Here is a 72,089-nt window from a genome sequence, read left to right as displayed (position 1 = left end):
TCTCTCATCCCATCTAATCCCATTGAAGTATCACGTTACCATATATCAAGTTTAATGTATAATTTTCAGTTTTCTTGCTTTTAAAAAAACGTTTTAAAAATATTTTTTATGATGTTAAATGTTATAATTTTCAAATTATTACGTTATAATTGATTATTTATAACTTTGAGGCATAGCAAAATGCTACATCATTTTTTTATGCACTGTTAAAAACAGGAAATAAGTCTCTTTGAGGACCATTTTATATGTTTTAAACACCATTAACTCAATTTGGGCCTACTTATCACGCTTTGAAGCTTATTTGTTAATTTTCTAGATTTTCTGGGGCCTCTTCTATATGTTTTGAAGCATATTTAACGTATTTTTAGATACTTTTAATGCGTTTTTTACACTGAATTTATAAGTTTTGAAGACGATTCAACACGCCTTGATGCTTATTTGATAGCTTTCAGGCCCATGTGATATATTTTAAAATCGATTTAACAAGTTTTAAGGCCCATTTATCGCACTGTAAAGATCGTTAACGTGAATAGAGAGACCGCTTTAAAGCTCATTCGATACCATTGAGGCCTAAAAAACATAAGCTATTTAAACTTATTAAGGCCCTATTTTACATATTTTCAAGCCCGTTAGCTGAATTTCAATTCCATTTTTAAAGTTTCTGAGTATATTTAGCGCGATTTCAAGTAATAGCATAGACTCATTAATGCAATATGACCTTTAAGACACTTTAAGACCTATTTAAGTCATTTTGAGGCCTACATAACTTGTTCGAAGCTTATAAATTAAAATTATAATTAATTGCATTTAAAAATACAAAATTGAAAATTAATTTAATTATTAATTTATTATTAATTTATATATATACCCTTTTATATATTAATATATATTTTGTATATAATGATTTTTTGACTAAACGTGATAAAAGGAAAGGCGATCGAACGTGACAATTACAAGAACTCAGCAAGTAGAAGGAGCAGGATCAAAAGCAGGAGTAAGAGTAGGAGGAGCAGAAAGATGAGGTAAAGGAGATACGATGGAGATAAACAGAAAGCGGAAATAAAGAAAAGAAAAGGATAAACAAAAAGAGGAAAAGGAGGAAAAGGGAGAAAGAGCAGTAGCAGTAGCAGTAACAGTAGCAGTAGCAGGAGCAGAAAGAGGATAAAGACATAGAAAAGACGGAGAATGAGGAGGAGCAGCATCAGGGAGAAAAGTTTTTATTTGTTCGAAACAGCTATAAGATTTACGATGGAACCTGTTAAGGTTATCGAATGTTTTCTCATCTAACAGATGGGCCATTTACCAAAATGTGATTCGGTCTAGATCCAAAAATATCCGACGTCCTGCAGAGAAAAATTAAATTAAGAACAAACACTTTTGACGTAACTCGAACTTGAAATCTGTGCATTTTTTTGAAAGTTTCTGAATTTCTGTGTTGAGATTTTAGACGTAATTTTTGAATTTAAAAACATTTTGAAGCCAATTTTTGAAGCTCAATTAAGATTTTACGGGATTTTCGAATTTTCAAGAATTTTATGACGCTTTTGAAGAGAATTTTCAGTTGTTCAATGAAGATTTTAGATAATTTCTGAAGAATTTTTCAGTTTTTTAAGATGGATTTTTTAGAGGAATTTCAGTAGCTTTGGAGGCTTTATCGTCTTAACTCGAAAAATTTTTCTTGAGATTTTGAATATTTTTAAAGATCAAAAAATTCAAATGCTTACTTTTAATATTAAAGAAATTCCATCTTTTGATTAACTTTACATGTTGAATATCTTAAAATATTCAGAGTATTTGGGTTTTCAAAAGATTTTCAGGAGCATTATTATTATCTAAAATTACAGAAAACAAAGATTATTTTGAACTTTTCGCTCTCTAAACATTGAATTTTGAAACTTGGTTGATATCTAGTTTGTCTAATTCCTCAAAATATTCTAAAAAATTGTATATTTTCAAATATTTCATTCTCTCATATTAATTAGAATTTCTGTTAGTTGGATCAACAATTTGCATGATTCAGAGCTTTAAAAAGTATTAAATCATTTAAAATCTTCTAAAATAATCAGAAATTTTGTTAGTTGTAGCAACATTTTAAGTTGTTCACAGCCATTGATTAGTCAAAAATCTTCAACAAATACAAAATTTTGAATATTAGATGATGCAGCCTCTAAAACAGTACTTAATGTCAGAATTTTGGTTACTTAGAGCTAATTTGAACGCTTTTAACGTTTAAAAATACCACAAAAATACTCAAAAATCCTCTAGAAGAGCCACAAAATTACTCGAAAATCCTGTAAAATAACACAGATTTCATATACAGTATTTTAGATAATGCAGCCTGTAAAAAAAGTACTTAAAATCAGAATTTTGGTTATTAAGAGTTGCAATTTGAATGCTTTAGTGCTTAAAAAGCTACTAAATTACTTAAAAACCTCTTAAAAACTTATATATTTTGTATATTTTTAGAAGTTTTATCCTCTAAAATTCATTGGATGCAAGATTTAGTGATGTTACAGTCTGAATACGTTTAAAACGACACAAAATCCCTACTTGAACTAAGTGAAAGGAGGGAATAAATCACGTTTGAAGATAATTAATTAAATTAAATTCGTTAATTAAATTAATATATAATTTCGTTAAAATTCAATTAGAATTTTTCCTAATTAAATTCTAATATTAATTAACTTTTCCTTTTAATCATTATTCGATTGTCTATTAATATTTAGTTAAAAAATTAATTATATATATATTAAAATATACCTAAATAATAATAAATAATAATAATTAAAATATAATTTGGATCATATCCAATTTAAATTCAATTTCGGTGTTGGAGTTGGTTAATTGCATTAAGTTTGTAGCTTTAGAAAATAATTTATAATTCAAAATGGAAAGCAACAGTTGAAAATTCACGTTTATTTTTGCTTGAAAAATGAAAAATTAAAGCAAAATTCTGCTAATTTTTTTTTAGTTTTGCACGCGAAAATGTAAGAAAATTATTAATAGGGGTGAGACGCCTCATTTGGGTAAGATGCCCAATTTGAGCAAGATGCCCACAAGCTGTTTTCATTTTAATAGCAACTTTACAGCAAAATTAAGCTCAGTTCCTAGAAATTGCTAATTGCAACTTTGTTTGGGTAAGATGCCCCATCTGGACAACAAGCCCTGTAATCTTTTTTGACTATAATGGTGGCTTTTTTATAAATCTGTCAGTGTTGTTTTATTGATAATTTAATTAGTGTACAATTCGTTTTTCCATGGGGCATATTTCCTATTTGGCTTGTAAATGATGTAAAAAATCAGTTGAGTTTTTTTTAATGTAAAATCGTGTAGAAGTATGTTTAATATTCAATAAGTATATCGTTTAATGTGTTTTCTTTTAAGTCTGTAGGGAGTTTTGCCATAATAATCTATAGAAAAAAAAATATATATTTAACAATCTGTATTTATAGGGATACTCAATAATTTGTTATGTCTAGGGTAAGATGCCCCAGTAGTTTTATGCTTCTAGAAGAGTTGACATAACAATTTTTACATGTACAATTGTATGTAGTCTCTAAAAGTTTCAACTGATTATAGCCTTGAGGGAAAGACGGCCGCCGTTTCTTATATCTACAAAAATTTCCAGGGTCTAGAAAAAGTTGTTCAATGATTTATAGTCTCTGGAGACAAATCTCCTGTCAGGTTTTTATGCTTTCAAGAAAATCCATAGATATCTATAGCGAGAAAAAGTGCCAAATAGTTTGAAATCTCCAGGGAAAGATGCCCCAATAGTGCTTATCTTCTAGGGAAAAAACTCTAATTCTATAACAAAAAAAAGATTTATTCGAAAACATTACATCGGGGCATCTCTCCCTGATGAGGCATCTTCCCTTAATGGGGCATCGTCTCTCGATTTTTCTTGATAATTCGAATTAAAAAAAAATAGAAAAAAATAACTAAAAAATAATCAATCTTTTTTCAGAAATATTAATTATAAATACTGAATATTTTAATTAATAAATCTTATTAAAGAGACATTTTATTTTATTTTTTTTATAAAATATAAAGTTAATTCATTTCGATAGGATTTATTAAAATTTATTTTCTAATTTTTTACTTCTAAAAAAAAGACATAAATAAATAAAATTTAATAATTTTTTTTTTGTTTCTTTCCTTAGAAAAAGTTATAAAAGATCAAAAAATTTAATTTAAAATTCTATTATTAAATAATTAGAATTTAAAGGAATTATTTTAAAAAATTTATTTGCATAAAAACTTTAATTAAACAATAAAAAATTCTTCTAAAAATTTAATAAAATCTAAAAAAAATTAAGGAAATTTTTTTGAATGGTTAAAAAAAATTCTGGAGAAACTTTCATTCAAATCATTAAAAGTTTTTCTAAAAAATCAGAAAATAAAACCCTAATAAAAAATTCGAAAAAATTTTATTGAATAAATAAATCACGTGGTAAACATTTTGAAAATTTGATCTTTTTATTCTTCATTTTATTTTTCTAAAAAATTCAGAATAGAGAAGTGAAAATTGAAAACGAAAGCATCATCTTGTTAGTAAGTACCATTTGGATAAACAAGAGAAGATAAAAGAAATTCAACTATCATTTTTATCGATTTTTTCAATCAACTTCTAACAAAATATATAAACAGTAAACCAATTTATATAATGTAATTTTATAAAAAAAACCAATAAAAAATTAAGTGTTGGATGTTAACTTTCTATTTTTCTTACTTTATTATAAATTTTCTTAGCATCTGAAGCTTGTTACGTTCGTTCTCATCTTGTTTAATAGCTAACATTTTGCCTAAGATTTAGTATAATATATGATTTTTTTTTTGCTTTAATAATTTATTTGTTTATTTTTTAAATTGCAGTTTTATTAAAATATTGTAAAGGATAGATGTTGAATGATGATTATGAGATGATTAATATTCTATGAATGATGCTGGATGCTGGATGCTGAATGCTGAATGAGGGATGCTGGATGTTGGTGATAGAGGATATTAAATGTTTGATGGTGAATGTGGGATAATTAATATTGTATCATGTATCTTTTATGCTGCATGTTAAATGGTGGCTACTGAATGCTAAATTTTGGATATTGCATGTTGGATGCTGGATCTGGATACTTGATGCTTATTTCTGGCTATTAAATCTAGATATTGGTTAGTTGGATGTTGAATACTTGATGTTGAATCTTGATACTGGATGCTGGATGCTGATTCATGTTCTCTTCTTTGTTGGAAAATGTAAATTAGTATAAAGACGATTAACATTTTTGGTTTATAAATATTTTAAACATAATAATTTATTTTAAAAAGTTAAAATGTTATTAAGAAATGGAGTGTTGTGAGATCTAAGTGGATGCTAAATGTCGATTGGTAAACGCCAAATGATTAATATTGGATGCTGGATGATTAATGCTGGATGCTGGATGCCAAATTAGATTCGCTCTCTTCGTTGTTAAAAATGTAAATTAGCAAAAACCAAGTAAATGTTTTGTTTATAAACATTTTCAAAAGTATTATCCTATTTTTTTATATTTATTTTTAAGAAAGAAATTAAAGTTTAATTAATAATTTAGTACAGTATTCTAGAATGCAAGATGCTGGTTTATATTTGTTCTCTTTAATCTTATCAATTCTAGAAGCCAAAGTTTGCTTAAAAATTAAAATAAATGACAATGTGTCAGTTTATAAATGTTTTTAAGAAGTAATAATGTAATTTATTGTTATTAAGTTTTTATAAAATTAGTTTTTTTATTGAGAAATTGAGTGTTTCTGATGTTTAATGCGGTATGTCGGATTTTATCTTCTTTGATAAGTGAAATAAATTAATTAAAAATGATTAAAATAAATTTAAATATAAAAACTGTTTTAATAGTTATTAATTTTATAAAAAATAAAGTAATTGTAAGAAAAATATATAAAGAAAACTTAGAAAATTCATCACTAAAGATGAGTTACATCACACACATTCCGTTTGTCTTAGCAAGATATAACTCATTTAAATAATTAAAATAAAATTAACTATTAAATTAATTATACAATTATTAACTTTTAAAGATTATAATTAAATGTTTTAATCAGTTTTATTTAAAAATTTTAAATTATAGTTAATAAATTTAACAAATTAAGAAAGTTACATCGAGTTATACCTGTCTTCTTCTCTTTATTAAGAAGTAAAATACTTCAGAAAATTAAAATATTAAAAATGATCTAAGTAAATATAATCTTTAAAAAATGATTAATTTAATTTTTAAATAAATTTATTTAAAATATTGTCGGAAAATTACGAAATTATCGTTAAAAGTTATATTACGTTATCGCTTCTAAACTATATACAAAGCCATAAACCAACTTAAAATTAAAAATATTTAAATAATATAAATAAATGTTAATTAATTTAATAATTAATCATCCTTAACAATTAAAAAACGCTTAATTTTCTTTAAAAAATTCGAAAATTTATAAAAAATTTGCCCCTAAGAATCAAGTCGTTCCCATTCCCTATGAAAAAGATAGGTATAATAATTAATTAACTAATTACATAAATTATGACTTAAAGCGGGATGAGTTGTCATCGTATATTTAATTTATAAAGGGTGTGAACGAATAAATAAATAAATAAATAAATAATTTGACAACCTGCGAACTTTAATTATTTATATGTTATGAGGTTTAAAACGTTTATTAGTTATAGATATAATGCATAATTAGCTGCATTTAGTTTACTTACTGAATACATTTGCTATACAAACGATATAAATTATGAACTAGGACAGCAACACTGAACGATAATTATTTTTCAATAAAATTAAATAAATATGACTTAGTTTAATTACATTTTCATATAATTATTAATTTTTTATGCGATAAAAATCATTATTTTTAAATATTTTACTTACTTTTGTACACAAAGAGTTGCGCCTGTAAATGAGCTTTTCCAGCATAGCAATCGTTTAAACAGAGAATGGGATTTAATTATGATTCTGCATTAGATAAGGATGCAGGAAAAAGAATTATTTTTATAATTATTTTTCTTATATAAGATCTTATTCTGTTTCTTCTTCATTATTTTTCAACTCAATTAAGCTTTTGTTTTCAATTTTATCATAGTTTTAATGCATTGTTTCTGGGACATTTTGATACAGATTTCTGTAGCATCCCATCAACTTTTAATGTAAATGTATAAATGTCTAGTAAATATCCTGTTGATTCTTATGATATTAAGCCAAAGAACGAAGTAATTTCTTAGATTATCTTGTCTCCATGATAACATATGGATAAATTCTCTTATAAGTTTGATAGATAAAATAGAAAGTTCTTCGAAAGACATTACGCTATTTATTATTGAAAAATATAAATATTTTATCAAAAAATAATATAAATGTACTGACAAACATTATAATTAATTACATAATTAACGTTTCAATATATTTACGTATATTTTATATATAAAAATGATGTTGGAAGCTTGTTTACAGCATTAGAAGCTTGTTAGAAGCAGCGATGGAGATGGATATTTACGTAAAAAATAATAAATTATAAATTTATTATGATATCAATTTAAAGATAATTATAACTTTCAAAATATAAATAAAATTCAATAATTTAATTTATTATTTGGAATTTATAAGAAATTTCAGAATTTTTCCTAAAAAATAATTTAATATAATTTAAATATTGAATATTAATAAACATAAAATTATAATTTTTAAATTATTATTATAATATAATCAAATTTATTAGATATTTTTAAAAAATTAAATTAAAATTACATCTTCTTTATCCAGAAGTGATGCTAATGATGCAGTTTCTAACATTTTTCTTCACACAAATCAAATAAACTCATTGAATATATACACAGATAAATGCAATATTTGTATTTTATTTCTGCATATAAACGTAACCATATCAATTAAATTGCATAAATTATGAAGAAATTCTATATTATACAACGTAAACACAATTATTATATCATTTTCTATACACATTGACTCATATATAACATATCTTTGAATGCATGATACTTTTATGCAAATATTGTACAGTAAAACATTTGTAAACCGGGCTCACACTGTACCTAATATTTTCCCGTTTAGGCATGTTTCCGTTTTAGACAGGTTTTACTATACATTTAAATGTTTATACAGATTATATATAAAAGTCATGCATTATTAAGGAACTATCTTCATAAAAATCTATTTAATATCTATTATCACATAGAAAATCTTATCGAGATTCATGCTTTATTAAGGAAAAAATCTATAGCATAGACGAGGCTGCTCAGAAATGATTTTTCTGTAGGAGATACACTTATGTGATTTTTGCATAGAATATTTGCGTAGAAATGATTTATTTGCAGGATTTTATTAAATTCAAGGACTTTTCTATGATATAAATTGTATAATAATGAAATCTTTCTTTAATTTTCTTAAATTATCCCGGATGAAAATTCCTGATGAAACTTGAATCGGATTCTCTCTATGACAGACTTCTCTCTATGCAAAGGACTATTCTCCTAATGTCATATTGTCTCAATGTTCAAGTTTCAGCATCATAGAAGGAAACACTCCAGATGTAGCATTTGAACAGTTTTTCCCCTCAATTCTAATTTCAGAGGCCCAAACAAAATTGTTTTCATTTTGCTAAATGCCTCTTTTTCCACACCAATTCTCCTCTTGAGTTCTTTCCCACTTTTGCACTCAGATTCAAGCCAAGCGCTCAGATATCCAAACCCGTTCACTTGTTCCACTTTGTCACCATTTATATGGATGTTGACCTTTCTTTCCTTTTCTCCAATCCAAAGTGTTTTGGTTTTGTTAACATTAATTTTCATTTTGAAAGCTGCACATCCACTCTCTAGTCCACTCATGATCTTTCTCATTTTACCCACTGTCAGCCAGAATTGCTGTATCATCAGCATATCTTAGGCTCTGAACCGGTTTTCCTCCAAGTTTAATGCTTTTCTCTTCCTCTAGATATTCCATAATCATCTCTTCCAAGTATATGTTGGAAAGAAGCGGTGATAGGCAACACTTCTGTTTAACACCCTTTTCAATCTTGATTTCTTCACTGTATTGATATTTAGCCAAAATTTCAACATTTATATAAAACTAAAGCAGTATAAATCCCATATCCCTTTAGGAAATTCTAAAGTACACTCCGAAATTCCTAGAAGAATCATCCTTTCTACTTAAAAAATTGCAGAAATTCTAAAGAAATGCTCCCAAAATTCCAAGAAGCATCATCTTTTCTACTTAAAGAAAATTCTAAAACAAAATTTATTTATTCACCAGAATCCGCTTCAATTCTAGAAAAACCCACAAATGATAACCAGAAACTAATTGAATTGTAGATTTTTTAAGAGTTAAATCACTAAAAAATGTATAAAAATTCTCGACTTTTAACACTTTGTGAAGGTCAAAAATTTGATAATTTCAATGAAAGGATGCTTATTTTTTGAGAAAATGAACTTGCAAGTCTCCTTGAAAATTTGTTTTTATGTAAGTGATGTTAGAGGGTGAATCAGAAGAGACAAGTGATACAATTGTAGACGATAACATCCTGTGGCACCACATTGTCGCCGAATAACTTTGTACAGCTTTATTCTCTTACTCAGGTTTGTTAAAAATCGATAAGATTGAATATATCTTCCTTCCCTCCCTCTCTTCAACCTTCGCAATAAATATATAAGAAAAGACTTAATTAAACTTTCTCACTGGGTGTGTTAAAGATAAATGGCCAAGTTTTGTCAAGGACAATATAAGGACAATAGAAAAAAACACGTGCCTACTGATAACTAAGAGACTAAGGGGGGTATCATTTTCATTTTATCTTGTTTAGTGAATTGATGGAGAGTAATAGTAGATGAATTGATGAAATAGTAACTTACTTATATACTTGTCTATGGATTTTTATAGTATTTTTAAATTAAAGAATGATTTTTTATTCTGTTTTTTGTTAATTTTTCTTTTATTAAAGCTTATAAATTGAATATAAAGATGTCTGAGCGAGTATTAATTGCAATGTAGTAACTTGAAGCGTGCGTATGGTCTTATTCATGAATTTTACAGTTAAATTCTATAAAGAATTTAACTGTAAAAATGGATATTTTTTATTTAGTGATTTTAATAAAATTTATTAAAGCTTTAAAAATAAGAATGAAATTGTTCTAAACGTTAATAATTATAAATAAATATTTAGTTGTAAATAGAATGTAGGCATTGAGTAATTTTTGGTAATTTTAAAGAATATTTCTTTTTAATTTGATATAAATTTTAATTTTTAATTGTATTTTAATTAATAGATGCTACAAAATTAAGGTTATTTGTATATAGTTAAGGTTAAGGATCTTATTTAATATATAGTATTGATGCTAAGGATTGATTCTTGTAGATCCTTGCTTCTACATCTTGGCCTAAACTGATTAAATCTTATAATTTATCTAAGCCTGTTTAGAGCCCTATATATTTAGAAGGCTCTATAATGGTTTAGATAAATTATGGGATGATTACTTGTTAGAAGAGTCTAAATATCTTTAGATTAAATGTTCTAAATACTATAGGGGATGGCACGTTTAGCAAGTGTGGAATTATTTTTAAGTCCTATTTATGTTATAATATGAATTTCTGTATAATTTATAAATATATAATAAACTTGTAGGATTAGACATATTTTATCATTATTTAATTGATATAAATGATCATATAAACTATTTTATCCTATAGATTTATTCGTGTAGTTAGAGCTGAAAGAGAATTATGAGTAGAGTTAAAGAATTTATTAAGAATTCTTTTTAGATAAAATCTGTTTAAAGCCTACTTATTTATCAATTAAACGAAATACCTATATAATGCCTAGCCTACCTACTTATTGATTACATATACTTAGTCCCTAAGGTAAATTCTACTTAAAGTCTATCACTTATTAATTACAGCCTATCTGCTAAGCCATACTTATTTATGCTTATTTATCAGCACAGCTTCGTATAGCCCAAAAATCACCAATTAAAAATCTACTAGCATAAAGACTGCATACAGCCTACAAAACCAGAAATTAAAGCCTAATTACTAGCATAAAATCTTCGTAATAACCTATCAAATCACAAATTAAAGCTTATTTACCTGGATAAATCCTACTCAAACTTACCAACTTATCAATTAACAGTTAATTCTCGACTATGAGGTAATTTAAAAAATAAATAATTCTTCGATGAAAAATCTCACATTTTACATTCTATAATTTCAAAAAAATTCTGTATTTAATTATATTCAGAAGGATAAGGATTAATTATTTAATAAGAGAAACCATTTAATTATTATATTTATATAGGAAAATATTTAGGAATTGATCCATTTATCTCGAGCATCTCAACTTGTGACAAGGAATAAATAAAGTTTAGTGGCAAAACGTCGGAGAAATTTATGGATTATGCACAGTATTTGTATGATTTATATGAGATCAGAAAATATTTCAAGTAAATATTTTTGTAAATATACGAGGAAAAATTCGAAAATATTTTAAAATAAAATTCTTGTCGTGACTTCTTGACACTTTATGAATAATTTATTTTATATAATATTTTGTCATTTACGACTAAAATTTCAATTATATATTTTTAAAAAATATATATATTTTATTATAAATTAAATTGGTTATGAGCCAATATTTTAATTACTAAGTTAATTTTTAATCTTTTTGTTTTCCTTTAAATTTTAACATTTTATTCAAATATTTAATGTTATCACATTCCTATTCATCTTTTAACGTAGTTATCCTATTTTAAATCTAACAGAATCCTAGTTTTTAATCCTTCTCCGCATCTAACATACTTATCCTATATTAAATTTAACAGAAACCTATATTTTATCCTAGCATTCTATTCTTTCTGTTCTTATTCATACATATTTATACTGACCCCAACCAAAGTCCTTCCTTAGTATATTATTCTATCTCTTTCCTCCTTATTCATCGTTTATCTAGGACCTATCCTTATCCCTATTTATATTTAATTTTATTGATTATTTTATTATTGTATTTTTTAATCTTAATCTATCTCCTACGGTACTTATCCTGAATTAAATTTCACTAAAATCTATTCTTGAGTATATTAATACTAAAAAGTATATTAATTTTATTGAAATTTAATTCAGGATGAGTACCCTATTTCTTTCATCCTTGTTCAATTAGAGCCTATCCTTATTCTGCTATCCTAATACTATTCATCCTTAAGCACATTTTTCCTGTCTAGGATAGTGTCTTACTATATATACATATACTTAGTAGGACACTATCCTAGGCTTTACATAGATTTTATATAGGAAAAGCGTGTATAAGGATCAATAAAAATAGGATATATATGTTAATTCTAGCATACTTATCCTACATTAAACTGGACTAGAACCTATCAAGTACTCTGAATCCCTGTTTAAACTGATACTAAGGAATCCTTAAAGAACTCAATTTATACATATATAAAATGCCTTTAAATTATTGTTAAATACATTTTTATATTGTATAACCTTATATTTATGAGATTAATCGCATATTAAAACATGTGAATTTATTAAATTTACTGTAATGCGTTATTATGTATGCAGCTTCCTACTGTGAACATTTGCTTAACGACGAAGATCCTTACTTTAATACTTGGAGAACATTTAAATCTACTTAACTTTCTAAATCTTTTCTTTTTGCACTTTAAATACTATTAAATCCATTTGTGAACAAATTAGGATGCGGAGGTAAAATTTCTTTTTTAGATAAATCGATATCTTCGACTCCATTGGGAAGTGGATAAATATATTCAGAATTTTGATATTGTCTTTCCAACAGGATGCTGGTTGTTTTAATATGGGGTAAGCATGTTAAAAGATTAAAATAGAGCGCGACGATATGATTATATCGTAAGAAAAACGCTCTATATTGGGTTAAATGTAGAATAAATAGGAAAGATAAAGGCTGATGGATGACAGGAATGATAGAAACAGGATAATATAGGTATCATCAAGTTTGATAGATGATGAAAATAAAGGATGGGCATGTAAGGAATAGGTTAGCGCGTTAAGGAATAAGCTAGCATGTTGAGGAATAGGCTCTCATGTCCAGGAATAGGGTGGCACATTGAGAAGTGGCTAGCAGGTTGAGGAATTGGGTAGCACGTTGAGGATAGAAAGAGCGTTAAGGAATAGGATCAAGTTGAATTTAAAATAAGACCAATACGCGATAAGGCAGAACAAAAATATAAGGAATAAGACAATATGGTAAATGATACGTTCTACTCAAGTTTGATATTAGATAAATATCCTATAAGATGAATGCAAGAAATTGAATAATATATTGAGGAATAAACTCTATTTGAGTTTCTAATAGGATAAATATATTAAAAGATAATTAAGGATGAAAGGGACATGATAGTATAATGCTTTAGTTAGACTTAAGGTAGACTTATTACGCTATAACATAATATAACGATGTCAAAATAGCACACCATGCTTAAGAATAGATTTTAATTACATATTTAATGCATGTGAAAAGATGGAGAATACGTGGGATACGTTAATATAAGACTTTATTTCAGTTTAAAATAGAATAAATATGCTAGAAGACAAAGGAAAGAGATGTGATAGTATAGTAAAGAACAGAATAATATGTTAAACACTGGTTATAGTTAGGTTAAACTGATAAAAAATACTCTTTAAAAATTTTTAGAACTCAGAATAAGCTTCTGTTATTTAAATTTCCCTGAAAATAGGAAAATTGTCTTCTAATTAGACGATATTTTTATATAAATTAGGCACCATTTTATGTAAAATAAAGCAAAATGCCTTCTAAACATACTTAAAATTACATCGAAGTTTATCTAAATAAATATAATTTTCTGTAGGAAATGCTCAACATCTTCTAATGATACGTACGGAAGCAAAAGATGTGAAAGATGCAACAACTTTCTAAAAAATTCTTGTTAAAACTTCTAAAACTTTATTGCCGTTTAATTGTTTTGAATTAATCTAAATTTCCCATTCAAGAAAATAAAGATTTATTACTAAAGAACTATTTTAGAGAAAAAAAACTAAAGTTAAATTCTGATACAAGAAGAATGAGATGGAGGGAGAGGATCGAATTTTTCTTTTTAAGTAAGTGTTACAAATTTAATGAAGTTGCCTTCAAATAAATTTATTTTAAAGATTTATTGGAAGTTACGTAACGTTCGAATTAAAAAAAACAAGAAATTTATTGGAATTTATTCGTTAAAAATCTATAATTGTTGTTAAAGTATTCAAGAGCAGCGATGTAGAAACTTACGATAAAGATAAATCGAATTTCTAAAAAACAAGTTTATAAAATATTGAAAATTTTATTTATTTTTTAAAAATCACGATAAGAATCGAAGAGTATCATTGTCTAAAAATACTCGTAAGGAAGCTTAGGAATGATCTTCCAGAAACTCCAACACAAATCAACGATTATTTTCTAAACATTCGAAGTGCTCTTTTCTAAAGCATCTTCATATAATTCTGGAATAAATTTTGAGAATATATAATGGAACTCAGGGACCATTTTCTAAAAAAATTAACTCTCAATTTCAGGACTACTATCTAAAAAATCACAACATACCTTAGAGATCATTATCTAGAAAGTAATAATGTAACTCAATAGTCATTTTCTATGAAATCATAGCGTAACATTAACATCATTTTCTAGGAATTCAAAATATAACATACGAGTTATACTTCACAAAAATTCATAATGTAATTCAGGGGCCATTTTCTACAAGAAATCGATGTAAATGGGCACCATTCTTCTAAGAAATCAACGTAACTCAGGATGATATTACAAGAAATCAACCGAATTCAGGATCATATTCTAAGAAATTTTCATGTAACCTGGGAATTTTCTAAAGAATCTAAACATGGCACATGAAATTTATTGGAATTTATTCATTAAACAATTCGTTGTATTCAGGAGCATCAAATATAAACTTAGATAAATATAAATAAACTGAGCTTCTAAAAAACAAATTTATAAAATATCGAAAATATATTTTTAAGTTTCTTCTTTTCCTTTAAACTCTACTCTAAAAACTTGACTGAAAATAACTTACATGCAGCTTATGGCACTTCTATAAATTTTTTTGTCATACTTTACTCAAATTTTCTTTCATTTTTGAGAATTGTAAGCTTTACTTATTCAAAAAAAATTATTATTACTTTTTTATTTTTTCATATTTCTCTTCAGTGATTTATGCTTTAAAATCGTAACTTGTAAGCAGAAGGTGAAAGCGATAAATTCTCGATTAAATGGTATTTTTTATTGTATTTTTCCAAGTTTAGAAGTGAACGCAATCAAGGAAATGTGTTGTGTTTTATTCCCTAGGCTACGCTGTGTTTCTAGAAAATGATTTTGTGTTAAATACTTCACAACTCTCTAAATTACAAGTTCCATAGTCTATGCATACGTTGTGATTTTTAGAAAATGCTTTTCAAGTTTCATTGTGATATTTTGGAAAACTTTCTATTAATGTTTTTTATTAGAAAATGGTCCCTGATGTGAGTGTTTAAATAACGATTCCTCGTATATATAACGATAGAAACTACAGTAGTTCCTAAGTCCTGTCATCTATACTATTGACGTTATGATGTCTTAGAACATGATTCCTGAACCACGTTACGATTTTCTTTTGAAAATGACTCCTGAGTTACATTGTGATTTTCTTAGAAAGTTACCTTTGAGTTACGTTACGATGTTTTAAAGGTAACGATCTCTGAGTCAGTTGATGACTATTTTAGAGAATTATTCCTGGGTTACGCATTGAATTTTCAGAAAATAATCCTCAGTTATATGAAAGAGGCATACAAATAAAATCACTTAACGATAATAAATCATATTATTTTACCAATTATTAAAGACAAGAGCAAATTTATATGCTAATGAGATGGTGTGCTTTTTTACTTTCAAATAAAGAATTAAGCATTTTTAACTTGCCTAATAATTTTGGAAGATGGTCGTTAAGCTACATTATGACATAAATTTTATATAATATGAATAACCTAAATTCTTATATGGTAATTCTTCTTATTGCCTATTGAAAAATCATAAAGTTATCAAGGAAGGAAGGATAAGAATTGTTGGTTGGGTTCGCGATCTGCAGGTTGAATAACTAATATTTAGTATTAATTTATATTTCTTGTAAAATTTGTAATTACTTTCAAAATTGTATTAAACTTTTAAGGAGTTTATTTTAAATTAAAATAACAAAAACAGTTATTTTATCATTTATTAAATATTATGCTAAAATATGTTATAAGTTTTCGATTAATTTTCTAGTTTATATTTCGAACTTTCAACCTTTTAACCCTTATTTTTATATATTACATTATAAAAATTGAAATCATTCCTTATTAAATTATTATATTTTATCACTTATATTATTGAAAATTATTTTATTATCCGTGGTAACATTGATTTTGAACGGTTAATCGCGGTTATATCACAAATCTCGTTAAATGATCGTGTAAAATTTTTTAAAATTCGAATAAAAATATGCAGAAATTATTAAAATTTTATTTTTTATATTTTAAACTTATATTATTTAATTATACATTTTATTTTAATCGTTTTATGAAGCAGTAAATCGAATATATCTTACAAATGATTAAGTTGTATATTGAGATATACAAGAAGATCTGAAAAGATAAGCCAAAAAAAATGTAGTAAATATAAAATTATATATTTTCCTTATTAAGAATTATTATTATTTTAATAAAAATTAAGTTTTCAAACGAGAAATATTACTAAAAAGCACTTGCTTTTCTGGAGAGATGCTCTAGCATCTTTCAATTCATCATCGTTATCTAAAAGGTTTTCTTACAACTTAAAAAAGTGTATTAAATTATCAATTTCATATTGTTTTATTATTAAATTTTTATTTAAATGTATTAAATTTAAGTAAAAGTATTATTTGTTCTACTGTATCAGTTGGAAATTTTAACATTTCCCCACATGATCATATTGATGTAGGAGATGCATTCTTCTACATCCGTATGAGTTTTAAATACATTTTATGTCTTAAAAATACATTAAATAATTGATTTTGTACTGTTAAGTTATTAAAATTTTCAATACATTTATTAAATAACCAAGAATTTAACTGAAAAAAGTTTAGTGCATCAACTAATTAGTTGGAAAATGCTACATCTTTCTGGATCATCTTCCAACTGCTGTATCAGAATCTAAACAAATTGTTTATTTCTTAAACCTAAAAAAATATCTTAAATATTAGATTTTCTATTGTTTATTTTCTAAATTTGATTCCTAAATTTACTAAATTAAAGATTATTTAAGTTAGAATTGTTTTAGTATTTCAGTACAGTAGCGCATCAGTTGGAAAAATGCTAGCATCTTCTAAATGTGCATCCTTATCTAAACAGATCATTTATATTAAAAAAAGTGCTTTACATAATAATTTCTCTATTGTTTAACAATTAAATTATGATCCAGAGTTTATTAAATGAACAATAACTTAACCGAAAAAAATATATATATTTGATCTAGCGCATCAGTTGAAAAAAGCTAGTATTTTCCCAACTGATGCGTCCTTATCTAAACAGTTTTCCTTTTTTCTTTACATCTTAAACTTAAAAAGTACGTTAAATAATCGATTTCCTATTGTTTAACCATTAAATTTTTATCCTAAATTTATTAAAAGATTGGCAGTTTAATCGAATAAACAATATTTGGTTAAAATATTTACATCTGAAAGGATGGAAGTTGAGAAACTTCATCCTTTATCATCCGTAAGCAAGCAAGAATTTTGAACTTTTTATGGTACTATAATAAACTGTCGAAAAGTTATCAAGTTTACGCACAAGTAGTTACGCATTAAAGCGCAATTCTTTTTATTATTTTTTGATGATTTTAGAGAAAATATTTTCCTCTGTAACAAGAAAAAACTATGCGATTTTTTAGATTCTTGTACACGCATACACTTTCGAAACTAAGAATATAATCGTAAAAAATAATTTTTTTAAATATAATGAATTTTCATTGATTTTAGAGATTTTTAATTAATTTTCATTACGTTAAGCTCTAAATATATAAAGTTAAAGTTAGATAAGTTAGTTTTCTTATTAAAACATTTAAAATTTTTGTAGGATAAAATAAGTTTTATCGTCTTAATTTAATTAAAAATTAGTTAATTTTGTATTTTATTTATTAATTTTAAAAATAAAAACAATATTTTTATTAAAAGCGAGGCCAAAGATGCCCCGTCCGAGATGACACGCCTTGCAAGTAATAAATGCATTTTACGTTTAAGGGATATTTTTAAAACTTATATTTCACCAATTTAATAAATTATAATTGCGGCCGAGAAATGCGCTATAAAACAAATTAAATAATATTCTAATCCCGATTTGTCTTATAAATTCAGTCGCTTATAATGACGGCAGAGATGCCAATGAGGGAAAGATGCCCGAAAAACTGATTAAATACCAGCTTTTAAACCTCATTTAAAGAAAAATAAGTTATATACTGAGCTATTAACTTAAAAAACAAAGAAAAAATATAATTAAGCATCTCTTCTCTTCATCTCACCTTCAAAGGCATCTCTCCGTTTAACTTAATTAAATTATTATATTTTTTCAACTAACAGAAGCTATACTAAATATAGATAATTGTGGAAGGTATATTTACTAGAAAAAAAATATATATTCTGGAAGTTACTTCAATTATAAGGTGTAGAGTAAGGCATCTTAATTGTCCTCAGTGATACCATTGGAGGTTAAATCCACAGGGGAACAGATAGAGGCAAGTAATCGATAGAGTCATTGTTGAAGTATAAATAAAAGGCGCACGTTCTCCTACAAAAATCTATAGCTGTTTATATAGGTAATAAAGAAAGCAAGCTGCAAGTTACGGAACTGCTAATACATGTTCTACTATTTAATAAAGAGATAAAAGCTCCTGATAATCGCCTTTGTAACGTTTAACATCCCCCCTTTTGCTCTTCTAAAAAACATCAATTTTTATCTAAAAATTCAATATTTATATTAAAAAATAATTAAATAAACTATAGTTTCGTAAGCAATCTTCACTCCTCTCCTCAAACAGAAACTCTGAAAACTTTTCTGAAACACGAGTATTTTTTTGATAGATTTTTGCGATTTTAGAGTCTCCAAGCGTGTTTTCAGGTGAAGAAATATCGCTATAAACTTTCTACATAAATTTTTGGAATGTTTATTTTAGTATAATTTGTTTTTTGGAAGAAATTCGACGTGTAATCGAGTTTTTCGCAATGATTTCCTAACAGAGACGGTGTTTCTAGGTATAAATTTGCTACTGAGATGACGGAAGACGAGTAAACGCGAACGTTTTCCTTTCTTGTAAACAAAACAAAAAACGAACGACGCTCGATCACGTTTCTATAAACGTTATCCTACTTTCTTCTAATTCAAAAACATTGTAAATACCTGATTTGGTAGATCCTTTAGTAAAAAGTCTTTCACATAATTTAATTACTGAGGATGCAAAAGGAGAAGAAGAAGAAGAGGAAGAGTAGGAGGAGGATTAAAGAAGAGGGGTGAAACGGCTGGAAAATTAATATTTAAACACACGTTTGATAGTTGCGTGCCACACGGCACTTAACGTATGTTGGCGGGTGGTGTCTGGTGGCTTCTCCGTGTGTCTCCGTCTACACCCTGGTGTTGTGTCCTCCACTGCTCATGCGCTCGTCCTCCGTCTCTGATTGCACGATTCGGGACTGCTGCAGATTCGTTCGTCACCAGATTCATGGAGTCCAGGCATTAGGAGTACCCCAGAAAGGCATGCCAGATGAAGGCTAAACGGAGACAAGGCATCGTCTATTCCGTCGCTCCTACCTGTATCACTAGGGGTTCAGGTTCGGAGGAAGACGAAGTTGTCGATCATTCGATACCGGAAGTTAGTCCAAGGAGGCAGTCGAGTTTACGTGACTGTCCTGATAGTCGACAGACCGGCCCGACGGCCGCACTAGGGCGGCGAAATGAATAGCGCCGCTGTAATAGGACGTCAGCTGCGACAGCAGAATCCATCTCGTTTTTCGGGGCCACTGGTCCCCCCCTCGACGCCGGGGAGAGGAAGACCGAAAAGTCCCACCCATCAACCGTTATATCAGTACCCGTCACAGACTCAAACGCTTCAAGCAAGTTCAGGTGCATCGGGGGCACAAGCCCAGAATCAATCAGGCAAACTGGCTAAAGAACGAAAGAAGAAGGGCCTAGCGGCAGTTAAGGAGAAGGTGAACTGTCGCTGCATCATACAGACTTGTAAAGCTTTATGTTGTGGTATGTTCCTCATTATGATAGGTACTACCATGTCCGTCGTTGGTTTCTACGCTCCAACGTTATCCAAGGAACTGGTGCAGGAGGGTAACAAAACGGTGGAGGTGACTAACGAAGATACTAAATATCATTTGCATAACCTTACTTTTGTAGGACCCGTTTTTATGGGACTGGGTGGTTTCGCTATAGTGGCATCGTGCGTTATGACCTTCGAGGGACCCGAGGCCAATGCTCGCGTGGTGCCCATGAGAAATAAAAGGCCGTCGGCCGGTGACGTCTTGTCCGAACAGTTACTCGATGGCCCAATTGGTAACTCTATACACGCCAAAGAGAAAATGAACGGGCCAAATTTGGGTAGCCCATTTTAATGGTTCCCACGCCGGTGGCACCTTTGGTTCTGACACTGCCAGCGCCTCTAAAAGTTCCGGATAAGGGTGGAGGGAAGAATAATAATAGCAAATCCGAAGTGAAATCGCCTCCGTCTTCGTTCCCAAATGGACCAAACAGGCAGAAGAGGCCATCTTTACCGTTAAAACCTTTAAGGGGTTGTACGCCACCGTTACGAACTAAACCTTGGGATATGATGAGCCCTCAACTAGATTTCGTACCTTCGCCTCAAGATGTGCAATTAACGGATCCAGACGGTTGTGATACGCCCATGTGTGATTCTTTAGACTCCATGGAGATAGATACACACAGATTTTCCAACTGTCCCATAACTGTTAAAGTCCAGTTAGAACCCAGGTATCTAGCTTCGATTGAAACACTATCGGATACGGATTCGTTCGCATCCGAAGACCTTCCAACGCCTATTGCTCATTACGAGCCCTCTTGCGATGGAGATCTCGAGGAGATCGACCAAGAAATGCCACTTCTTGGAAGGTGTAGCCCACCGTCCCCAATAACTCTTCGACCAGAGATGGAATTGCCACTTTTGAAGAGAGATGGCATCAGGCGTTTTCCATTAATCAGGCAGGGAGCACTCGAAAATGGTCGTGATATGTGTGATTTAACAGATATTGGTCCTACATAATAAAAAATTTAATTGAAGACAGGGTCAAGGTTTATCCACCCTATTCTGTGTTCACGAAATTCGAAACAAAACAAAAAAATTAAAAATAAATAAATAATTAATTAATAATCATATGGTGTCAGAAAAGCACTGTCCAATTGTACTTCGTTGTCTTAATTTTCGTCAATTTTTTCTGTCCGACTATTTGGTAACAGGACAGTATTGTCTAAAGTGTCGCTACAGGTAAGTAATTTTTGCTATATTTTTATTTAAAATCCTCAAATATATTTACTTTAATACGTCTCCAATACTAAAAAACAGCCTAAACTTTATTATAATTAAAGAAGAACGTTGATGGCCCTATAATAGGAGGGCCAACAGAGCGAGTAGTGGCCTCACATTTCATGTGTTTTAAACACCAAATTTTATTACTTAACACTGTTTTTTAATGCATAGGGCCTCTAAAGGGTAAGTAGCTCAGGCCTTGCTGTAGAATGATATATTATTTTCTAACAATGCACAACTTTCAGAAGAATTTGAGGGTAGATTATACCTCCTCATGGGGTATAATATTATTTATTATAACATATGGGGTATAATATTAATATTATTTAAATCTATTATCTATGAAAATGATATCTAACAGTAAGAAAGTATTATTGAAAACAATACTTAACGCTATCTAATTAATGTCTAACACTAGAAGAAGCATTTGAAACACTTCTCAACACTAGAAAAACAATACTTTGAAACAATTCTTAATAACTTCTGCAGAACAACACTAGATAATTTTATACTCAATAATTAATGAATAACACTAGAAATATTCTACAATAATATTTAATATTAATACCGTGCGAATAATTTAATAAAATAATACTTGAAACAATATAAGATAGAGTTTTAGCTGTAGAAGAATATTCAATTCTAGAAAAATAATACAAGAATCACTAGAAAAGTAATACTAGAGAAAGCTTTTTCTCAGAAGTGTACTCAACACTAGAAAAAAATAACACCAGAAGCAATATTCGACACTAGAGAAAGCAGTTTCCGTGAAATAACACTCGACAGTAGAAAAAGTAATATCTTACGAACAATACACGACGCTAGAGGGATGTGATTTGTTAACACAACACAAGAAAGTATCGTACACAAAATAATAGACAATATTAAATCATTTGTGATAATACTCAACACTACAAAAGTACCGTTTGTGTGCCAAATTGGTAAAATTGGTAATTGATTTTCTTCATTTATTATTCCAACTCTTAGAATACATAAATAATACTTTACTTTGTACATAGAAAGTATAGTGTACAGTATAATAAACAGTATGCTTTAATACTGCTCAGCTGTAATGATATAAAGTATTTTTGGCGTGACATTGATAAATTATCGCTATAAATGACAATAGATTATAAGTAGATAGTTGTATATTTTGTGTATATTTATGTATAAATTTTTAGTGTTTCTCTATACAGCAGAAAGTAATTCACAACACTAGAAAATCTGGACAAACAGAAGGAATTGACAATAGATTTCTTTATTAATTATCACAGTATTGTTCTAAATAACAATAAATTATATATAAATGAGTTTAGTTACATTTAAATTTTTAGCGTTTTCTATATTGTATTGTATCAGAAACTATTTCATACAGTATAATATTCACCACCAAAGCATGCATTTATTGTTCACAATACACAACACTAGGAAAGTATTATTTGTGTCAAACACAAAATATTAACGATTGATTTTCTTGTTAATTAATGTTAGTATTGTTAAAAATAATAATAAATTATGCATAAATAGTTCACACAACACAAAAAAAACACTAAAAAAGTATCATTGATATGATAATAATTGTCATTTTTTGGTGTTTGACAACAAAAATTGATTCGTTTATTACGTATCGCTTTCAATTGTTTCTATTGTTAAAAATAATAACAATTTATACATAAAAAGTTGCATTCTTGCGAATATTTACATATAGTATTTATAGCCTACAAGTAGCCTACTGTAGGCTATAAATACTATATGTAAATATTCGCAAGAATGCAACTTTTTATGTAAAAGGATCATATTTTATGTACAGGATAATAGCCTACACAAATAATTCATGTATATGATTAACACATATTGGTAATTAATTTCTTTGTTAATTATCACTCATATTGTTCCTATTATTAGAAATAAACAATAAGTTACACTACATATAATTTATTATTATTTATTTCTTTTAGAAATTGTACAGTTTTACATATTAGTGTTTACACACACCAGAAATTATTGGGTACTATTGTTTGTAAATAATTGTATACTTGCTAACATTCAAACACTAGAAAGTGTGTACTGTTGTATACATAAACACTAAACACGAGTGAAAAACACGCTTACTTTATTAATTATCACTTTTATTGTTTCGTATTGTTAGAAATGACACAAATATACGCATAAATGAGCGCATTTTATACATTATATACAGTATATATTAATACATAAACAATACGCAACACTAGAAAAGTATTATTCGTATGCCGTAAACAATTGATTTCTTTATTAATTAATCATACTTATTGTTTGCTATTGTTAGAGATAACAATAAACAGTTGTATTTTTGACTAATTCGTAGCGTTTTGTGTGTTCTAAAGGGCGAATTTGTAGTGTTATCGAAAGAAGAGTTATAAATCATCAATTATTTTATTTTGAATAAAAGTATTTTAACGTATAAAAATTTACAAATAATATTTCTTTTACATTCTTGGCAAATATCCAGGTATGATAAAAAGTATTTTCTTCCCCCCTTTTTTTATTACTTTATTTTCTGTACAAGGTCGAACATACTCCAACCTTATCATAACATTTTAAAGTTGTTTACTGTTTTGTCTAGAAAACGCAAAATTTACATATTTTCTTCCAATTTTGGCATTTTTCTCCTGTTATTTTGCTGTCTTTTTAAAATATTTCCTCTTAATAAGTCATAGTTCTATAAGTAATAAGCGTCAAAGTAATGCTTGATATGTAGCTATTTCTTACTACTTTCATGCATTTTTATGCTTATTTCGGTGATAAAAATGATTAAAATTTAATAAACTAATAATTTTTCTTAAACATTCTAATATTTTAAGCCGTTTTCGTACGAAATTTTGTGCTAAAATTAGTGATAAAGTGGACAAGATACGAATTTTTAATTATTTTTAATAAAATTAAAGAATTGTGTATAAATCTTTTATTTTAAAATGGTTAAAATATTAAAAAGTAGAGATATTTTGAATATATTTTGCAGCATTTACTTTAAAATTTATCATTAAGTGTTCTTTATGGATGAAGAATGATGTGGAGATGTTTTATCTCCATCATCTCAATTTGAACATTATTTATGTTTTTTATGCTCAATTGATAATAATTGATAGAAATAAAGTTTGATAAATCATTAATTGTTTATTAAATATTTTAATATTTTAAATAGTTTCCAAAGAAAATTTTAAGCTAGAATTTGTGATGCAGAGGATATGATGCAATTTTAGGCACTTGAATCCAATTTAAAATATAATTTATAAATTTTTATCTTTAAATTAATTTATAATAGTTGAAATGTTAAAGAAGTTAAATAATATTTTTTTTAAATTTTAAATATTTTTGCTTATTTTATCCCATATTTATGCAAAAAAGTTAGGATGGATGAAGGATATATGATGCAAATTCTCATTTTTATCAATGAATTTAAGCACTATTTTAGAATTTTTTCTTATAAACTAGTGTTAAAATATTAAAAATAAATACTTTTTCTAAAAAATTTAAATAATTTAAATCAATTTATGCAAAAATTTATAATAAAATGCTCTTGAAGAGATGTATAGTATAGGAAGCAAATTATCATTTCTGTTAACCTAATTTGAACATCATTCACCAATTTCTGATCCGAGGATGATACTGAAGGATAATTTTTTAAAAAGTCAGTAAATTTAAGCTATTTTTATGCAGAAATTTAGGATAATATGAACCATAGAAATGCTTAATACATTAATCAAATTTAAACACCATGCACACATTTTTAATACTGAATGATGCTAAAAACGTAATCCTGCATCAATCAAAAAGGATAAAAAGGAGGAAAACATTTTAAAAAGCTAAAATTTCTTTAAAAAACTGAAAACATTTTAGGGATTTAACGTAGAATTTTCTCTAAAAATGTACAGCTTATAAGCAAATTTTTACTTCTGTCAAATCAATCCAAACATCACTCATCAATCCCTGGTGAAGAGATGCCGTTAAAATATGCTTAAAATGACTCAAATTTTCCAAAAAATTGAACCATTTTATGCAAGAATGTATGACGAATCAATTAGACATGCATAATATGTGATGCAAAATTTCCTTTCCATCACCCCAACTTAAGCATCACCCACTATTCCCTGATGAAGAGATGATGCAGAAGAGTTAAAATATTCTAAAAAAGACTTAATTTTTCCAAAAATTCTAATAATTTAAACAAGAATTTATGCTAGAAATTCTCCCTACAGATGTACAGTACAGTATAGGATGAACGTATTTATTCCGTAGAATGAGAAAATGTCATCCTTACCTCATCAACCATTTACTACTTATTTCTTGATGGGGTTATTTATATAATTATACAGTTTAAAGGAATGATTGTCTCGTACAGAATAAGAAAAGACAATCGATAGATGCTCTCTCCTCTTTCTCTCGAGACCTAACCTCCCTTCGACAACGTAATAGGAGTTGCCTACTTCCATCCTTTGGATTAGGTTCGAGTTGTGTCGGATGTTAGATAAATGGAAAGTTATGTGTATTTATTTATTATTTTATGGTAAATTCTTCCCATGCTCCCTTTCGCTTACTCCATTTTTTCCATTGATTAATATTCTATGAATTCCATTTTGCTCTCCCGCATCCTTACGCTTTATAAAGGAAGAGATGCATTAACAAAATAATTAGTACAGATTAATGAATGATATTAAGTAATTTGTCATCCATTAACTACGAATTTTTCTTAATCACTTATTTTTATGGTCGTTTCTTTATGGAAAAATCTTTGTTTTTTTAATTTTAAGTACGTTTTTAAGGTTCTTCCAACTCGCTTAAAGATTTATGAATTTTTTTCCTAGTTTATTTCATAGAAATAGCTTAACTTTTTCCATGAATTTTAGAGTTTCGTGCTAAATTTCTTATCATTTTTGCAGTTTTTCATGAAATTTTTAATCAATTTTACAATTTTATTACTGAATTTCTTGCGAAGTTTCCAAAACTTTTACGAAACGTCTCATTAATGTTGAAATTTATCATAAATTTGCTCATGAATTTGAAGTCTGTCATGAAATTTCTCGCCGATATTGAAATTTTGTATTAAATTTCAAATAAGTTTATTACTAATTTTTAAGAGTTGTTCTCTTCTAAATACGAATTATTTGGTTTAAATTGCATATGAAAGTAGAAAGTTGCATGTTTTCTGATTTCAACCCTTTCATTTTCAAAATTTTCTTTGTGAAATCGTTATAATGAAATTTCAAGTAATAAAAATATTTCCGATGATTGAAAGTTTAAGTAATTAAATTTAATAAATTGCGGGATTTGGGTACTACAATAGCTAGGATATGATAAAAGATTGGGAATTTCTGGTGGTTGCTATTCTAGAAAGATTGACGTTTTCTGATGTGTAGGATTGGAATAAGGATGTAGTCTTTGGAATAGGAGAAAAATAACGTTTAAAGTGTTAGGATTTTATTAAGGATGTGGTTGACAAAAGACAAGGTTTTCAAATAATTAGGATCGAAGGACAGCACTTCCAAATGCTGCGGTCGAAGAATGATAGGACTTCCAAATGGTTAGTTAGGATTGAAGAAGGAAAGGACAGAACACCCAAATAGCTAATATCGAAGGAGAATAGATTTACAAATGCTAAAATTAAGGAACGGAACTTCAAATTAATGAGATGAATAAGAATATTATAAGTACTTTCAGTTATAATTTAAGAATAAATCTTGGATTGGAATTGATTAGAAATAATAACTAAAAACCGGACTCATATGATCACATTTTTTGAAGAGAGATTTAACATTCCAACAATTCGGATTTAACAAAAATGTGACATGACAGATCCTCATACGCGACGAAGAATGGATTATCTAAAAGACAGAGATTAAAATTTCTCAAGATTAAACTAGCGAAAGGAATGGAAATCTTTTAACGATAAGTCACATAACAAAGATATGATTTGGAAAGAGACAGGAATAAAAATGAAGAAGAAGAAGAATTTGACAGATCATCACTCGACTGAAGAAGTTGCATTGAACCTTCATTTTAAAGAAGAAGATGCCAAAGGCGATGAAGTGTCTAAAATGAATTCCCTATTGGTTTATTTGATTTCTCTATCCTCTACTATTTTCCTTTCATTCTTTCCTCTTAGAGAAGAAAATTAATCTTTAATCCACATTATCTAACACAATTTAATTTCCTCTTCCTCCCTCTTAAAAACAGAATAAATTTTTAAACAAATTTTTAATTTATAATCCGTATAAAACACTATATATACTCCATCACTAATCATTCATAATTTATTATGCTGTAGCAAGAGTTTAGACAGAGTTTTTAGTACATTTCCTAGAGGTTTTTTTTATATGTTTTTCTAGAGGTTTTCAGGGGAAAAGGAAGGCGTTTAGTCCTTTAAACGCTTTTTTTCTCCTAAAGAATTTCAAAAGATTTTCTAAAGGAGACAGGTTTTTAGAGAACGAAATTTAAAGAGGGAGAAGGGAAATTTTTCAAAGGATTTCATAGAGATTTTTAGAGGAAAGACGGGGGAAACTTGAATATTAGAAGATTTTTTAAAAAATTTTTAAAAAAGTCTAATAAAAAATGTAAAAAAGGTGACAAAGAACTTCATTTACAAAAGTTAACGTACGAAATTTTTCTAAACATTTAGAATAAAATATAAAATGTATTTTAAAATTTACGAGCAAAGTATAAATTTTAGAACTTTGAGTAAAGAAAATTTACTATATTCGAACTTTTTTCCTCCATAAAATTTAAAATATTGATGGGTGATGTGATAAATTTTTACTGTAAAAGTAAGTTATAAAAATTATTTATCGATAATAAATCCTAGGATTCCTTTTTGTCCTAGGATTTTTTAAATTACTAAACATCAAACAGACTTCCTATTTTCAGGATTATTAAACGATTTCTTCCTGTATTTTAGACTTTATCGATGACTTCAGCACCTTATAAAATGTAGAAATTATTATGTTAAGGATTTATAAAGATTAGAATCCTAATAAGTATTACAGGATATCAGGAATCCTTTTATCAAACTATATGTTAAACATTTTCCTGTTTTTAGGATATTTAGAAGTTTAAAATGACCATTTTGTTTGAAATTTTAAAAATTTTGATCCTGAATTCTTTCTATTTTCTAGGATTTTCGAAGGATTCAGGATTCAGATTCGTAAATTTAGGATTATTTCGGATTTACTAAGGTTACAATTCTTTTATAAGAATTACAGAATTGTAAATCTTTTAAAAAATTTCAGGATTAGAAAATAAAATTCTGACAAATTTATTGTTTGGATCATAAATTTTTAGGATTTATTTTCTTTAAAATTTATTAAATTTTGAAGGTTTGTAATCCTGCATTCACTCAATTCTTCGGGATCTTCTAAAGATTCATTCAATTCAACTTCTCATGAAGTATAGGAATTATTGAAATTCAAGATTATTAAGAAACTTTTAAAGTTACAACTTTAATGTTGTTCTCTCAATCTTTAAGGTTTTAGAAACGTTTACAATCCTGAAAGATTATTCTTAGCATTTCTTTAACTTAATTTTGCTCAGAATTCTCAGTCTAGTTTAACCTTCAAAATTATTTAAAAAACTAGCAAATTAATCCATTTTATATAAAATAAAATAAATTATTTTCTTAATTATAAACTATAAATAAAATAAATTATTAACATTAACATTCAACTTTATCCTTAGCATCTTTCTGGCATCATTAAGCTTAAATTCTCAATTATGATCCTAGTTTGGACTTAAAACTTTATTTAAAAATTATATTAACTAAATAAATTTTCTAATAAATAAAATAAAGTATTATATTAATTATAAATTATAAATAAAATTAATAAATTAAATTATTAATGTTTATCTTCATCCTCAGCATCTCTCTAACTTCATCAGGCTCTGCCTCTTATAATCCTCTATCTGTTTTAACCTTAAAAATTTAATAAATTTTATAAAAAATAAAATCAATTATTTCCTTATTTATAAATTACAAATAAAATTAATAAATTAAATTATTAACATATATCTTTATCCTTAGCATCTCTCTAACTTCATCAGGCTGAACGTCTGAGCCAAATTCAGCCTTTAAATTATAAAAATTAAGTTAAAAAATGAATGAATTTTTAAAAAAATAAAATAAATTATTTTCTTAAATATAAATTACAAAAGATTTATTTAAAAAATAAAAATAAATAAATTATTTACATTCATCTCCATCTTATGAATGTAATTCTTATCAATCAACATTAAAACATAATTTAAATATTTAAATTAGCGTAAAATTTGTTAAAACCTTACAAGAATATTAAATATTTAATAATACGAAAATTTACTTATAAATTATTTATTTTAATATTTATTACTTAGATATTTTGTCACGCGTGACGACGACTCGCAACATGCTACTTGTATATAAAAATTGCATTATTTTTATTTAAGGAGTAATCGTGTTAAAATAATTAAATTAATATAACATGAGTACATTTATAACTTAACCTTTAACATGAGTTAAAATATGATTTTTCTGTATATTATATGTGAAACGTCTGTTTGTCGTCATGCAAAAGTTATAAGCAAAACTGCAATTGGATACGAGCCAAACTTGATTTTTCATAATTATTTTCATTTGAATCTAGTAGTATCTAGAGGTGTTCATATTCATTACTTTTTGGTTGTTATATATAACAGAAGGAAAGTATGGCAATCAGTCAAAAAATGACCCCAAGATTTTTAATTTTTGGATTAAGGACACTTCAAAACGTCCAGAAATAAAAAAATATAGGGATTTTTCTTTATGTGTGGATGTTAATATGTGGGAAGGCACGATTTTGTTCTTTGAAGTTTCCTCTTTGAAGCTTAATAACTCCTGTGCTTTTAGTCGAAAATTTCTAAAATTTTGCAGGGATGTTTGCTTATTAGAATCATCGATGCTGTTAAATTTTAGTGGTTAAAGGTCGAGACGATGAAGAGATACAGGGGATCGTGTGTGGTATCTGAAGAGGGGTCAACTTGAGGTTTTTACTCGTTATTAGCATTTACAACTTTTTCCTCTTTATAAAACTTGTCTCTATTCTCAAAATTAAATTTTATTTTTCATTTTATAATAATTAATAATATGAAAAAAGTTTTTAAAATAAAATCTCGTAACAGATGGCACTGCAGACAATTTTAACTTTATTGCCGGGAAAGTTACGCAACTCGTTGTTAGATTTTTTCCTAGGAATTTAAATATATAAAATTGCAAAAAATAAGTAAGAATTTATTATATTTAAATTTAATTTTAATCTTTTAAAATGTTACGCTTATTTCATGTTATATACAGTCCAACGTCTAATAACCTCCATTTTTCAACAGCAATAGATTCTTTTAAACAAACACGCTTATAAAATTACCTTTAAACAACGGACATTTTTTATTTTCGGAAAGTTTTTTTCAGATTTTAAGCGTATTTTAATCTGTTTTTTTAAAAGATTGAATTAAAGTTTATTACGTAGAATTTATTATATTTTAATGATTTTTAATTGCAGAATTGTAAAATTATTCTTGAATTTCATTTTTTTGTTTAGATATTACACACCAATTCTTTATTGTTGTCTCAATTCTGAAATTTCAGGACTTTCATAAGTTTATAAACTTCAGGATTCGGGATAAAGCATGATTTCAATACAAATTCTAAAGCTTAGAAGCTTCAGGAAACATCAGACAATATAACATTTGCTTAGAGTTTCGTGATTTTTTAGCAGCTTTGAAGTATCAGGATTGATTACATGAAAAAATCCCGAAGCTTTAAGAGCTTCAGGATTTATCATATAATCAAACTTCTTCCCTTCAGCTTAAGAATTTTTTTAAAAAACCCCTAAGTGAAAGCTGTTTACCTTACTTATAGTTAAATATATACCTTTAAAAATTGTAATTTTAATAAAATAAAAATTAAATCTTAAAAAAGTATGTCAAAATATTTTAAATATTTATAATTGTAATTTATTTTTAAATTTAGTTTAATTAATAAAGTTTAATTATGCTTCTCTCTAACAATTCTTTGTAATTTTATAACTGTAAATAATTTGAATAACCAATTATAAGAAAATAAAATATAACTTTAAGGATTTTTTTTAATTCTCGAGATTTACACATTTTTTTATTTTATTTTATTTTATTTTTTTATTTTTCTCCCTAAAAGTGGGAATTTTTTCGATATTTGTCAAAGCTTGTATACGACATCTGAAAATTCTATCTTTTATAAAAGATATATATAGAGATATTTTGATAAAAATTGAGTCAAAATCTCTGTTTTTTGACAGGAAAAATATCGAAAAAACACAAAAAAATATGATCGAAAATCTTACAAAAATATATATTATCTTTTATATAAAACTATACACTTTTATTTGTATTCTTTCTATAAAAAAAAAATTTCCAGCAACGAGTTGCGTAACTTTCCCGGCAATAAAGTTAAAATGTTGTGTGGCGCCATCTGTTGAAATTTTATTTAAAAACATGCATTATTAATTATTATAAAATGTCAAAAAATTTAATTTTGAAGAGAGACGAGTTTTACGGAAAAAAAAATTGTAAACGACCCTACACGAGATATGACACACGACCTCCTTTATCTCCCCACCCTCTCGTCCTTTAACCATCAAAATTTAATATAGTCAATCTCCATAGTAAACAAACCTCCCTGAAAAATTTCAGAAATTTTCGACAAAAATCACAGGAATTGTTGAGATTCAAAGAGGGTGAACAAAATCGTGCCCCCACACACAGTAACATCCATACATATAGGAAAAAAAACCCGAATTTTTTGCATTTCTCGACATTTCAGGGTGTCCTAAATCCAAAAATGTAAAAATTTTACGGGGTCATTTTTTGTCTGATCGCTGTACTTTCCTTATGTTATGTATAACAGCCGGAAAGTAAAAACATTTTAATATATTTTTATAAAGGACATTTCTAAATAATTATTCTATTACAATCGGAATTAATTATAATTAATTGTCGTATAATTATCACATATAATATTTAATATTAGATTATATTATAATGCGTTAACTTTAGTTGTAAATGTACAATACAGTATTAAACAATACATTAAACTCTGTATGTTACCTACGGGAGAAAATGTGTCCAAATGTGTAATTTTGGACTCAGATTGCTTATAAATTCGTTAATTTATAACTAGAAGGCTATTACTTAGGTTATTTATTATAAAGGTAATAATTTTATGTTTGTCTGTTTGTTCATAAGAATATATGTCTTATAATATTGCCGATATTATTGTGTATAAAACTAATAAAACTCTCCTTTTTTACGGTATTATTGTTCGATAATCGCGAGGAAATTTTATTAAATTTAACATATATTTTACATTTATAAATATTACTTTTTAATGAAATTTATATAAATTTCAGTTATATATATAGGCCTATATAGGCCTATCAAAAATATCGATATAGCAGGAGAACTTTGTTAATATATATTAATATAATGTACAGAAGTATGTAGGATGGAAATAATATATTGCATAGGAATATATATAATATATAATTATAAATAATATAGAATAATATATTGTATAATGATATAAAGGACTATATTATTTAAGAAATAAGATAATATAGAGAAGAATATACAGGAGCAAGACAACACATAATAGTACAGGGGCTGTTAATACACTGGGCATGGGTATTCATATATTCTTATATTTATTGAAAAAATATATATAATATACGAGCATATAGGAGTATATATTATACAATACAGTCGGCATTTCAGAACAACGGTCATTTTTTATTTTTATGTACAGTATTCCTCAGTGGCCGCTGTACAGAGGTTTGGTTGTATATTCTTTACTGTAATTCTTTATACTCGTTTGTATTTTTATATGTAATATAAAGAACTTTAGAATATAGGAGTAATACATATACTCCTATATACCAGCATGTAGGAGTAATATATATAATACATATTTATGTAGGAACATGTACAATAGAGGGTTCGATTTCCACTTGATATTTATATTGTTATCTACTTCAGTATAAACAGTTTTAATGCTTAAGTATTCGAAGGAGAAATATCTGATGTCGTTTTATAAGAAAAATTGACTGGCTAATATCCTAGTAGAATGTGATGGAATTCAGCCAAATGTCCCTCTTAAAAAACAAAAAGAATAAAAACTTAAATGAACAAACTATATCAAACGAAGGAATATATTTATTTCTCTTGATAAACTCACTTATTATTAATTTTTTAAGTATACATTATCTTCCAATGACGTAGAAATTTACGTAACTATCAAGTGTTTATTCCATATTATACTGGTTGAATAATAAATATTTAAAAGTTTGGATATAATACAGTAATAATAAAACTTCCCCTCCCTCAATGTATTTTTATATCTGTTGATAAATTATCTTTAAAAGATTTTTATTTATTTTGACGAAAAAATTATCATTTTTTTATTTCTATTCTTTGCCAAATTTTACAAAATAATTAACATTTTAATCAATTTTTGTAGAAATTTATTTTTATTGGTATGATATTTATATACATTTAGGTAGGAGTAACATAACACGCTTCTCTACGAGCTCCTACACCCTCCTTTATACGTTTCTATACCACTGTATACGCTCTTGTTTCTACTTCTCTACATGTTTCTATATAACTCTAGATATTTCTATATACGCTTCTATACTGCTCCTCTATACGCTCTTCTACACGCTTCTATACTACTGTTTAGCAGTATAGAAGCGTAAAGAAAAGTAATATATTATTTAATAGTATATATGATAATGTATGATGTAGAAGTATACAGGAATATAGGAGTAATACAGTAATACAGGAGTATGTACAAAAATATGTACACATATAACTTATAATATGAACGTGTGTATAGAAGCATATATGTATGTAATATATAGAATTATATATAAGATAATACATTATTCCTGTATAAGCTATGCAGTTTTATTTTATTAAAACAATTTTAATGGGGGTAAATATTTAATGTTTCTTTGGAATTTCACCCTTTATACGTGTGGGTGTGGCATCTTGGCTGGGTTTAAGAAACGGGAGTGGTCTGTTTCGTGAAATGTCACGCGGCCTCTTCTTGTTTGTATTGTTTTCTTTCGTTATTGATAAACGTGAGAAGGATTTAATGTGAATAGAATTTTACGAGACACTACATACGTTCAGTTTACTTAAAATAAAAAGAAAAAAATTATTATTTTCGCTTCATTGATCAATTTTTAATAGCCGAACCAATTAATTACCTCTAAATGAAATATAAAAGAAATATATATATAAAAAATTTTCTTTTCATTTAGCCTTCGGAACATTATTAAAATTTAATATTTTAATGTTAAAAAATGCAAAAAAAATAAAAAAAAATTCAAGGAAATTTTATGTTATTTATAGAGTACATAAAAGTAAATCCTTCGTTGAACCTTTAAAATTCATTAAAATATGAAATTTTTATTATAAAATCACAAAATTTTGACAGTTTTTTAACTAATATTTTTACCATTTAAGGACGATGAGAAATGTAAACAATATCGTCGTAACAAACAATAAATGTGAAATTAAATTTTGCGTGTATACTAGAGTGCAATAGCTCTTTATATGCAAGAACCGACAAATGAACGTGACTCACGAAATTTCGTGAATCAATTGAAAATGAATTATTATCTATCATTAATTATTTACATATTATCCATTTTGATTAATTGTCCTTCTTACTTTTATTATTTATTTAAACACATTCGAACTGCTAATAACGGACACCTTTAAACAGTGGCCAATTATTCAAGAAATTTTATTTTAAACAAAAATGCATCCTACTGCCAACGTACAGTACAACGGTCCTCGTTGTACGTTGGCAGTAGGATGCATTTTTGTTCAAAATAACCTACTACCATTTTTGTTCAAAATAACCCTACTATCCCCCAGTACAACGGTCACTTTTATGTTCCCGTCAGTGGCCGTTGTTCGGAGGTTTGAATGTATTTTAACTGAATTTTTTAAAAATAAAATAGTATTAAAATTTATTTTTTGAAGTTAAAAATAAATTCCAATTTTGTTACTTTATTTCGTGAGGTGAATTTCAATCACTTAGCTATATCGATACATTATAAAATTGTTAACGACACGTGTCTTGAATGATTGTTAAATAAATAAAAAAATAAAATAAAATTATCTATATTGCAAGATACGAATCAATTGATCATGTGGCAAGAGAACAAAATAAAATATTAAATTCTATATGTTTTCATACGTTGTATTCAATATAATTACTTAAATCGATATAGGAGATTTAGAATTCTTACTTAAATTATTTGAAAATAAATCGAAATTTATTGTGGAAAAGTGTGCACATTTTTAATTAAAATCTGTTATAATATTATACAGATTTTATTTTTAATAAAAATAAATTACTTATAAAATAACAGTAAGCCGTGCATACGTGTAGTCCTCTTAGATATAAGTAAGACATAATACGAGAAAAATTTTTAAAAATTTGAAATATGTACTAAAGCAAAGGCGATTAGTTAAAACGCAGAAGTAGGCGTGTCTTTTTTAAATGTACTTTTCTTCCAACCAATTGTGTAAAGTATACTTTTTAAAAACATTTTTTCGTTGCATCTTACGTTTATTGCAGAGAACGATAAATGTTAATAATTTTATTTTATAAAATTTATATATAAAAAATAATTTAATTTGTGCGATATGCTATGCATTTAAATAGCTCGAAAGTGAGAGTATAAAATTTTAATTTTATTAAATAGGTCTATATATTCAATCTTAAACTTTTTATGTTATAAAATAGGATGCCAAGAATTTATATAAGGGAAATTAAACTTACATTTTATAAATTATTAAAAATACTGACTGTTATAGACGAAAAGCACGTAGTTGAAAATTTAGCAATATTTTATAAAGACTTTTTAATTTTAAAATACTGTACAGCACTTAAAATTCTTCAATTTTTTTATAAATTGACTTAAAAATTAACCACATTTTCCTCATTTACTTTAATTGTAAAGTAGCTCTACTGAGTCCAGATTTATCTTTATAAAATTTTTGTTATAAATTGATAAGACATAGATCTATGAGATAAGCATCATACATCATTATGCCACTCGCTAATGTCCGTTCTTTCCTTCAGTTGATTTATGTTCATACACATGTAAATGAGTGATATTTAGTCATTTTCTTCTTCTTAACGATTAAAATTAATTATGATATGATTTATTTTAGTGAAAATTAAGTTAATTTCGTGTACGTTCGAGTGTCTGTGCTGCAATGTAACAATGAATGGTAGCAGAATGTGTGTGTGTGAGAGAGAGAGAGAGAGAGAGAGAGAGAGAGAGAGAGAGAGAAACGGCGATGGAGGAGGATGAGGAAAAGGAGTAGAATCGATCGAAATTAAAGCTGTGAATTTATATTAATAGAATAGAATTTATGAATAATTCTCAATCAATGTATTAATGAATTTTTATAGAATTTTCTTAGGCTATACAAAAATATGCGCATTTATTTAGGAAAAAATACGGATATTAGAAAGGGAAAGCAAGGATTCCGATCAATAGTCGATAGGAAAAGTATTGTAGATTTTATTGCGATTTATACTGTATAATTCCATTCGTTTCTGTATACAATAGCAAGCTAATCAATGATATGCTTACCATTCTAGCTGTATAATCTGTAATGGTTAATTATAATTTTCAAAACGTGTATTTAATCTATTTACACGCTTAATTATTTCTCATATTTACAATTTCTAAAATATAAGTGACGTAGAAACATGAAGATTATTTTAAATAAAATAAAGTTAAAAAATACGTGAAAAAATACCGAAAATTTATAGTTTTTATGGGAATTTATTGACCTGAAATTGTTTACACACGAAGAAACCCGCATCATCTTCCTGATACAAACACAACGTATTGAAATTTAAACGACACTCAGGAGCCAAGTGGAGATATCTACTGAGAATGATTTTTTTTTTCAATTGGGAAGATGTCATGCAAATAATCGAAGTGATCCTGGTTTTACAGATTGGACTAGAAGCAGGTCACGTAGCTCATTGCTTAAGGTCAACACAATGCAATTGCTTTCACATCTGTATTTTCTGAGTGAAGTAGTTATATAGAGACGTACTTACGCTTATTTAATTATATTTAAATAGTTAAATTTGTATAATAAATTAATAAAACTTTAAATTTTAACAAGAATAAGTGAAAATATTATAAAATATTAATAAAAATAACTAAAATTTGCGCTAAATTTGAGAATTGTTTAAGAAATAAACACACGAGTTGAATTGAATTAAGGCTAATAACTGTACATTCTTAAGCGACATAATCTTTTAATGTATTAATTAAATTAAAATTTATTTTATTTTGATACATTTTGAGTATATTATAAACATTTTTTTCATTAAAATGTTTAAAAATAGAATTTTATATGGTTATTTTTGAATAGTAAAAGTGGATGAATTTAAAAATAACCGATCGAAAGAAGTGTAACATGAATTAACATATTTTATAGCTTAGTCGTTCATAATACTCGCAAATTACACACGAAACATACACGCAAGCTACAAAATTGCTATTTTATACATAGATTCATGATAGACGTAAGAAATCAATGGCGAATCTCTAGTAGCCATTGCAGCACTGATCGTTATATCTGTCACAGATACTATCTTGAGAAACATAAAATATAAGATACTTGCATTTTTCCTAAGAAAAGTCTACTAGTTAGAAAATGGAGCAGTTTTAAACGCTTGAAACGTTTAAAGTATGCAAAATTATGAAATTTCCTATCAAACAACTTTCATTTCCCATTAACATATAGATACTTCTTACTAACTTGACCTGTTTCTTGTACAGTAACTTGAATTAAATACTATAACGATATATAATGCTAAGAAAAATCTACAGTATAATGTACTGTACATACAGTAAAAGTACTACAGTAAAAGTACAGTACAAGTATAGTACAATATAACCGCAATATGAAAAAGTTAGTAACTTAATTAAAGGTAAAATGGATAAAGATAATAAACAAAAGTAAAATAACAAAGTCAATAATAAAATGAAAAAATTCAGCAACGAGTTGATTAACTTTCCCGACAACGTTTAAAACTGTGTGTGGCGCCATCTGTTATAATATTTTATTTTAAAATGTTTTTATATTTTTAATTATTATAAAATGGCAAAAATCTTAATTTTGAGGGAGGAATGGGTTTTAATTTTAAAAAACTAATTGTAAATGCTAATAATGAATAAAATCTTCGTTAACTCTAACACTACTCGAGACATGACACACGACCCCTTTTTATCTCTCTACCGCGTCGACTTTTAACCACCAAAATTTAATAGCGTCAATCTCCCTAATACACAAACCTCCCTGCAAAATTTCAGAAACTTTCGACTAAAGACACAGGAATTATTAAGCTTCAAAGAGGGTGGACAAAATCGTGCTCCCTACACACACACATCCATACATACAGAAATCCCCCAATTTTTTTTATTTTTTCGTTTCTCGACGTTTCAAGGCCTCCTGAATATAGAAATGTAAAAATATCGGAGGATCATTCTTTGACCGATTGCCATACCTTTCCTCTGTTATATATAACAGAGTCAGAGAAGTAAAAATTTAATATAATGGTCAAAAATTCAGCTAATGAAGAATGTTAAAAAGTCAGTTAACTGATTATTGGTCCACCTTATATATTGAAGCTAAAATAATTAAAGACATATTAAAGAGAATTATTAAAGAAAAAAATTTAAAAATTTAATATGTTTACACAAAAATATTATAAAGCAATAGATAAGTAATAGGCAAACAGCGATAAAGCAATAGGTAAAGCAATAAGTAAACAGTAATAAAGTGAGAGCAATAGGTAAACCTGTAGATAAACAAAGATAAAGCTATAAGAATAGGAGAAGTAAATGGCAAACAACAGTATGAAAACGTAAAGCAATATGTAAACAATAGTAAAGATAGATAAAGCAATAGGTAAACAGTAATAAAACAATAAATAATGCAATTAATAATTATCTGTAAACTTCATGATAAAGAGTTGAAGGTCAAACATGGCCTCAAGAATTAAAAAAAAAATTATTTTAAATATAAAATTATGTCATAGAATATGGATAATATTCGAATTATATTATAAACAATTAATAAACCATTATTTATTTATTTAAGCCAATATCTCTCCTATATAAATTATATGAGCTAGTAAACTAGAGAAGAAAACCAACTGATCGCCTAATGCCAAGTAATGGCCCTTTGGAATGGAGGATTTCTTCATAAATTTTAAAACAATTTTGATGTATTTCTGTACAAAATTTTCTATATTCGACTCGATTTTATTTACTAGAACTAAGGTTGATGATTTATATCCATTAAATCTATAAGATTTAATGGATATAAATCTTATAAAATAATACTGTTACTTAAATTCACTCCTTTCTAGATGCTATTATTAATTCATATACAAACACAGCTTTTCCTCATATATTTTATATACTGCATTAGAAAAGTATAAGGTTTTACGCTCTAAATAGAATCTTTACCAGAATATCTTGTTAACTTTTATAAAGACGTACAGTACAATAGTACAAAATGTGGGATAAACACTTTAACATTCATTAAATTTTGGCTTAAGATTCAAATGAAGGTAACTTTCGTCTTGGATCATGAACAAAATTTACTTAATGTAACTATTATAAATTTTGGGCAACGAACTTCACCTTTTCTTGGCTTACATCGTTAAATTTACGATCTCAAAGCGGAACTCGTTGTAAACTTTACGTGAACGTGATAAAAATAATAATAAAAAATCATCACTATCAGCCATCATAAACTCTTTAATGTTTAATATATTAAATTAATAAAACAATTAACTAACTTATAATATCTTTTATTAACCTTATAAAACTTTCTTTTCTCTAATCTGTTCGATTTATCCGGCTGGTGATACGCCTCGACGGGAAAGATGCCCCAATGGAGATCGTTAACAAACTTCATTTGAAGCTAAATTAGTGCAGAGAAACGAATGTTACGTATTAGATTATTATATTATTTTTGTATATTTTATTAATATTTGTTACGATTCGTTATATAGGATTACTTTTCTCCGAGTATCGTAACTCGATAATGTGGTAGATATTAATGACCTTGGCAACTTCTGGTATAAACCTTGCTCTGTTCCCTAGTGGCCACTGATATCGATCCACTTTTCTGGACGTTGGAGCCAAAGAAGTGAATGGAATTTTCAGGAATGCCACGAATCCATTCGCCAATTACATTGTTCTATATTGATGTAATCAAATCTGATGTATAGATCCGTAATGTAGCATTATATATATGGTATATTCACATTCTACACCATCGAATCTCTTGAATCCATTAATATTAAAAATATAATTTACGAATAAATATTCTAATATTAGTTTTTCGCAGCAATTTCCTTCTCTTTAATAATTTACTTAACTTAAATTATTCACTAGTCGCACGTTTAAATGAAAAATTATGGTTACAGAAAGTAAACAAGCCGCAACTTATAACTAGATTACTAATACTTTTAAATGAAGTTAACTATAAAAAAATACATATATTTTATTTTAAGTTATACAGATTTATTAATTTATAAAAGAAAGTATTAATAATAAATTATTAAATATCAAAGTGCCAACATATGTGTTCACGATCGAAATCGATCAATAATATTCAGAAAATTTTATTGCTTAACTCTGATACAATCGGCTTCTTGGTGTCTTCGTGTTGCCCTTTCTAACAATAACTCGAAGAATATAAAATAAAAAAAACGTAGAAAAAGTATCCTTCAAGATGATAGACATCTTGGTAAGCCAAAGATTCTTCTTTAACTGACGCAGAAATTTATTTTTTCATATCCCATATTGTAATTCCATTTCCGAAATTAATTATGACTTTTTCTGTTTTTGAGTCTTTTTTATATAAACATAAAAGTTATATAAATTTAAATGTTAACTCTTTCTTTACGTGTTTATGTTTCGATACAACATGTTCGATTATGGTATAAAGTTCTCTGTATCTGTAAAAGAGACAATTTATTACTCAGATGAATGCTTTCACGACGTTAGAGAGAACGGATACATCTTGGAGAAGAACCGGGTAAGACCGACATCCATTTTTTTTATTTTTTTATTTTTTGAAGGAATAAGATTGATAGGAAAAAAATCCTTACAAAATAATTCACTATCTTAAATCTCTAGAACTAACGCACATCGGTATTTTTTGGATCACGTTCTAAATGCATTAAATATCCAGTCGCTAGTTTTATTTTTTTTTCCTCCGAAACTTTTACAAATGGCTCCGATTTCGAATTCGAAAAACGTAGGATATAGTTTAAACTTGTTATACGATTCTTCTAGAAATTTTAGATTCGATCTAAAAAGATTTAAATGTGAAATGCAAAGCGTTAATAGACCAGTAAGCCATAAGTTTTTACTTGTAATTTACAGATATAACAATGTAAGAAGCTTAAAATGATGTAAAATAAAAATAAAAAAATATTTAAATATTATAATTTTATGAGAAAAATAAAATATACATTTTATTATCTATATTCCTGCCTTTCTCCTCTTATGCAGTAGAACGTCCGTTGTGGCAAAAAGACATTCATCTTTCAATATATCTTTATAACGTATTCGAGGTTGTTCTGGGATTCTTATATTTCTTGGTTTTCAGTTGAACATTTGTTTTATTTATATTATTAGTCATTTCTACCGGGTAATCATAATTAGTTATCCCTATTAAATATCTAGACTAATGCAACCAAATTTGGTATGGTGACATTTCAGGACATGCCAAAAACATTTCTGTATAATAAATTAACCAAAATTCGCCACTACCGCTCTTTTGGCATTTCAAGAAACAAATATTTTTGTTATACAAGGCACTCACGCTATACAGAAACATTAGCGATTCAGGAGATACTGCTCGAAGTTATTCCTCTTCTGAAGGTGTAAAACCTGAAGACGATGAACAGTGTGTTCAACAGTCGGATGTAATTGATCCTCTGTGATGCTTCTCAATGAAGTGTGATACTGTCTTTCGATGCTGCTTTGATAAACTCGCCACTTTTTAAGTGCTCCCATAAATGAAACCGCTATTTCGGTGCTTGCAGTGCCAAAAGAGCCATAGCAGCAAGTTTTTGCATTAATTTCTTTTGAGGAAATGTTTCTCGCATGTCGTGAAATGCCACTTTACCAAATTTTGCTGCATTTGGCTTGTTAAATGTCTCTCTAGACACTGTCAATTAAGAGTACTTTAATTAGGATCACCTGGTATAATGAATGAATTCTGGAAAGTATATGAACATAGGAAAGTATATGGCACAGCATAAAACTGTTTAAACAGCAATATCATATTCTTATTACAATAAAATAATTAAACAAGGTTGAGTTATTATGAAAGTTTTATATTTATTGTAGCATGAATAATAACAAAAGCTAAAGAAACGTTGAAAACAGTAACAAGAACAATTAAAAAGACATGAACACGAATACATATAATAATTTATATAAAATAATGTAAAAGTGATGGAATTCGGCATAAATAGTGCGACAAATAACAACAATACGCCACAAATGTTGGTTAAGCAACAATAAAATCTATAACAAAATAAGATATGCATATATAATGGAGTTAGCTAGTTAATTGCTATTTTTTGGCACGGGGTCTATTGGGTTGAACTTGGCCTGGCCTCGACATAAAGAAAAATAAATAAATCTCAAGATAAGATATAAAAATAAAAGTGAACCAGTTAAATGCAAATACATGCACTATGCAAGGGTCAAGGCCTGTATGAGGCCTACGTAATCGATATATTTAAGGAACCAATAATTATAAAACTGATACAAGTGCTAAATCATCAAACAATAGAAATAGTCATAGCTTTCTAAGCTGATAAGTATTGAAAAAAAGGGGTAAAAGGAAGTAAGTAGAGAAGGAAAGAAAGGTAACTTATTGAAAGAAACCGCTCCTTCTTCCTCTCCTTATTCTAAGATAATTTTTATATTTACATTAGTTCTCATAAAATTCTTTTCTCTATCATGTAAAGTGGAATGAACGATAATGAAGTTATACAGCTTGAACGATAAACAATACATTTTGGATGATGCCAACATTAACATTATCCATTAAACCAATAAATTCTTATATTTATCAACTTTTATAAAATTACAATTAGAGATAATTCTGTTTCTTACATCAAAGAAAATGTTGAAAAAAAAATACGAATGATGGCTTACAGGAATCGCTGGAAATCTTTGGTAACTTTTTACATCTTTGCCAAAATGTAGCCTAATTAAAAACAAAAAAAATATAAAGAATTTTTATTAGTGTTTGATTATCCGCATAATTTATTAATGTAAATAAAACACAGAATTTTTCTTTTAAAAATTGAAAAAAACTGTAAATTAAATTTTTAAAAAACAGTTAATGACATTTGTCTTTTTTCTTTTAGATTTGATAAATTGGTTGAAGCATCTTACATGGGAACATTTTATGCAGATAAAATGTAAAAATTCTTCTTTACTTGGCCAATGTGGCATCACTCTTTATAGTTTATAGTAAATTTATTCAGTGCCCTATATTTTAGTCTAAATACTTTAGTAGATATCCTTTCTAAAAAATGGCATCTGGTGAATTGACAATTCATGAAATATTGTTGTCCTGTTTTAATTTAACAACATTTTAAAACTAGAACAAAAAATTTTTATATTTTGAGACGTATCAAATTGCTTATTAATTTTGAAAAGATGACAATTTTATTAAGTAATAAAGTCTCCAAACAAAATTTATGAACTAAAATTATCAATTAAGAGATTGGTGTAAGGTTTATACAATCAATTTGATCAGTTTTTATATATTATTCTTTTGAATTTTGATATATAAATTATGAATACTTATCAGATAAAAATCTATATTAAACTTGATAAATAATCAATAGATACTCTTAAAATTAACTTAGAATATACGTAATTAAGCTAAAATATCATTTAAGACATGTCGTTCTTTAAATAATATGTAAGAAATTACAAGTTAAAGGTCGCAATGGTGATTGGTTGAAATGTAATTTTCTTAACAATGATTGGTGTATGATTTAGAAATAGGCTGAATTAAACATATTTTCACTTATCTCCGATCAAATTTCGTTTTAATTTTTAATAAACGTTTGATTTTTAATATACCGGTTTGTCCAAAAGTCAGCTAACCGTGATTTTTGTAAGAAAATTGTTAATTTGTTAAAGTATATCAAAGGTTATAATTTAGGTATTGAACAAACATATAAATAAAACAGCAATTTATCCTTTATAATAATTAACTGATTTTTAAATCACCCATACATTTAAGAATGATGTTATCTATGTGATAAATAATAAATAAATAGATATATAACAATATCAGTATGTAAATAATTAAACTAAAGTTTTATATACGACACAGATTCAATAAATAAAGTTAGTAGCACTGTTAAAAAAAAAAAAAAACAATTTAGCGTACAAGATTGAGACTAATAATACTGAAAGAGTGCAGCCTTTTACCAATAGCAGTCCCTGACAGATGGCATGTGCCTTCACTATGTGGTTTACAAAATGGGTCACCCATACAGCAATGCAGCCCTTTGATACTATTTGTCTTAACCTTGTAAACTACCTTATTTTTCTTTAGGAGTACTACTAACGTAATTTATTAAATCTTGCCTAATATATCAGGAGTAAGGACTAGCACAAAAAATAAGAATTTGTACTTAGCTCTGTTTATATGTAATAAATTTTCATAAAAAATATTGTTTAATTTTTTATTTTATATAAATTTCAGAAAATAAAGATGGAATTATAGAATATATATAATAAACAATAAATAAATAATGTTAGTGTAAACAGAATTAAGCAAAATTGTTTTAAAAAAAAGGCCCACTATGGTGGTGATGGTCCCGACATATCCGGGACGGATCCGCATGAAAAATTTCTGGGATTTTTTGCCCATCTGGATTCGATTCTGGATTCCCAGAAGTGTAGACTAACACCTTTACTCTCTGGCGGTCTACATGCCTTTGTTTAATAAGTAAGATGTCAGTCTATTGGTTAAAATAAGACATATTTTAAAGATTGATTTACGAGATAAAAATTCAAAAAAAGTAGGCGTATCTTAGTCTATTTCAAACCAATTGTTCTTAAAAGTATTTACTTTCTGTCTTTTGTATATCGCTAGTGAATGATGTAGACGGAAAGAACTTTTCTTTTACTTAATTCTGTCTCCTTTGCAATCTTTCAAGGTTATCGTATTTATTTACGGCTCATGCTGACGGTCTACAATAATATAAATTTGTGAACGGATCGATAGGAGCCACATTACTTAGAAAGTATATACAGATATTTCCAATAAATAGATGTGGTACGTGATAGTATAAAATTGATGACATTAACCAAAGCACTCGCCGACAGAATTCTCTTCGATTCTCTATATACCAAATGACCTTGAATAAACTTTTTTTGATTTATTTAGATTAAAAGAATGTTTAAAGGTTTATTTAATAAAATTAAACATAAATATTTATGAAATTTATCCGGGATGAATGTAAGACCAACAACATAATCGGATCGGTTCTACTAGAGAATCAGAAATGATAGCGTGGCATCAGATATCTAATATAGAATTCTTCTCCTATCAGAAACGTCTCTCTTCATCAATCATTTCTAAAATACCATTTTCATTACAAATCCTTCCAAACAAACTATTCTGAAGTTTTATATGTTCAATCTTTTTTCTTTCTTGTATCCAGAATTTTTTGTTTTGTAGTTATCAGCTTTGACGTATCGATTTTTTGTTCGTAATCTTTTAAAACATCATCATTTAAAATGAAATGTATTAAATATTTATAATTTTTTATTGATATTTTATTTAACAACCGCTCTGAACACCGTAACGGCCCACAATCGCCCTTTTATAATAAAAATATATGTAAGTTTATTTTATAGTAATCAATTTCGACTTATTGATTTACTGTTCCTGATTCTGTTAAACATTATTTAAAGGAAAAACGTATGAGCTTTATTATTTATTTTAATAAATAATGAAAGTTTCTAAGTTTTAAGTTTTTATTTATTATTATTATTATTTGGTTTTTTTAGTCCTGTCGACACTTTTTTCATAGCCATTATGGGTTCGCCAGGCCCACTATGGAAAGCGACCGAGTGAAAGACGAGGTAACCTATCGGAACGAATCCTGAGTTCCCAAAACAGTATTCTCGCGTCGGTCAGAAAGACGATACGAGACTGCTGATCGGCCATCCATTCTTTACATTTTTATTTAAAAAATTTAATATTATAGCTGCCCAAAATCGGAAGCCGATGTCTAAGGCGGCTAAATAGTCAGCTTACTCTTGTGGATCCGGTATCGAATCCCAGTGCAACAATCCCAGGAATTTTTCATGGACAATAAATCCTAGATATGTTGAACTTTCTCCCTCACAACCCAATCCCCATTACGGACTTGACCGAACTCATGATGAACATGGAAAAAAACAACATGATGAACATGGAAAGGGTCCAAAACAACTGTAAAAACTATCTGTTATGACAAAAGTTTGTTATACGTAAACTTATTTTATACAAGTTTTGAGGTATAAGTATTATTTTCTATTTGTAATCTTTTAACACGTTATTATTTAAAGTACAATGCATTAAAAAGTTACGCTTTATTAACCTTTTTGTTATAAAATTGTTTGAACACCGTAACTACATAAGCGGCCTTTTGTAATGTGTGTGTTATAATTATGAGCTTTGATGTACTAATTTCTTGTTCGTAAAGTTAAATTATTTAAGTTATAAATCTTTCTTTTTAAATATTATATAATTTTAAAAATCCTTCGAATACCAGAACGGCCCAACAACTGCCTTGATAAAAATTCGTTTTGTATAAGTTTCATATTACGGAAACTCTAAGGCATTTTTGTTTAAATTTTTTTTTTTATGAATTTTACAATATTAATATAAAAAGTTACTATTATAAAATTCAGCAAAAGCTTTAAAGTTCATTTTTAAAACATTTAGAAGATTGAAAGAACATTTAAAACATGAAAAAATTCTAAAAAATTCTTAAATTATACTACAGGCCAGTTTTATACATTTTAAAAAAATCTATTCGTTCGTAAATTTAATATTTTAAAAAAAATAAAATTTAATATCTTTTTCTATATGTTTTTCATATTTTAAGTATTAAAAATCTCTCTTTTTTGCTTTAAAAGTAGAAAGTATTTTTATTCCTATCTGATCACATATAACAAGCTGTAGTTTACTTTTAGATATTGACTTATATTTATAAAATTTGAGCTTTTTAGCTAAGAAAATAAAATAAGAATGAAAGTTGAAATGAAAGAGATGAAGCCAGATTGACAGAGGATCCTTTCTTTAATGTCTAAGTGATATAAGATTCAAAAACGAAGAGAGAGAGAGGAGAGACAGACTTTCGATCGCCATTTTGATCGAAAGTTTTCTAGAAAACTCTTATCTTCTTAGGGTCTCTTAGGAATTCGACACCGAAATATCTTTTATTCGACAATATTTTACATTATAATGCCACCGACAGTCTCTTTAGTTCCATTTTAATTGTTCCTTATCACCTCTAACTACTGTCAATTAATAGGAAGTTATTGAAATTTATGACCTTAACATCTGTTTAACTAATTAACTTCCTTTTTAACCTCTTTAAAATTATCTATATTATTATAAAATATTTTTATTAGTTAATATTACTTAAGAATTATTTTAATTTTAATTATTAATAATTTTCCTTTAGATTTAAAATACAATTTTGGAAAATTTTAAATTTACTTTAAAAAGTTTTTTACTGATTTAGACGCAAATCTTTTGGATAAAATTCTGATTTTCGCTAATTTATAAGCGAAAATTTAATTTTTACTTAACTTAGAGAAAGAATTATTTTAAAGAATATTATTTTTAGGAATTTTATTTTAAAAAATCGTTCAGAGAAATTCCAATTTCTGCTGATTCAAAAACGATAAATTGTAGAAATTTCTAATTTTAATTCTATTTTTAAAATAATTTCTAACGAAATAATTTTATTTTTTTACTAATTTAGAGAGAGGGAAAACCAAACTCAGGAGATTCTGACTGATTTGGAAACAAATCGTTCAGAAAAATTCTAATTCTACTGAGGTAGAAACGAGTAATTTGAAGAAAATTCGAATTTTTACTCAGTTCGAAAGAAATAATTCGAAAAATATTTCACTTTTTTTTATTCATTTAAGCAGAGAAATTTTAATTTTACACATTTGGAACAGCATCATTTAGAGAAATTTCAGATTTTGTTGATTTGAGAACAAATAATTTGAAGATAATCCGAAATTATTAATAATTTAAAACATATAATTTGAATAAATTTTAATTTTTACATATTAAAAATCAAGATGATTTTATTATTATTGTTTTTACTAATTTGGGAGCAAGTAATTTGGAAAATTTTTAGCGACTTGAAAAATTCATTTTGAGTTTTTTTTTTACGAATATTTTAATTAATTTTAAAATTTCTCAAAAGGAAAAAATTATGTTGTTTTAAACGGAATAATTTATATAAAAATTTAAAATTAATTATAAAATCAGGAAAATTATTTTAAATGAATTTTTGCGATAAGAAAATGAGTTTTCTAATTTCTTCAATATACTTTTTTTAATTATATCCTTATAAGAGATAACCGGTAAGATCGAAATTTTGTTCCATTTAAGGCTTTTTTTTATAAACAATCTGGTTTGAAATCGTTACAAAACATTTAAAATTATTTATAAATTTAGTTCTTCTTCAAATAATAATAATTTTATTTAATTTTGGGTTGCTACTATTGAGTAAGATGATCCTACAAGATTCTTTAGTTTCATGTAGGCTCCGTATAGCACTATATGCTTTTTTATAATAGTATAAAATGATATTCAAAGACTTACATATGACATTCTTATAGATTCACTATAATTGAATCAATTTATTTTTCAAGGCCTACTATAATTGCATAAGATAAACTATAAGGATGCAACATTTCTCATTATAATCGCCTTAGATAACTCTTACAAGCCCAGTATAATTTCTATCTAGACACTTGAGATGATTCTTGTAGGCCTAGGCCTACTTGCAGAAGATAGAGTATTGCTATATATATATATATATATATATATATATATATATGTGTGTGTGTGTGTGTGTGTGTGTAATTCTTACTTTCTATTGTAATTGCTTACAAAGAACCTCATTGATTCATATAATTGCTTAATTTGGCACTTATAATTTCCACTTAATTGCATAAGATGCACACTTCACTTGAATCTTAATCTTGCTTCTAATTCATTCTTCCATTTTTTCCTTTTACATTCTGCTACTTATCTTAAATCACTTTTACCGTTTTTTCCTATAGAATTAATCACGAGACTAGAGAGAGATGTGGAGGAGCTTCTTAATGATGCGATTTTCTATTCTTTCGCATCCCTTCGTAACTGTTGATTGTTATAAAGATAATTTTAAAAAATTCTTTAAAAAAGACTCAGCAGAAAATTATCTGAAGCATTATTTTTTTGATTATGTAAAGAAAAATTTTTTATACTTTTTCTCGTTTGTACGTGGTGCTTATAAATCGAGTAACGCATTTTTCAAAATTTTTAATATCCACGTTTGTAAACAGAGAAGAAAAATTAAATAAATAAATCTCTGTTTTTATTTATTTTAAGACTATGTATTACATAACGTCTTTCCTTTTTTTCAATTTTGTACAGTTTCAAATTTTAGTACAGAAATTCAATATTTATAGCGTCACGAAGACATATATGATGTAAACAAGAAAAAAGAAACTTTCGCCCCGGCTTAACATATAATGCGCATATCTCACTGTTGAAACAATTTTATACAAGAAAATTTATATTTCTAACCACTTCTTCTTTTGTACATTTTCCATTTTGTCATAAATCCCGTAAAATCTTGACTACAATTCAAGATAATGTATTTTGTAGCACGTTGTATGTGATGCTAGATGAAATAGGAATTTTGTTAATGGAGCACCAAACAAAAGCTGCAACGTGGCAGATTCGCGTGTTGATATTGAGGCAATATTCAAGCGTAAATTGACGTCATTGTTGTGGAAACTCGAGAATTTTATGTGAAATTTTCAACTTTTCTTTTACGGAATTTTATTCATTTTACACCATCCCAACCTTCTGGGGCTTAAAATATTATCAAAATTTACAGTAGTCCAATGTTATAATATACACCTATACAGTTACAATTTATAAAACAAGAAAATTTAGTCTTTTCTTGCAATTTAGTGAATATATTTTATAAATTTAACATCATTCCGTAAAAAATTATATTTAATAGAAAAATCTCACAAGATATCGGCAATTACACGGATGAAGAATGTAGTAAGAGGTTGGACCAACTTTAATTTTGTCATCGTGTGTAACACAGAAAGGGAACCATCAGTTAACAGCTAATGACACGATTAGCTCTGTGATTAAAGTTATAAAAACACATTCATCCGAACCAGAATAAATGGAGGGAAAGAAATAAAATGTAATTAGTTACCTTGGAGATTTTTCAGAGAATATTTACTTATTTGTAAAATACGAAAATATACAATTTGATTTACTTTAAACAAACATTCGTGATGCTTAACAATTGTTTTTTAATGCAAATTTTCACCAGCGGATCTTTAGTATTCGTGATGCTTAAGAGTGCATTTTTAAAATGGCGACGTGTGGCCAATTTTATTTTATTTATTTTTTCGATTGTACAAAGTAAATGTGACGTGCTGTGGAAAGTTTGAAATGTGTTGAAATTCACGAAAACGTTATTATAGCGCAAATTTCCATTTAACCATTCCAGTCTGTCGCTTCGACCTTACTCTGCGTTAAATTTCTATACCATCGAATTCTTTGACGCGAAAACTTGAATACATATCCTTTTTTTATTTATTTAAATTTTTTCAACGTTGTTACAGTTGCAAAAAACGGAAAAATTTAAAGTTTTGTTTGTTTATTTATTATTTTATATCTTTATTTTTTGTCAATAAATATACTAAAAAGAAGAATTTTATGTGCACGTTTTATCCAACGTTTTTAATCCTTTCTATATTTAAATTTTTTCTAACGTTTTCTGAATGCAAGAATTTTTTATATTCTTTATTTTTTCCAACGTTTGTAATATTATTATTATTCTTATTTATCCTTTGAATGTCTATATTTATTATTTAGAAAATCATAATTTCTCTCTTTTTTCGACATTCCACACATTGGAAAAAGAAAGATTTAGGAAAGAATTTCGTTTACTTTTTAATTTAATTCAATTCTTCAATAAATTCTTATTTTTTAGACGTTCAAAAAAATTTAAATTTTTTAATTTCATTTTTTCCAACACTTAAATTTTTCTATATTTAAATATTTTTGAAAATTATTATTGTACATTCTTTGTTTTTCAACATTAATAATTTTATTTATTCTTTAGTTTGATTTTTTACAAGTCTCAATTTTTTCAGCGCAAAAAAGAGAACATTGAAAAAGTAAAAATAATTTCATAATTGAATTTTTTTTTAATTTTTATATTCAATATTTTCTAACTTAAATTCGATTTTTTATTTTTTTCAATGTTTATAATGATCACACTCATTGTTAAGATTTATTATTTACTTAAAGTTTTCTCTAATTTCTAAGTTTTTCAACTTACAAAACGTTGAAGAAAGAGAAAAATATAAATTATATAATTTTATTTTTCTATGTCTTAATGCATTTAATGATTACTTAAAGTTAAAGATCCCTATTTTCCTTTTTCTTACGTTTAATTTTACATATAAAAGACTTAATTTTTCTCCATAAAGTCCCCAATTTTTCCCTTCTCCTACAGCGAAAAAAGGTGTAAAGTGAAAATATCTAATAAATTTTTCAATGTAACTAAATACTTTATACAATTAAACCTCCAATAACGGACACCTCCCGACCTCTAAACTGCGGCTATTTTTTTCGGAAATTAAAATGCATGCAATTCAACCTCGAAACAGCGGCCATTTTTTGCGCTTACTCATGGCAGTTTGACTGTTAATATATTATTTTTTCTTTATGTATTCCATTATTTTTGTATCTGTATTTAAAATAATTTTTCCTTTAGTTTTCACTTGTATAATTTCAAAGTTTTAAAGCATTCCAGGAGTTTTTATAGATATTTCATGAATATTTTACAATTGAAATAGTAAAAAATGCAATATTTTTTACACTTTTTAAATATTTAAATTAAATTATATACTGAAAAATAATCTTTAAATATTCAACTGCCAAAAATTTAAAACAATTTACAAAATAAAATAAAATTCTAGAGCATTTTTCTATAAAATTTTCCAAACGTTTCGCAAATATTTATTTAATAAATAAGCTTCTTTGATATCGTAGTATAGAAAGTGTAACATGAAAATTGAAGAATTCTCGTTCGAGGCATCACCCTATTTAAGAACGCTTTAGGGATTTTTCTTTATTCGTCGATTCTACTTCTAAATATCGATAAGAACTAAAACGATTTTTATCTATTAAATATTTAAAACTGTAAATGTTCTCTCCAACTTGACTATTATTAACTGCTTGTATTTAAAAAAAAAAAAAAAAAAATATTTTCGCAATACGCCACCTGGCAGAAGACGACGATTTTTTTATATAGAGGATTTCCTACTATTTAGAGGTGAACACGCCCTCTGAACGTTGGTTTTTCTTATTCACGTTTTCTTGTCTTCATAGTTTTCTATTTCTTATTTTGTATATGTTTTTTAAACAAAAAAGCTGAATTTTATAATATTTATTTAAACATTTTCGCTTTACGTTTTTTTATTTTTTAGAGTTTAGCTTTAGTTTCTATATATATTTTTTGTTTATTCGCCACCTGGCAGAAAAAAAATTGTCTTTTTGATGGAAGATTTGCCACTGACAATTTAGTGGCGAAACCACCCTCTGGATTTAATCAAGTTCTCTTATTTCCATATTTTTGTATTCCTTTTCATGTAATGTTAAATTTCATTTTTTTCATTTTTTATAACAATTTAATAAGATTTAAAATGTTTATATATTTTTTGCTCTATGTCATCTGGCAGAAAGTTATGATTTTTTATTGGAGTTTTCATTGGCTATTCAAAGGTAAACATACTCTCTGAACGTTGATTTCTTGTCTTCATAGTTTCATACTTTCTTATTTTTATTCTCTAAGAATCATACATTTTATAGTATTTATTCTAGTATTTTTGCATTATTTACTGTTATATTTTAGGCTGTAGATTTAGTTTTCTTTATATTTTCTCTACCCGCCACCTGGCAAAAAAATTTTACGGAGGATTTACTATTGACCATTTTGCGGTGAAGCCGCCCTCTGAACATCGTTTTTCTTAATTACGTTTTTTTTTATCTTTCTGTTTTTCTGATTCTTTTTTCTTCTAACGATAAATTCTAGTTTCAATTTAATAATTTAATAATATTTAGAATATTTCATTATATTTTTTACATTATTTTCTATTTTAAATTCTTTATATATTTTTACATGCTATCTGGTAGAAGGAGACGATTCATTTTTTTTTATAGAGGATTTCCTACTGACCATTTAGTAGTGAACATACTATCTAAATACAGTTTTTTTTCACCTAAATTTTCTTGTCTTCATACTTCTTTTTTTAACTTTCTAATTTTAATTTGGTGGAATTTATAAAATGCTCTAGGGCAAAATGAATAAATTTTAATTTTACATTGATGAAATCGTGTGAACTTCCTTCCAGAGATGCACATTCGTATTCAATCTTCTCACGCAACTAGCTATCTTTCGTAGTAATAAATTTTGTGTCCATTCAGCTACAATTTTCTCTCTTAAAACTCAAGAAATTACTCGGGTAAAAACGAATTTTTTACATTTAAATTCTATATAAAAATTATAATAATTTTCATATATTTCCCTCTGGTTCCGCTTTAAAACCGGTGTTATTTTTTCAATTTTTTTCGTTTTTCCTCTTAATTTATCAGTAAAATTTCATAATTAAATTTTTATCGATTGTTTATATACAAATTTATATATATATATATATATATATATATATATATATATATATATATTATTCTTGTGGAAGATGCCAGAAATTAATGCAAATTTTTAGCAATAAAATTATATTTTTTTGAATTTATTATTAAATAAAATACAAAGAGAAATACGCATTATCAATGCCCTTGAAAACAATTTTTTTAAAATAATTTGATAGCTTAATAACTATTTTTCCTACAGCTGATTTATTAATTTAACAAATACATTGTCGCCGGTAATTAACATTATTTTTCTTAATTGTTTCAATGACTGTACTTTATTTTAAATAAATTTTTAATGTTTAATATATAAAATTGTTTCGATGGAAATTGTTTTCTATAATAAATCATTGACAGCCGGAATTAAATTACAGTTTTTAAAAGTGCGGCTTATATGCGGTCATGAAACCATTCATAATTCCTTTAATATCCCTTTATAATTGAATGAATGTAAATCAAATTTATTACTCTACCTTTTAAATTCTTTTATATTTAAGAATTTATACTGTTGATATATTTTATGAATATATTATTATTATTCTGACGGGTAAAATTATCTTAAATTTACAATTATCACGTTTAAAATTAGAATTTTTTCTTCTTTTTATTTGCATCAAATTTTTTAAAATTATATTTTAAAACAGTGAAAAATATATAAACGAAACTATTTAATATATGAAAGTGTAAAAATAAACTTAAATATATATTTTTTCCGTTGTAAATACTGCTAGAAATTTAGTTTTGCGCTATAAAGATGTTAACTTAAAAATTAATATAGCAAAAATTTCTTATAAATAATTCATTTTATTATTTTTCTTAAAATTTCAGTGATTTTAAATTAAAGCGATTTGTTTTATTTAATTCGGTACTTCACTCCACATCGCATCAATTACTGCTTAATTTTTAAAAGGACACAATTCTCTTTTCAATAATAGAGAAACACACAAAAAATAGCATCTTCAATTCCTTATCCACTAAAACAAAAAATTTCTTAGAATAAAAAGAGTGGCCGCAGATACAATTTCTAAAATTATATATTATGTAACAATGTAAATTTGACAAGATAATCTGTATAAAAAATTATATTTTAAATATTTGAAAGATAGAAAAATTATATATATATATATATAATTTAAACTATATCGTGTATATCTCACTTACAAAAAAAAAATTGATTTTGTTGAGGAAAACACGAATGCCAAAATATATTAAATTTGAGATAAGACATTCAGATATTCTCCAATGTAAATACAATTAATCAAGTAAATGGATCCTTACACATTGTGATAAGGTCGTGTGTTCAATTAAGTGTATAAAAATTAACATTTTTTAGTAGTAATTAACTTAAAAAATATAAAGTATAATTTTTGTTTTTCATATTAAATCAAAATTAATTTATGATAAATGTATTCTCTATCAATACGAAGAGATTGATGAAGGCCATTGAAGATCTTCACCAATCATCGAAGAGCTTTGATGACCTTCATTTTTTTCAAACTGATGAGAAGATTGGTGAAGATCTTCGATGATCCTCATCAATCTTCTCATCAGTTTACCAAATATTTTCGTTTGATTTTTAATTTAGAAACATTAAAATTATTGAAACTGTATGTACTTAAGAGCATTAAGATCAAAGCTTGTAGAAGTAACAGTTCTATCTATATACTGAAAGTGGAATTTTGTTTATTATAAAATTCAATATATATATATTATATAAGAACCATTTGTGAGCTACGAAAGAATGTCTAGAACGTGAAATAAATCCAAATTTGTTTCTGACAACATTTGAAATATGAGCTTACTCGTCTAAAGTATAGGTGGAGAATAAATGGGGATTTTGAATCCATTATAAGACATTGCAGAAGAGTTTCATTGCAAGCACTATAGATAGATTAATGGTCAATTGTACCCATGAATTTTAATAGTCGAAAATCTAAAAAGAGTTATAGAACCATTGTAGAAGTAATGTTACCCTTAAACTAAATACAATCTTCTATTGTAAAAACTTAAGATTTCCTTTTGTTTATTAAAATTAAATTATTTTACCATTAAATAATTTTATGATAATTTAATTTAATTAGCATAGTTTAATAAATTAAGAAAATTACTGAATCAACTGTCAACAATTTAATTTAAATAAAATTATTTATTTTAATTACTTGCCCTGTTTGATTGCTTGTTTAATTAGAAATTCGCGTTAGGATGGCTAAAGGGGATATTTTAAAATAAATATTTCATTTTTATTGATATTAGTTCTTTTATTACGCTATATTGATATCGATTTTTTAATGTTCATTAATGGTTTTACATTATTAATTTTTGTATCCATTGTTGTGCTAACTTTAATTTTTTAATGCCCATTACTGGCTTTGTAATTTTCCAACATTTATTGTTAACGTTTTTAATTATTTTATGTCAGTTATTAGTGTTATTGTTAATTTTTCAACATTTTTACTGCCATAATTTTAATTCTTTAATTCTCACTATCGGGCTAATTTTAATACTTAAACGTCCATTTATGAGTTAATTTTGATTTTTCAATTGGTTGATAATTTTCTAACGTTTTCTATTTGTATTTTTAGTTCTTTTACATCACTTATAAATGCTATTGTTAATTTTTACAACATTTTTTAATAGTGTAATTTTAATTCATTAATCTCCATTATTGAGTTTATTTGCATTCTTCAATCTCTATTAAAAATTAATTTTAATTTTTGTTCTGCTCCATTATTAGGCTAATTTTAAAATTTTCAATATTTATCATTGGGTTCGTTTTAATTTTTTAATCTTCATTTTGAATTAATTTTAATTTTTGGATTTCTTGTGTTCTTCTATCATCAAAGTTCTATTTTTGAACTGTATGATTAAGTTTAATAATGAAGCCCACCAATAATGGACGTTAACATCAACAACAATAAAAAATTAAATTAAAAGTCAAATTTTCTTTTGACAAATTTGGATTTTAATTTAATTCTTCCATGGTCATTTTTTATTTTGTAATTTTTTCACGTGGTATTATTAGTGCTTTTAATGTTTTAACGCTCATTATCAGTACTATTTTTAAGTTTTCATCGTAAATTATCGACAAATTTTAATTTTTTAAAACACTCTACAGGTTTGTTAAGTACAGTATATATTATTGGACTAATGCTATTTCTTTAAATATAAATAGATTAAATCATTTAATGTTGCATTAATATTTTTATTGTTCTTGCTCTTCTCTTCCTTTTTATAATTTTAAAATTGCAAACTATATTTATTTTTAGGCATCAACAAATTATCTTACATTATAGAATAATAAAAATAAGAATATTAATAATGCATCCATAGGATTACAACAATCGTGTAGACATACAAACTTAGCAAAGCTGCCATCGATGAGCAATGGGATAATATATGAGGGTGGCTGAAAAGTCAGTAAACCGAGATTATAATTCGTCCGTCCGAGACGGGTTATTATATAATTAAAATTATTTTTAAATAAAATAAATTGAAAATTAAAGTTAATTTGAATAATGTGCACCTAAAATTCAATGCGAGAAGAGCTTTGTTAAATTTTTATAGGATATAAATTAAAACTTATTGTAAATTCAGTCTATAATAACATTTATATTTAATAGTTATAAAAAGAATAACGAAAATAAAAGTAACCTTTAATCCCAATATTACGAAAGAAATAAATATACGAAATTTTTCAACAGGAAATTTTATGAAAGGTTCACTTAATAAAGAAAAATCGATTTTGGAATAAATGTTAATCTTCTGTGAAACATGATCTAGAATCCAAGTAAGAAAAATGATGAGACGGAGCACCCTGCTGTGGTGAACATTATTGATAAAATAATACGCACTTGCTACACTCTTGCTTCATTAGCTTCTTAGCTACTGACATATATCGTTATTTAAGAATACTAGGAGATTTCTGAATAGTTCTACTACTATTATTATACTCCACTATATTAGGGAACAGAAATTCACTACTAGTTCTACAGCATCACTGTGATGTAGTAGAATTATAATGCAATATTGTAGTAAATTTATTTAAATAAAACTTTTAAGAGAAAATAAATAAATTATCTTTTTCATATATTATTAAATTAATTGTAAATGATGTAGGGTTTTCAAAAAGTCATACAACTCACGGAAAAAGAGATTAATCACTTAGTGCTCGTAGTCTTGATACTTTTGATGTTCAAAGACTAATGACCTCCATATCACGTAACCCCTTGAATTTTGGGTGGTTAAGTAAGGAGTTGTGCTTATAACAATCATCTTCACTCACTCACTCTCCCAACTTTTGGGCCAATATTCAGAGCATCATGAATGACCTATCGGTAGAAACCTTGCAGAAGGTTACTCGCAACGTGATCAAATGCGTTTAGCCAAGGTGGTAATCATTTTCGGCATTTAATGTAAAAATAAATGATCAACCATAGGTTGCTTGGCTCTTTGAAGATTATGAATTAACAAAGATTAGTCATTTATTGATTATATAAGTAATAATTGGACACATTTTAAAATTTATTAACGGTGATTGGTTATATACTAGATTATCTAAGCGGTGATTGGTTCTATTTTGAATTATCCTGACGGTTAGTTATGTTACGTTGAGCTTTCCTAACGACAATTGGTTTAACTGCTAAAAGAAAAGAAGAAAAAGTAGAAAAACGACAGTTGGTTATATTGGTTATATATTGGATTATCTAAATGGCGATTGGTGAGAATTTGAATTGTTCATACTACAATTACTTATATTTTATTGAGCATTTATAACGACAATTGGTTATGTATTGGATTACTTTTATGACTATTGGTTAATTTTGAATTATTTTAACGACTTTTTGGATATTTATTGGTTCATCTAAACGAAAATTTATTACATTTCGAATCGTGCTAAAGCTATACGTTATGTGAACGTTAGTTTCTTAAACGGCTAAGTCCACTTTTTAAAAAATTAGCCAAACCTTCGCTCTTACGCACTTTTCTACTTTTTTCAATTGTGATTATTATAAATTTCTAAACTAATCACAAAACAGAAAGAAGGGATAAAAATGGGGATGAAAATTGAAGGCTACATTCACAGCCATTATGTTTCAGACCTGGAATAAATGGAGTTGGACGTTTTTGAAACTATACGCCTCATACATTAGATTATCTAAACAGATAACAAAGTTTAGTTATGAATTGGATTATTTAAATGGCTATTGGTTATATTGTAAATTTATCTAAACGGCGGTGGATTTTTTAAATTGATCTACAATTGGTCACATTTTGAAAGTGTCTAAACGGCGATTGATAGATAAAATAAAATCGGGCGTGAACATATCTATTCCTCTCAATTTTATTTTAACCAATCGTTATCAATGATGCAACATTATTTTTATAAGTTCGATTATACGAAGTGAATTTCATTAATTATTTTTAAAATAAATTGTTTTATTCTTAATATCTTTCATATATTGCAGAGGATGAACTATGTTTATTCGAACTTTATCTTAATTATGCACAATGCATTTCCCAAAATTATTATATGTAATCTATGGATTTATTGTCAATTGATATATAATAATTTATAATTCATTGCTGATATATAATTTAAGTTTAGATGCTTAAATTATACACAAAATGTCGATGGAGTAATAATTTTATTTTGTAATAATTGTAATTGAAACAATAACCTCTTACGAAGTATTTTACATAATTCATAGCAGCAAGATTTTTTAAATTTATTACTCCCATTTTCCAAATTATTTTAAAAAATTTTATTTTTATTAAATACTAAATGGCTTACAGCTATTTTCATTTTTCTTATGTAATATGTTCATAACTTATAGAATGAGGTCAAAAGTCAACTTTTGTAGTATAATTTAATTAGCAACCATTATAACTGTCACAAAACATCGAGTAGCTGCTTTGTTATCCTGTATTTTCTTTCCCTTTTTTTTCTAAGTTTGCTGATACGTCAGATGTAAGTGAAGAACATTTTATATAAACTCTTATATTACACCTCAAGATATTGAGTACATTTTTTTCCAGGAATACCTGTCGATATTTTTCCAGGAATCTTCTATAATAAATTATCATCACGACTATTTATAAGATATATTGTCTACACCGTTTGTGTTTTACGAAAATAGGATTCATCGATTATGTGGACTCCGAGTGATGTGAAAATGACCACCATTTGGAGTTGAATAGAGTGCTTCACTCGACTATCAATATTCCAATTGATAGTATCACAATACCTCTTTCTCTTCAGAGCAGGGTAGATAAAGTAGAAATGAGATATAAAACTTGAAGGAACTGTTGGTTGACGTACATACAAGCAATTAATTTTACGATTGTTTGAGTCATTTCAAGGTTCACATTTTTTATTATTATACTTCCTATTCGAGAAAAACTCCAAACAATTAATTATCTATCAAAGAAAATTATCCATTATCATGATAGAACATCTTATGGTAGATTTATTACGAAGCAGCTCTATAGTTACCATTTTTTCTAACGCACGATTGGATTAGTTCTCTTTTCCTTCCATCGATTTGTTGCACATCTGGGCCGTGTTGTGATTGAGTTTCCTTATTTATCCATCGGAAAATGTAGCATCTATATATCATTCCGTATTCTCACAGCCGCCTCTTTCGCTATAAGCGTGTTCAGTTAATTTATGTATAAGAGCGCGAATAATTAACTTTAATAGGATTGTAGAAAATTAAACAATATTAAATCCCTTAAAATTATATTAGACTTTTATCTACAAATACATTTAAAATTAAGATTTATTTACATTTTTATAATGTTAATTCAATATCATAGTCATTGCAATAGTATTGTCGGCAGTATTTACTATAGCATTTTAGTAATTAAAACTGCTATTTTAAAGTAATTAACTTTATTTTATAGTAAAATAACTAAAAATTTTATATTAATTTATTAGAATATATTTTTTATAACATTTAAATTGATTAAATTTATCATTAATTTTTTCTTCAGGTGGCCAAACTTCAGCATAAAAGCGACACCAGGCGACAAACAAAAACAATTAAAAAAAATGGATCCAACTACATATTTGTACAGAATTTTAGAACAAAATGGAAGTAAAAAGAAATTCTTTTGGTTTTTTGGGATTTTTTTTGAAAATATAAACTATCGCCATTGGATAAAAGCCAACATCCATCATTCAAACTTAAAGGAAGAATTAGATACAGGATTTAAAAAATTAAGAAATTAAATATTAAAATCGTTTTAAAAATATACTTTTCAATATAAAAATTAAGAAAAAATTAAAATAAAATGGTAAAGCGAACAAATTAAAAAATATGTATATGTTCCATATAAGTTATATACATGTAAAATATCATTAGACTTATATAAACTCGTGTTTATATGGGGTTTAAGATGATAAATCACTCGCCATCTGGAGAATGCACAAGTCTGAATAAAATAACTTTTAACAGGAAAAATACTCAACAGACTTATAAAAAAAATGTTTCACTCGTTTAATGGCGAGGGAAGATATGCATAATCTCTAGCAAACATTTATGTATAATGTTGAAGCATAAAAAAATGATAACTTTATACAATTCGCTTTATCTATTTAGTTCAATTTATCTGATGCATATATGTATATATATAAATATATGTACTGTATATGCTTAAAAACCGTTAAAATTTCATTATATAAATCATGTTATATATGTATATGTGTATATACAAATAGACAAATGGACGTGCGTTTGTTAAATTTATATGCAAAGTTACCTATTGAAGAACAATTGCATTGTTCTGTATGCAAATTAGGTAAGTCTAGTATCAATTATAGGGGGGTACGTTTTGAGTGATTTGTTCTTTTTTGTGTTTTTAAGACTATGTTTTAATTAAAATACACTTTTTTACTTTTTTCCTGGTGCTTAAGTTACAAAAGTGTAAGTTTTATATTTAATTTATAATGCCAAAAGACATATCCGATACAAACACAACAGTTTCCTCCCTATAATAGATAATGAAATCACCCTACTAAGCTGGAGACATTTCTATGCTGTATAATTTAGAAGGCACGTCCTGTTTGTCTGTTTGTTACGTATACAAGACATGATAACATACCAAAAAATGAAGCATATCATAATAATTAAAACATTGTTAATTTTTAATTATCATATATAGCTGAATTATTCAAAATATATATAAATATTTATATTGCTTTCATTGTTAAAGAATTGCAACTTGTATATACAGAAAGAAGAATTTAATCAAAAAAAGAACTATGTACTTGTTATTGCCATTATTTCAACTTATGCATTATAAAGTTCACTTAACATAAGTGAAAATGCCATGCCATCTTTCTCTACATATATGTAATATATTTAAAATTACTTTACATAAATTTACTAAGGAAAATTATATAAATATATATATATATATGTATGTATGTATGTATATATATATATTACAATTATATTGTAAGAGTGTGTGATATCATTTTCTCATATTTTTTAAAATTAATTTGCATACAGTATATTTTCCACGTGAAAAAACTACAAAAATTGATAGGAGAGATGAAAAAAATGATGCTGGTGATGTAAAATGATAAAGTTAATTGCTTTCTTTATTTATTTAATTTATGAAAATTTGGATACCTTGACCCTGTAGGAAATGGGATATTTAAATATATCAGTTAATTCTCCCACTGTACTGTACATAAAAAAAAATCATGGAGAGGGAGATTATTTTTCTGTCTTCATAACTGAACGGGTTTCATCTTAATTACCCCCATTAAAAACAACAACAGGCAACAACAACAACAAACAAAATGAAAGCTTCATCTCTTATCCCTGTATTTCTCTTTATCATTCTGTATGGCATATACATACATATATATGTATACATAAAATATATATATGTATGTATTTGTATCCGTTGTGAGTAATATCCAAAACACAAAAAAAAAGAAAAAAGAAAACGCGCGCGTATATATACTGTGTATATGGTGTTTTTTGTAAAATTAACAAATACCCAAATTGCAAAGTGTGGTACTTGGTGCTGCTCTAAATGGGCGACAATCAGGTTTCTAAAATAAAATTTTAAAAAATTAAAAAATTACTAATCTTTCTTCTGTGTTTTTTCTTTATTTAAAAAATAATTCATTTACAAAAATCTTTAAACGCGCTCAAACGGGTCCATATTCATAACAAGGGCGCACAAAAGTGTTTTAATAAATCAAAGGAGCTCAAAAGGAGGTGTTAACAGTCGTAGCTACAAGGGCACGAAAGCGGGGTTAATATTCATTAAAGGGGTTCAAAGAAGTTAATATTCATATCTTTAAAGACCTCGATGCAAGCTGGTATTTATAGCAAAGGTGTACAGAGGGGGTTAATATTCTTATTTTTTAAAGGCACTCAAAGGGGGTTGACATTTGTAAGACACGCGAAAAGAGTTAATGTTTGCATGCAACTTCGCTTAAAATTAGTGTGGAATGATAAGTTAGTAAGACACTACTATAAATATATGTCTTTTAAAAAAGTTTAATTAATTTCGCTAATATTTAGTAACATTCTAGTGTAATTCTGCAAATAAAAGTTGCAGAAATTAATTTCAGCGACAATATTTTATTTTAATAATTACGTGTAAGTAAAAGGAACCCGAAAATAAAAAAAATGGTAATATTTCGTGAATAAAATATGTTTAATTTATTATTATTGTTATATTTTTTTAAGTTTTAATTAAACTTTGCAACATCAATGTAATATTCATAGTACTAAATTCATGTAACTGTTCATTACCATGTTAAATGTCATATGCCTTTGCTATACTAAATTAAATTAAATTTAATATTATATACAAAAAATTATAAAATATATTTTTATTTATTAAAACACAAATTCAATAAAACAAGAAACTTATTTAAATTAAAATATACTTTTTAAACGTTTTATTTACGATATTGTACTCGTAAAACATTTATTTTTAACTAGAAATTTTAGTTTTAGAATTCTATAAATAAAATGAAACCTGTCTAAAGCAGACCTTCTATAAAACGAAACCATTTTCTTTGTAAAAATACTATTATAAAGCTAGAAACCCTTTTAATGAATGACTTTTTAAACATAACCCTCTGTAAGATGGAAATCTGAAAACGGGAATATTGGCCGATAAAACTTCTAGAAAAGTTTTACCATATTAAATTTTATGATATAATTATAATGTATATAACACATATTATAATTATAAAATGTCTTAATTCAAAAAATATATAAGTTATACTGTAGACTATATCGTAATTTGCATTTTGCTACAACACTACACTACTCTATCTGAATTTATATTTTTTTAAATGTAATTTACATTCTAGAATTTAAATAACATTATATATATATTTACAGTTACATTTTGTCTAGAATTTTTATCCAAAATGTTTGGATATTTTATTTAGAATATTATCTAGAATGCCAATGGTAATTGTCTAGAATTTTGTCTACAATGTCAATTAAGTTACGTTTTATCTAGAACGTTAGTGACACTTTATCTAGCATTTGATCAAGCATGCAAGAGACATTTTATCTACAATTTTATGTAGAATGTCAATTACATTTTATCTTGTCAATTACTGTACTATATATTTTGTCAATTACTTAGAATTTAATCGCTAGCATTCTAGAGGAAAAAAGTATAACTTACATCAAAAATATAATATACGTTAATGTAAATTTAATTCTAGAATAAATATAACTGATAATACAACGAAGAATCGTAGTTAAGAAGTAATATTTGACCAAATATTTTGCAAATGAAGCATAAATTTAAAAAAGAACTAAAATATGCTTAATTGCAAAATGTGAGTGTTATATAACTGATACAAACTAAAATATCATTCAGTAAGTAGCAATTTTTTTTCTACATTTTATTTTATAGTTAAGTTAGAAAGAAAGACACACCAAACTTATTTTTAAATGCTTACTAGTTAAATATTGACTCACGCTCTTCATTCGCCCTAGTTTATTTAAGATGTAGTGTAAACATCATCATTCTCCACCCTGTTCTACAATCAACAGTTCGTATAGAAAGTCCCATATCTAGAATTATTCCAGGATAAATACATAATGGATTTATTTATATAAATCTCAAAGAAAACAAGTCATTTTCTTCTCTTCTCTAAAAGAAAAAAAAATTTAAAGCGATCGCTATAAGCTCTAAATGGAGTTTCTAGATAATCTTTTTAGATTTATAATGTTTATCTTAAAGAAATATAAAATAAGTTTATTTTTTAATTCAATAAATTATAAAATAAAGTAAAATTTATTTAAAAAGTATTTAAAATTTTAAAATTTAAATTCTAGAAAAGTACATCCAGATTTTATTTGATATCAAATATTTATAACCTTATCTTTTATAGGGGGATAAATTTTCTATATACTAAACAATGTTTTTTAAAAAAAGACGTAAAATATTAAACGTTTAAATTATTAATAAATAAAATAAAAGTAAGAAGATTCTGAAAAACTTCAAGTGTGGCCGTTGAGATTGCAAATTACATTACATCTACAGAGAAGAGAGAGAAACTGGATGAAGGATCTAGATGGACAGACAGACATGGAGTCGATCGAACGTACATTACAATCATACAACGTTTATTTTATATAGTTATAGATTTTTAAATGATGTAAAAACCTCTAAAATAAAATTCGACATGTCCTAAGAGGCAGAAAATTCTGGTTATATATTTTATTATTAAATAATAGTCGAGTAATGTTTACTTTCTTCCTCGTTTTTTAGTAAACTATCAAAAAGGTCTGACGATTAACCAATAAATTTATCATGAAACAACGATAATGCATCGTTCGAAAGTATAATAAATCATTTTAAATAATTACAATTGTACATAATTACAATTGTAATAAATTTATTTAAAATATGTTTGAAAATCGTGCAAAGTATTAGCATCTATCACTTTCATGCGTGCAGATGAGATGTGTATAAATATTTGTGATTTTATGTCTAAGTTTTGTTTATTATATTTTACTGAAAATTATAATTTTGATTATTTATTAATTAAAATAGCAAAACAATTCATATTCAAGTTACAATTTTTTATTTTGACATTTATTTATATAAGTGTTTTTATTTGTTTCTTATTGATACGGAAGATGATATTGATGCTGATACAAAATATAAATAAAATCATATATAGTACGAGTAATTCTATTTTTAATATTTTGCTTACATTACGGTTAAAATTATATAAAATATTAGCATCTTTCTTTTAAAGATGCGTGCCATGAGACGTATATATATACAACATATGACTTTATATGTTTTGTTTATTCACTGTAAGATGTTATAAATTTATTTTAAAAATTATTTATTAATCATAAAAAATGTTAAAAATAAGTTACATGTTTTTAATATTTTAATATTTTAAATAAAACTTCTAATTCTATTTTTGCTATGCTTTAATTTTGATGAGGAAGATGATAGTAAAGCTGAGGATAAATTGGATGCTGAATGTAGATGCTCAGGATAATTTAAGAGCTGGATGTAATAATAACACTGAGAAGAAATTGGATCTGAATATAGCTGATGAGGATAATTCGGATGTTGACTACAGATGCTGAGGATAATTTAAGTGCTGAATGTAATAATAACACTGAGAAAAAATTGGATACTGAATATGAATGTTGAGGATAAATTCGATGCAGAAGATAACATTAATTGCTGAGGACGATTTGGATAATGAAGATATTATTGATTGCGAAGCAAAACAAAATGAGTATTTTACCAAAGGAAAATAATACATTAACATATTATTGAATCAATTAACTGTACAGATATTTTATTAGATTATTTTTGTAGTAATTATTTTATCTAATAAAAGATTCGATTATTCAATACAATTTCTACGTTTGTACTTTTTTGTCACAAAAAATAGAAAAAATAAAAATAAAATCGATAAGTAAGATAACTTCAGACTTCATTTTTGGAAAACTATTGAATTTTTTTATTTTTATCTTAAAAATAATAATAAAAATTTTCTTATTTAAGTAAATAACTTTTTAAAGTAAACTTTATTCATTTTAAATGAAAGCAATTAAATAATTTTCCAGAGAAATTTCTTTTTTATATAAAGTTTAAGTTAAATATTGTAACTATTCGAATAAATTCTGTAAATTTGATGCTAAATTTATTAAAAAAAATTAGTAAAATCTAAAAAATATTTTAACTTTTATAAAAGCAAACTGTACTTTTCAACATTTTTCTTTATTATAAACTTTGACATTATCCATAAGCACGAGTTGTAATCCCAAAGGGATCGCAATCTACAGGTTGAGAAATTAAATTGTAAACTAACAAAAACTTTAGTTATAAAACGGAAAAAATTATAAAAAAATAAAATTTGTAGGCTTGAAATCAAATTATTGCTATAAACCACAAAATTTTATTTAAAAAAACAATAAAAATCATATAATAAAATGTAAAAAAATGTTTTAGAAAACAGCAGTTTTCAACCTTACTTTTACTTTTATGAATCTTTCGTATTATGTAGTTTTAATAAGTCCGCGATCTACAGTTTGAGAAATAAAGATTGAAATAACAATAATTTTCGATCTTTTCTATGCGCCAAAGCATTGACATAGTCCGAAATTCTGTTTATAATCTCAGGGGTCCGCGATCTGTAGGTTAAGAAATTAAATTATAAATGAATAAAACTAATATTTATAAGAGAGAAAAAATCACAATAAATTTTAACGTACGTTCAATTAAGCTTGTTAATCGTAAAAATTTTAAAAATACAAAAAAATAATAGTAGAAAATTATGAATCACCCCTATAGTAAAGTAACGAAGCGAGTGACGTTAAAGCATTACTCACAATATTTTTCCTATATTTCTTGGTGTGACGTTGTCTACGACTCGACAACACTACACTTCGAAAAAGACAGATGTGGACAGTTTGTCGGCGCCAAAAAATGTCTCTAGAAGCTAAAGTAAAAGGTCAAATAGTTACATAAGTTTTAAGCCTGTTATCAATTATATTATATATATATATATATATATATAACATTCAAGAATTGTATGAGGATTTAATTCTTGAATTCCCTCCTAAAAATGAACACTTACAAATTATCAGTAATGTTTGCTTTGTCGCTTTAACTTCCTGTATTAATTTGTCAAAGTCATGTGCCACATCTAGTATAATTATTAGCTATCCAGCCATTAAGGGATATCACTCTTGGGAATGAATGGACATAGCAAATAATCAAAAGACAGAAAATGTCCAAACGACAGCCTCCATTTATCATTCTACTAAAGATAAAAATATAAAAAAAATATATATGTCTTCTGTAAGTCATTCGAATCAACAGTGATTTCTTTTCAATTTTACATCTTAGAAAAATAAAATCTACATTTTAATATTCCTATTATGTAGAGTTGTATCGAAAAATGGGTGAAATTTAGTAATCTAATAGGTTATAAATTGGGGTAAAATATATGAATTTTGTCCATAATTTCTTCTAGAAAATTTTCTAATTTTCTGGATTGAATGTGTCTTAGATTTTTGCGTATATTTTCCAAATTAAACGTGAAAAAAAGGTTTTAAATTCATTTAAAATACAACCTCCAATAACGGTCAACTCCCAACAACGACCACTTCTAAACAGTGGCCAGTTTTTCAGTAACGTTTTTCTTTTTAAATAAAAATGCACAAAAGATAATCTCCACTCTTGAACGACGGCCATTTTATGTTTCCGTCAGTGGCCGTTGTTTAGAGGTTATTTTTATAAACTTTAGCAAAAGACAAGTTCCAGAAAAAAATGATGCTGTTTGCATGTTGACCGTTATTGGAAGATCGACAGTATATTCCAAAAAATTACATATTCTAAAAAATTATACATTTGATCAGACTTTAAACATACAAAATAAATTTAAAGTTTAATGTTTCGGATGTTTAACTGAATTTTACTGCTTTATACTTATCTCAGTTATATATAGAGCGGATGCCCGCTTAAATTTTCTGTTAAACTATATAAAGAAACCGTATACAAGTGTAATATTTTCATTTTTGACACTTCTGTGTTGTATTATAAACTATAAATTCCAGGAACTGAATCTCAATTTATACACCAAACATATCGGAAATACATCGCTCGCTTTACGACTGCTTCACAAATGTTTAAAAAGGCAACAAAAAAGCAAAGTTTTAAATAAATTCATTCAATTGTTGAATTTTGAATATTTTACGAGACTTTGTACATTTTATTTACACAAATAATTAAATAATTTATTAACTGTAATATATTTCATTATTAATGTAATTTCTCACGCATTAATCTTCACAAATTACAGTAAGAAGTAAGTATACATTTATTAAAATAATTAATAATTATAAAACAAATTGTTTATAAAAGATAATAATTAATTATTTTACATATTTTTTCGTTTTTTAGAGTTACAATTGTTTAGAATGTAAAAATATTTTATGACAAAAAAGAAAAAAACTCTTGAATTTAGTAAATGATACCTTGAAGCACGTAAACTAATTAGCGAATAACTATATAAAATTACCTGAAATATAATACAATCAAACCTTTAAACAACGGACATTGGTTAGGTCAGTGTCCATTGTTTAAAGGTTTGACTAGGCATTGTTCGAAAGTGATCGTTGTTTGGAGGTTATTTTGTATGCATTTTTGTTTAAAAAAGATTATTGAAAAAACGAGGTGTCCGCTGTTTACAGGTGACAATCGTTGGAAAATAGTCGTTATTAGAGATTCGAATGTATTTTATTTAAAAATAGAATTTTAAATTTATAAAAATCGAGTTTATTAACAGTATTAGAAGTCATATTTAACTAATCAAGATTTTTTTGGGGGGGAATTATTTTAGAATATTTTGGTTTCTATTTACTGTTTTTACTATAGGTCTAGCTGTTACGTATATAACAGATGGAAAGTACGGCAATCGATCAAAAAATGACCCCCCCCCTAAGGTTTATACATTTTTGGACTCAGGGTATCTTGAAACGTCGAAAAATGTAAAAAAGTTGGGGATTTTTTTTGGTGAGAAAGGCAGTACTTTTTTCACCCAGTTCTAAGCTTAATAACTCCTGTGATTTTTTTGAAAATTTCTAAAATTTTGTACGGAGGTAAGTATATTGGAATAAAATGTCGTTGGAAATTTTCAAGAAAATCGGGCCACGGGTTCGGGAGCTGTAAAGAGAAGAACTGCGGTTATATATCAAATAATTTCCGACTTATTTAACGTTTTTTACGCCTACAGGTTTTAGATTACCAAAATGTAAATGTATTCGTTTAAACATTTTTTCAAAAATTCCTCATTTCCAATGTTTACATTTTTTGGTAATTTTTGAAATAACATCTCATAATAGTGCCACACACAATTTGATCTTTGAGCCAGTGTCGCGGTGCTTTTAAACTTTTAAATATTTTTTTAAATAACGATTTTTATCATAATTTAACAAAATTACTCGTTTTAAGCTTTTGTTATTTCTTAAATTTGATATCCTAGTATAATTGAAAATTATTGGACCACCTAACAATCCCCTTTGTTTCTGTTGGAGTGCTGAGAAAGACGAGTAAGACCCTTTTAAAATTAAAACTAAAAAAAGAAACTATAACAATCATATGCTTTATATTTTATTAATTTATATTAAAAATTTCTTTTAAATTCAATAAACTAAATTTTTCTGTTAAAGAAAAATAATTATTATAATTCACAAAATTTCTTAGATGCAATTATAATAAATCTATTATAAAAATAATTTACTTTACATAAAATGTTATTAAAATTTAAAAAAAAATTCTAATCTAATAAGTCTATTTTTCAATAAGAAACTTTCAAAGAACGAACAAACTAACGAACGAAAATATTATTTAAAAATTCTTAAAATCTCCAATTATATTATATATAAAAATAGCTTTTAAATTAATAAAAATTTTAAATATTTTTTAATTACTAAAAAGTTAAATAAATAAATTAATTGAATTAATTTCTAGAGTTTTATAAATATAGACAGTCTTCTGATAAATTTAAAAACTCAAAAATTGCATAAAATTAAACAAAGACACGCCCACATATATGATTCTACCAATAGTCGTTAAGATAAAATTTAAAAAGTAACTAGTTCGAGGAATTTCATCTTATACATTTCGAAGAAGACCGCCTACGTTCAACATTTTTTTTTTTTTTTTTTTTAATTTTAACTTTTATAAAACTTCATAATATTATTGGTATATGACAGTATACTATGTATATTATACAATAATTTTATAAAAATTAAATCGAATATATT

At 26.4% G+C, this 72,089-nt stretch overlaps 1 pseudogene; it reads left to right on the top strand.

Annotated features, from left to right (window-relative positions):
• The first annotated feature begins 19,704 nt into the window (after positions 1–19,704).
• Positions 19,705–61,894, top strand: LOC136970160 (uncharacterized; annotated as a pseudogene).
• Positions 61,895–72,089: the final 10,195 nt, after the last annotated feature.

Source organism: Centruroides vittatus, unplaced genomic scaffold (genome assembly GCF_030686945.1).
Source record: "Centruroides vittatus isolate TY-2023 unplaced genomic scaffold, ASM3068694v2 contig_19, whole genome shotgun sequence".
In the NCBI taxonomy this organism is placed as follows: Eukaryota; Metazoa; Arthropoda; class Arachnida; order Scorpiones; family Buthidae; genus Centruroides; species Centruroides vittatus.
This window is presented reverse-complemented; position numbering and strand designations above follow the sequence as displayed.